Here is a 72089-nt window from a genome sequence, read left to right as displayed (position 1 = left end):
GGCAAGAATACTGGAGTGGGTTGCCATGCCCTCCTCCAGGAGATCTTCCCAACCCAGGGTTTGAACCTGGGTTTCCTGTCCTGCAAGCAGGTTCTTTGCCACTGAGCCCCTGGGGAAGCCCAGAATTCCTCAGTACCGATATCCAAAGGATATAAGACACAATTTTTGTGACAGGGGAAAGTGCAAATGAGAGGTACAACATCAGAATGTAAGAGTGGCCAAGCCTACCTTCAGATGACATGAGCAGAGGCCAGCAACCTCGGAAATGAGGTCTGTAAGTACTGCCAGAACCAGAGGTGTGGAAACACAGCCCACACAGAATGTGGAGCAGTGAGAAGTGAGCCAAGCCCAGAAGCCATCCCCCTCCTTCCAGGCTAAACCCCTGACTCCTTCCTTCATCTTCTCACATTTTCCTATCTATCTCTCTACTCATTTTCCTACCCCCATCCTAGATATGAGCTCCTTGAGACCGGGAATGTGAATTTCTCACTTTTGTATTCTCTACAATGTCTAGCAATGACTTGGCACATTGTAAACCCTCAAAAAATGGTTTTTGCCTACAGGAATAAGTGAGCCTTATTTTTAAGAAAGTTTATTTACTATGCAAGAGTTGAGAATTTCATAAATGAGCTTCAGTTCCTTCTAATCCATCATCAAGTTGGCAAGAAAATATAAAACAATACAGTGTCAAACTCTACTACTAAATACTGTAATGTGACTTTCTGAATACTTTCTGCATATCCAAGAGGAACAGAAAGAGCAGAGAGGAGAAGTCGAAGGCCATTACATGACTGTGTGGGGTTTCAAACTGGGTCAGTGTCTTCCAGGAGGGACTGAAGATCCATTAATAACATTTGGATTTTAGGGGAAATCTTTTTAAAGGAAAATGTTGCGCCTTGCAAATATTCTGTGTCCTCAGGGAAAAGAAAGCCAAGGAAAGAAAAACTGCAACCAGCCCACTCAGGAGGAATTGGGTTGAGGCCAGGAAATCAAAATGAGAATGAATTTAGTATTGGTGTTGCTGGAACTAATTATCAGGAAGATTCTTTATATATATATTTTTAAGGGCAAGAGGGAAGAAGGAGCAGTACTCTTCATTAAGATGACAGCCAATAAAAGGCAGGAGTGGGATATTCCTTTTTTAGCCACTGGATGTAGTATGATCATGCTACTGGGAGAGGCAGACCACTGTCACATTTGACATATAAATCCAATGACTTTTTCAATAACAATGGCAACAACATAAGCAATAAAACATATTATGATCTCAAAGATTACATGATCTAATTTGACTACATGACAACCTTCTAAATACAGCTACTACTGTCCCTGTCCACAGGTGAGAAATTGAAAGTCCCAAAGTTAACCAGTGATAGATTAGAGACTCAATTGGATTTTTTATGACTTCTATCCCTATGTGCTTTTTTCCCTCTATTTGGCTTGGAGAACTTCCCAAAGGCAAATTCCCTCTAGGTCTAGGAAATGGTGGTAGTTTTTAATTCCACATGAGAGCTGCAATGACTGAGGTCCAAGCTTACACAGAAAACTAGAGCCATGGAGGCCCTGGGGTCTCTCCACCCAGTAGGACTTGAATCTCATAATTAGTAGCATGACACATCCACTTTTCCCAGGCATGGATTCATGATGGAGCTGGCCCCGCTTATTAGTCTCAAAAGGTTTAGCTTAAAACAGGGCTGCCTAATGGCCCTATCAGAGGGCTGTTCATAGTTGAAACCCAAGGATCAGAGCAAGGAAGACACTTCTGAAATCATGAAACCTACAAGGGGGCAGCAGCTTCGGTGGCTTGTCCTTAGATTACACTTCCAACCCTGAGACCCCAGCTACCCTAGCCTGCTGCTTAACCAGCACACTCACTGTGAAATAGGAATGATAAGAGTTCACACATGGGCTTGTTGTGAGTACACACTAGAAAAAAAAAAAAAAAGGAGCATTAATGACCTCTTGTTAATACACCCCATCCTAGCTTAGGAAGAGAAGTCTAGAGATGGGCACAATCAGCCTCTTTCTCCTTACCGCTGACCTTGACCCAAGGACCAAATAAGAGAGAAGACAGAGATTCAGGACTCAGTATACTGGTTAGGGCTCTCCAGAGAATCCGAACCAATAGGATTTATAGAGAGAGATCTATCAGAGGAGACTGATTGTGGGGACTGGATAAGGTGGACATAGAGGTGGAGAAGCCCCACCATCTGCCTTTTATAAGATGGAAAATTAGGAAATCCAGTGTCATTATGAATCCAAGACCAAAAGCCTGAGGGCCAGGAGCTCCAGTGTCTGAGGGCTGGAGAAGATACAAGTCCCAGCTCAAAAGAAAAAAAGGTGAGGGAGAGAATTCACCATCCCTTAGCTTTTTTATTCTGTTTGGGTCCCCAACAGATTGGATTGGTGAGTAAGTGAGCGTGGATCTTCTTTACTCCATCCACAGAATCTAATGCTAGTCTCTTCCAGAAACATTCTCACAAACAAACCCAGAAACAATGTTTTACTAGCTACCTGAGCATCCCTTAAGCTAATCAAGTTGACACATATACTCAACCATCCCTTTCAGGATGCTCTACAGCCTCACAACAGAAGTCCAGCCAGGCTCTGTCCCCTGAGTGTGGTTCTGAAATAGAGAAGCATATCTGCTCATTGGTGCCAATGGCACAGTGTTCCAGGGCTAATTGTGCCCACCCTGCCCTATGCAGACAATGAAAGCGTGTCTTAAATGCAAACCCATTTCTTTTCCCTTGACCACACTAAACCTCCTAATTTCTCTTTCCCTCCTCTCCAGTTAATAACTTAAGTCTGCTTGGAGCTAAATGACCCAGTTAATACAGCCTGGCTGGGAACATGGCTAACTGTCAAAGCACCATCCTGCCCTCACTGGGGAGGGACCCTCACAGCACAGGGGCGCATACATGTGCCATCATTTTCTGTTCCATTCCAAGCTTAAGTTTCTAAGTTGAGAACTCAAGAGGCTAGCAGGTTCTGGACCCTCCCAAAGACAGCCAGCATCACCTAAATCTGACCTTGCCTGTCACATAGCTCATCTCCCTCCAGGTCTGGATGGATGAGCACAGGGTTTATTTTGTTTATTAAAGGGGCGATGCTTTCTCTTTTAGAGAAACACACTGAGATATTTATATAGAGGAAATGTGATTTACAAGATTTCCTTCAAAACAGCCTGAGAGGGGGGTAAAGAGGCTCCTGAAATAAGCTTTGGGGACCTCCAAGCCAGAGAAAGTCCTGTGTTCCCACTGAAGGGGTCAGATTACTCTTTCCAAGCTAAGTCACAGCAACCACGGTGAGCACTCCCACAGTTCTGTCGCTATGCACTAAACCAGCTTCATCTGAAGCAGGCAAAACTCCTCATCCCCTCCAGATCATACAAAGCCACTCCAGGCTGCTGCTCTGCGGGCATGGGACATGTACACAGTGCAATGGGTAACTGAGTTCCCAATGGGTAACTACACTTCCTAAAGAAGGTGAGGCCGGCACGACTACAAGAAAGAGCCAACTAGTACATCTGAGACATGACTTGTGATCATCCCCTGCTCCTAAGGCAGCTTGATCTAAATGAGCAGGAGGTTGGACTTTTTCCCCTGACTGTAAAAAAAAAAAATTATTGGAGAAGAGTTGCTGGAGAAATAACAACTTCAGATGATACCACCCTAATGGCAGAATGCAAAGAGGAACTAAAAAGCTGGCTTAAGGGACGTGAGTTTAAGCAAACTCCAGGAAATAGTGAAGGACAGGGAAATCTGGCATGCTGCAGTCCTTGGTGTTGCAAAGAGTTGGACACGACTTAGTGACTGAACAATAGTTGTTGTACAATGTTGTGTTACTTTCTACTGTACGGCAAAATGAATCAGCTATATGTTATACACATATCCCCTGCTTTGGATTTCATTCCCATGCAGGTCACCAGGGAGCAATGAGTAGAGTTCCCTGAGCTATACAGTAGGTTCTCATTAGTTATCTATTTTATCCATGTATCAACAGTGTGTGTATATATCAATCCCAATCTCCCAATTCATCCTACTTTCCCTTCCCCTCCTTGGTGCTCATATGTTTTTTCTCTCCACCTGTGTCTCTACTTCTGTTTTTCAAACAAGATCATCTATACCATTTTTTTCTAGACTCCACATATACACGTTAATGACAAAACCTGTTTTTCTGACCTTAGTTCACTCTGAATGACAGTCTCTAGGTCCATTCATGTCCTTGAATTTTTAGTGATATGGAGGCTGAGATTTAACAAATTAAATCATTTTCAAGATTTTAAAAATAGTAGATATTCAATAAATATTTACTTAACAAGTGAAAATAGTCAGACTGCAGCTTCTTCTTTCTTCTCCTCTAAGAGTCTCAACCTCTAGAGGTAAGGTAAGATCACAAAGAAATTATTTCACTGCACTGATTTCGTTTGATCCTAAGAGAGGTTCTGCTTTTCAAAAGAAAAGACCCTGATGTTGTGAAAGATTGAAGGCAGGAGGAGAAGGGGACGACAGAGGATGAGATGGTTGGATGGCATCACCGACTCGATGGACATGAGTTTGAGCAAGCTCCAGGAGATGGTAATGAACAGGAAAGCCTGGCGTGCTGCAGTCCATGGGTCGCAAAGAGTTGGACATGACTGAGCAACTGAACTGAACTGAGGTTCTACTTGTTTTTGAGAACTGTCATGTGTGTTCAGGTTGAATCATAGATAGGGCTTCCCCATTCTCAGAGGTACTAGCTGGAGACATCCTGTTAAAATTAGGATCCTAAGTTACTGGCGGGGATGAATCCTTTCATGCTCACCTTCTTCTAATGAACCACCAAACCAGCTGCACAGGCAAGTTTTCTGCATGTTTCTCCCACCTAATGGAACTGGGCCTAATAGAGAACAGACAGCAGCCACATCTGTTGTACTCAGAGACAAACTATAGGTGTATCGCTAAACTGGAGATTAAGTGTGGGCCTATAAGTTACTAAAATTATTAAACTGGGCACTGATTCCAACTTAGCCCCAGCCTCACCAAGGTCTTCCCCTGTGGTGCTGAGGAGTGACCCAAGAGATGAGAAATCTGGTCATTTCTGGTGATCAGAATCTCAGTGTCACTCTGTGTGTCTTAGTAAGACAGCTGGAATGTCATCTCAAATGTCACACAATGTCCTTACATTTTTTCAAGGAGCTCTTGTATCATGTTAATAGATCCTCAGGACAACTCCATGAGGAGGGTGGGGTAGGGATTAGTATTCTCACTGTGTGCAGGGCAATAGACATCATTCAGCATCATTCAATAAGTCACCTGCCGTCAGACAGGAGTCACTGACTGAGCTGGGCCCAAACCCTGGGGGTGGCCTCCAACTCTCCCTACTGGCCACAGCTGTCACTCACTGTCACCATTTCTGGTGCTCAGTACACTCCTCTGGGCCCTCTACACGCTGAGTGATCAGAAAATATCTATCTTCCTCAACTTTTCTCTCTTTACCATCCTTCTCCTGAACATGGGGTGGAGCTCACAGGAATGAGACCAGGTCTGCAAACATCAGCTCTTCCTTGAACCTTCTGGGGAGAGTGCCATATAACATATTCCTAGATTAATTTGGGGAGAGTTATTGTGATGAATAATAACATGACAAAGAACATGTCATGTTAAAAGTGCATGTTATGTCCTACTCATAAACACAGCACCTTTTTTCTTTTTTAAAGTCTTAAATGTCCTTTAATATAATATTTTCTACTTGTGTTTTATACATTCTTCATTAAATTGATCTTATATATCCTGCAGGGTTTTCTTGATATTGTGAATGGCATTTTATACTCAGTTATGTCTTCAATTTTGTTACTTCTGATGTAGAAATACACACTATATTTTTACATCATCTTGTTTCATAACTGAACTCTCCCACTGGTTCTAACAGTTTGTTGACTCTGATGGTTTTTATAAGAAGATAGTACCAGTCTTGTATCATCTTTTTTAATCGTGTGTGTGTGTGTTTGTGTGTGTATCTTTTTGTGTATGTGTTACTTCATTGACCAGGACCTCCATAATTCTGTGACTTAGAGTGATTTTTGTAATTTAAGTCATTATTTTTGTCTGGTCAATTTAGCTAAAGGTTTGTCAATTTGGTTGGTATTTTCAAAGAAATGCAGATGCATGTTGATGTATGGCAAAACCAATACAATATTGTAAAGTAAAAAAAAATAAAATACAAAGAAACAACTTTTGCTTTTTATATTCTCTATCATTTTCTATATTTCTATAATTTATGCTCAAATCTTGTTTCCTTCCTTCTGTTGGCTTTTTTATTAAATAGGAAAAAACTTGATCCTGGGTAAGATTGAAGGCAGGAGAAGGGGTTGACAGAGGATGAGATGGTTGGATAGCATCACTGACTCAATGGATATGAGTTTGAGCAAACTCTGGGAGATGGTGAAGGACAGGGAAGCCTGGCATGCTGTGGTCCACAGGGTCTCAAAGAAATGGACATGACTGAGTGACTGAACAACAAGAAGGATAAATCCATTTCAGGTTTTCACCAATTTAGTTACACTGTGACATAGCAATGTTACTCCTATATAAATTTATACCTTCTTCTCCCCTGTTGTGCTGTTATTGATATACGTATTATATGTAGATAAGCTACAAACCTCAAAATATATTCTCATGGTATGCCTTTATATAATTTTATGTCTGTTAAACAAGTTTAGAGAATAGAGGAGAATTAATATTTACTTGTAGAGTTTGTTATATTTACCATCTTATTTGCTATTTCTGGTTCTTTGTTCCTGTAGAAATTCAAGTTACCAACTAGTGTCATTTCTTTGTTCCAATACAGTTTTCTCCCAATATCTCCTGGTACTTGTGTTGTCAAAAAATATCATTTCTCTTTGTTAAAATCCCAAACAATAGAATTGTACACATATGGCTCAATACATTAATTTTTAAATCAGTTGAGAAGAAAAAGGAATATGCTTTTATACTATCTTTTATAATAACATAATTATCTTTCAGTCTTTCTTTTTTTAATATGGTTTCAAATTACTGCTTGGAGTCATTTTTTTTTTTTTTTTTTAATCCTGAGAATTTCCTTTAGTATTTCTTGCAGACCTGCCAGCAACAAAAGCTCTCAGATTTTGTTTATATGGGAATGTTTTTATTTTATCTTCATTTTCAAAAGATTGTTGTGCTGGATATATGAATCTTGGTTTGACAAGTTTGGTTTTTGTTGTTGTTGTTGTTTATCCAGCACTTTGAGTATGTCAACCCACTGCCTTCTGGGCTCTATTGTTTCCAATAAAAATTAGTTCACAATACTATTGAAGTCTCCTTATTTATTATGAGTCACATTCTCTTGCTGCTTGCAGCTCTTTTAAAGTGATATATCTGGGCACAAATCTGTTTATGGTCATCATTTGGAATTTGATGAGCTTCCTGGTTGTGTAAATGAATGGCTTTCATCAAATTTAGAAAGCTTTCAGCCATAATTTCTTCAAATACATTTTTTTGCCCTCTTTTATCTTCTCCTTATGGTATTCTCATTACACATATGTAGCCCATACTTCTCTGAGTCTGCTCATTTTTCTTCATTTTTTCTGTTATTCAGATTGCATAGTTTCTAATTGTACCATTAAGTTCACTGATTCTTTCTTCTCCCAAATTAAACCTACAGGTAAGTCCCTCTAGTAAAATTTTAATTTTGGCTATTGTATTTTTCACCTTCATCATTTCCATCTTGTTCTTTATCATTTCTATTTCTTCATCATTATTCTCTATTTTATGAGACATAATGATTATATTTCCCTTCCTCCATTTACTTTTTAAAGTGCATTTTCCTGTAGTTCTTTGAATAGATTTATAAAACTGGCAGACCTCATTTTATTGCACTATACTTTACTGCACTTCACAAATACTGCAGTTTTTACAAATAGAAAGTTTGTATCAACCCTGCATCAATTAAGTTCAGCAGCACCATTTCTTGACAGGATTTGCTTACTTCATGTCTCTGTGTCACATTTTGGTAATTCTCACAATATTTTCCATAATTCAATTAATAACTTCTAAATTATTGTTATATTTATTATAGTGATCTTATCTGTGATCAGTGATCTTTAATGTTATTACTATAGTTGTTTGGGCATTTTTTAGCAATAAAGTATTTTTAAATAAAAATATGTATGCTTTTTAGACATAATGCTATTTCACACTTAACAGACTATAGTACAGTGTAAACACAGCTTATATACACATTGTGAAATCAAAAACTTAGTGAGTTAGTTTGCTGTGATACATGCTTTATTGAAGTTGTCCGGAACCAAACCTGTAATATCTCTGATGTGTGCAGATCGTTGGGGCTTCCCTGGTGGCTCAGTGGTAAAGAATCTGATTGCCAATTCAGAAGATACAGGTTCAAATATTGGGTCAGGAAGATCCCCCAGAGAGGAAATGGCAATTCACTCCAGTATCCTTGCCTGGGAAATCCCATCGACAGAGGAGCCTGGTGGACTACAGTACATGGGGTCGCAAAGAGTCGGACATGATTTAGCGACTTAACAACAACAATGCCTTTCATTATTTTAAAGTCTCTGTCTGCTAAATCTGACATTTGATCCTTGACTGACAGTTCCTGTGGCCTGTTTTTTTCCCATCTGGGTCACCTTCTATTTCCTTGCATGTCTCATAATTATTGAAAACTGGACATTTTAGATAATGTACCTCTGTATGCTAATCTCCTCCTCTGGGGTTTGTTGTTGTTTGCTATTTGTTTGATGAGCTGGCTGGATTATTTTGTAGCTTATTTCTCCCTAAGAAAGCAGCCTCTGATATCCCTGCTCAGAGGGTTCAGCCTTGGGCATGCATATTGTCACTCTGGGATGGCAGTGATTTTATTAGTGATCTTTCTGTCTCTTTTGCTGATCTCTCTGTTGTCTGCCTCCATTGATACTGTGCCCAGCTATTAGCCTCCACTAATTGCTGACTGATTATTTTATTATTTTGACAATGCCCTGGAGCATAAATTGTTCCACAGTCTGTTGCAATTAAATGCAGGTCCCTTTGCAGGGGTAATCTTTGAGGACAGTCTCGGAGGTTTGTTTTAACCCCAGGAGGGTTCTTGTTAGCGATCTCTTTCTATAGTTCTCGCTGGTAAATTTCTATATGGTCTAATTTCTATATGGTTTAGCTTGTTGGTCCCACAGTACTAACAATTTCCTCTTAATTGCTTGTCACTATAATGTCCATTGGTTTGAAGAATACTCCTGGGTTTGAACTTCCTCATACCATGGTACAAATAAAGTCAGCTCTCTCAGGGATAGCTTTAGAGCTCTAATTCTTATGGCCTGCCTCTCCTCTTGAGCAGCAAACCTGTACCATTGCTCCATAGCTGGGAGCAGGGACAATGACCTACTTCTCTCAGAGTCACACCCCTGATCCTTGACCTTTAACAGTATCATGGGCTAGGACAGCAGCCTTGTCTTTGCAGCTTGCATTTCCTGGAAAGGAGCCTTTGCCTTATAACCAAGCTAGGGTGAGGTGACTGGGTCCCTCTATCTCTGGCCTTCCATGCCTGAAATATATTTTCCACCTTGTAAGTGGGGACTGGGTAGAGGAAGAAAGCCCCAGACCTCTTAGTTATTCTTGCTAGGAATAAAGCCTCTGAAACACAGAGATGGGAGGGCTGGTAGGGTGAGACATGCTGGTAGGGTGAGATGTGCTGATGGCCTGTCCTTCCCTAAGAGACATCACAGCCCTTATCAGGGAACTGAGTGAAAAGGGAGACCTGTGATCCTGGTTGCATTTGCCTGGAGTGGGTGTTAGGGTAGCTGGGAGAGTGAGAAGGGAGGGACATGAATTGTGGCACAAATGTTTCACACTGTTAATGCTCTTATTGAGATTTAGTAAACTATCTTGAGTAAATATTTCATTTGCTGTATACCCTGAAGACGATTTCCAGAGACTCTGAATGGAGAGGGTCCATGGAGCATCTTATACCACCATTCCAGAAATTGTGTCACCACAAGTCATTTTGGGGGTGGTACTGGTGGTAAAGAACCCACCTGTCAATGCAGGAGACTAAGAGACATGAATTCGATCCCTGGGTTGGTAAGATCCCCTGGAGGAGGGCATAGCAACCCATTCCAGTATTTTTGCCTGGAGAATGCCATGGACAGAGGAGACTGGCAGGCTATGGTCCACAAGGTTGCAAAGAGTCAGACATGACTGAAGCAGCTTAGCACACATGCACAGAAGGTAATATGCACTGTAAGATACTGGTGGCAACTTGGATCCTGGACCAGTGAGAATGGAGACAAAAGGTAGAAGAGATAAAAAATATAGAGTGTTGGGGAAGAGAGAGAGAAAAAGGTGGAAGAGATGTCAAATCATAAGTTTGATCATATTGCAAGAACAAATAAAAATAAATCTAACTTCAGCCAGTGGCAACTCTGGACACAACTTGGAGGTGTGCGTACATGGTCTTTGGCAGCTCTGCCTTCCATCTGTGAGCTTCTCCCTATTCTAGTAGCCTCCAGGTGAGGGGATTTGTATTCTGGACTTTTTTCTCCCTCATATGGTCTCTTTCCAGCTCTGTGTTTAAGTTCTAGAGGAAGTTGCCAGCCCCTAATTCACACTAAAGGGGGTGTCACTGTCTGGGAACTGCTTAATGTGAAATCCTGCTATTGGAATTTGCCTTTTAACAGAGAAAAGTCCTACTCATCCCAAATGCATAATCATCTAATTGGGAAATTTAAGAATTCATCACTAGATCAGCTCAGGAGAGATTAGGCCAAAGAGAAAGGGGTTTTTCTGGAACATTAACTGAGGCATTTTCACACATTCCTGAGGCCTCTTGAGCCAGACATTCTGTCTGTGGAATCTCTAGCATGTCCACAAATCTGAGGAAGCACACTTTCTCAGTAAGCACAGCTGCTCTCCATTTGGTTAATGATAGCCCGTCTCAAATCGGGTGTATGCAAACAAAAGAGCTAGCAAGCCCAGCTCTATATAGGTTGCCCAGAAAGGCCTCTGTGCCATAGGCTGCCACACAGTGTCTGGTAGAGACAGAAGTGTCTGTGTTGTGTCCAGTGCGTCAAGGCTGGACTGTGTCAGGTGAGTGCCAGGGATGAACACTGGGATATACTGTGATCCACCAGCATTCAGTAGCAGACAGGGCAGTGAGGGGACTGCAGAAAGATACCAAGGGCTATGCTAGTAGCAATGGCAAGGAGTTTCTAACAGTAGTAGATTCCCAAATCTACGCAAAAAGAAACTGGTTCTCAGAGAAGGTATCAGCCCAAAGTCATACACTTAGGAAATATTTTAAAAGTTAGAATTCAAGTTTTGATATTTTGATTCCAAAGAACATGCTCTGTGTTTTGTGTGTGCTTTTTAACTGATTATTTTACTTTGGATGATTGTTTAGGGCAGCAAACGTGTCCTTTATGAAGTTTCTGAACTCACAATGCATGTGTCTTTAAATAAAGTCATCCCTAAGAATTAAAAGTGGTCCCTTTGTGCCCTACTAAACTTCCCCAGAGCAAGTTTTGCTCCAATCTTTCCCTGAGCTAATCACTCCTGTCCATGGTGCTGACTTTAAAGACTGCCCCCCCCGCCCCCCCCCCCGCCCCCCCGCGTAGTTGGCATAAAGCAAAAACAAAGTAATCTGAATCTGGGTTGTAAGGGATCTTGAATACTACTCTAAACCTGGCCATTGAAAATCAGTAAAGGCTTTTCCAAATCCTCTGCTTTAGCCCACAAGTCTTTCCTTTTTTTTCCAAAATCATCAGGTTGAACTGGAGAGAATACGTGAGGCTTTCAATTAACAAGAATTGTTCAAACCAGTTATCTTTTCAGTTCCATAATTCCAAAGATTCTATTATCTGGGAATAAACTGATGAAAAGAGAACATGAGAAAATCTATGTCATAAACATCAACACAGATCTAACCAGAGCTCAAATAAAAAGAATCAGAGACTAGAAACCATCCAGTAGGACTGAAGCCACAGCACTGAGCTAACACAGGGTGCTGAAGCTGGTACTGAGAACAAAGGCTGGAGACAGAGTATGTCTTTATATCTGGTACAGAATTGATTTTCAAGCCATAAAAATGTTAGTTAAGGAACACTGACATGAACTAGGGCAGGGTGGGGGGAAAAAGTTGGAAAATAGCAAGTGCAATTTCAGGCTTATGAGAAACGGAATTAAAGTTAAGGGAAGGAAGGCAATCTATTGTTGTCCAGAAACTGGCAAACAGCACAGCCACTGCATCATTATAGTGGCAACAACCTGCTGTGTTCATTTGTCTCTGAGCTGTCTGACCTAGGAGCTGAGTGATTTATCTACTTTCCACAGCTTCAGCTGGACCAGGCCAAGAGGATAACTTGGAGAAAGGGGTGGTAGTGGGGGTGCTGACACTCAAGCACCAAGCCAATGAACTCCATATGTCTTGTGTTAGAGAGCATGCTCATAAATCAACCAATATCACACATTTATTTCACACCTACTATAAACAAATCTCTGTGCTAGAAAGATGCTGGTCATACAAAGATTGAAAAGGGCAGAGTCATTGGCCTTGGAGAGCTTAGAATCTAGTGGCAAAGATTAAACACTCAGAAAATAAATCAGTAACGTACATTAGGTCATGGCTAGAGACGACAAGAGCTATTAGAATACAGAGGAGGACTGTTCACTTTCATATCATGGAAGGCTTCTGAGAAGAGATAGCACCTGGACTGAATTTAAAGAGCAGGCAGAATATGCATAGGCAGGAAAAATGGGGATGAGAACTTGAGAATAAAGCAATTATCAAAGCCTCAGAGGCAAAAATGAGTTGATTATGTTTGGAGGGTCACACTGCTCATCCAAAGACAAATTCATCACCTATAATTTAGATACAAGACAGACAGTACCCAAGTTCTCCACATCAAGGGAGAGAGGTGAGGCAGCAATGACTACTCAAGTCTCTGTACACCAATACTGGGCTGAAACACTTTGTCAAAAAGTGAATTACATCCAGTTTGCAAATTAAATGTCTAGGTTTCTGGTCACAAGATATTCTGCTAAAGTATAGAAAAGCATCCAGACCAAGCACTGTTTCACCCCATGATCCTCCCCCAAAGTTATCTGCAACCAGAATAGTGTATCTACCTCAAGCTAGTGTGCTCTTATCCTGGTAAACAAGAAAATTCAGTAATGAGGCTTAATTCTAGCAGGAAGAATAGAGAATCCATAAGAATTGTTAGAAGTTAAACAAATAACATTACGTTCACCTGTCTTGGGTTCAATGACCTCATTGCAGACTTGCAACACCAGTTAAACACATCACATCCTCATTAGATGTTGATGATCTCAAAGAGCAGCCAGCACAGCACAACAATTTAGAGAGTCAGCAAACGGATTAGAGGGAGGAACTAAAGCTAAGGAACCCATAAGGTACAAGGAAGAAACTGTCATTTCTAATTCTAGACGTATTTCTAAAACATACCTAATTTTTAATTCTAGCCCATGGAAGGAAAGGGAAGAAAGTCAAGATGAAAATTAAGATGCCAAATCTCAGAGATAGTGGTTTTAAAATAATAGTCTTGTTTGCATTACAACAAAGGGGACCTGAGTGTGTGAAGGGGGAGGCCAGAGCAAACATGTACTTTGGAGTTGCAAACAAATCTGCTACAGAGGACTCATCCTGAGGAAAGATCAAAGATATATGTCTTCAGGCAAAGAGAATTCAAACAAACAAAAGCAAATAAAAAGGTATCTAGCAATTTGGTGTTATTCAACTAATGGAAATTCTAGAGAAAAAAATACAAACTACATTCAGAGAGAGGAGTTCACCTGGACAACAGCTGAGACCTGACCACACTGTAGCACTGAGAACAGGCTCTAGAACATGCTCGGTGATCTCCTGATTGCCAACTTCTGCACATTCACATGCATCAAGCCATCATGTAAGTCAGCTCCCTTGATGAGTTCAACTCTTGAGGCTCCCTGGTCCGTTGACTTCTGCCACCAGCAACCTCTTAGTTCTCCTTCAAAGTTTCCTAGCAATCCAATTCAGCCTCCTTTTCAGGACGCTCTTTCTCTTCTCTCCTCTGGATTGACGGTGTTCACCCTGAAATTCTCTCTCTACTTCTTTCCCATATTGAACTCAATCCCAGGAAGAGATGGGCAAAGGCTTAGAATTTAATCTTATGGATCTGCAATGATTAGCTTGCCAATGTTGGCCAATGTACTTCACCACTTTCAATTGGTTTCCTTACCAATAAAACACAGATAATAATATCTTCTCAGTTTATGTCAGTTGACTGCTTCAAAAAATCACATGAGATGATAAAAGGGAGAGTGTTTTGAAGACTGTAAAGACTTTGTAAGTTGTTCACCTCTAAGATAAGATGGATGATGAGAATTGTAGTGAATCCACTCTCATCTAGACTGCCTCTTCTACACCTCCTTCACTATTTCTCTTCCCACTAACTTGGTTCCAAACACAACCCGTAAGTTGTGCCCCAAACACGCTGATTGCTCCCCTCCCTTCCTTCTACCTCCATTTTATCACTCTTAAGACAATCATTAAAAAAAAACCAAAAAAAAACCCTTAGTTTAGGACATGGATTAGGAGGAGAATTGGGATCAACTTGGACAAGTCAGCAGCTGGTATAACTGTAATACACATTGTTGTTCTACCAAGAAACAGTATTGTATTTAACCATGAAGACTCTGAAGTTATACTTCCTGGGTTCAAATTCCATCTTCACCAATATGACTTGCTCTTTGACCTTGGGTAAATTGCTTGACCTTTCTGTGCCTCAAATTGCTCAGCTATAAAACAAGGATGTTAGTAGTATAACAATATCTACCTCATGGGGCTCTTGTAATTTTTACATGAAATAAGACACATATACTATCTGAGACATCATAAATATGGAATAAATACTCAGTCTAATTTCATACAGTTAGAGGTGATAACAAGAACTTAACCATTCAACAAATATTCAAGGATTAATTAGAAATCTATTTGCTCCAGGAACTGAAAATACAGGGAGAACAAAGCAGAGTTCTACTCAGATTTATGAGTCTAATGTGAAATATAAACAAGTAAATAAGAAATTGAAGCAGTGATAAGTGCTGTGATAGGGAAAATATACAAGATGCTGTGAAAACACCCAGAAAGGGCTTCTTGGAAGGACAGAGATGGGGAAACAGCAACGAGGTGCTGTGGGCTAAATTTTGTCATCCCGAAAGTCATATGCTGAATTTCTAACTCCCAGTACTTCCCAATGTGACGTACTGAGAAATAAGGTCTTTAAAGAGAAAATTAAGGTTAAATGAAGTCATTAGATCAGGTCCTAATGCAATGATGTCTTTATAGGAGGGAAAACCTTGGATGCACACATAAAAGGCAGACCATGAAGACACAGGAGAAGATGGCCATCTATTAGCCAGAACAGTGAGGCCTTCACAGGAAATCAACCCTGACAACATCTTCATCTTGGACTTTCAGGCTCCAGAACTGTGAGGACATAAACTTCTGCCATTGAAGCTACACAGTCTGTGTACTTTGTTATGGCAGCCCTAGTGTACACGGTGTATTCTTGCTGCCTCTGTTACATTCATGCCATTTCTGTCCTTTATTGTGCCCATCTTTGCATGAAATGTTCCCTTGGTATCTCTAATTTTCTTGAAGAGATCACTAGTCTTTCCCATTCTGTTCTTTTCTCCTATTTCTTTGCCTTGTTCCTTTAGGAAGTCTTTGTCTCCCCTTGCTAAACTTTGGAATGCTGCATTCAGATGGGTATACCTTTCCTTCTCTCCTTCGTCTTTACTTCTCTTCTTTTCTCAACTATTTGTAAGGCCTTCTCAGACAACCATCTTGCCTTTTTGCTTTTCTTTTTCACGGGGATGGTTTTGATCACCACTTCCCTGTACAAAGTTATGAACCTCCATCCATAGTTCTTCAGGCAGTTTGTCTATCAGATCTAATCCCTTTAATCTGTTTGTCACTTCCACTGTATAATCGTAAGGAATTTGATTTAGGTCATACCCAAATAGTCTAGTGGTTTTCCCTACTTTCCTCAACTTAAGTCTGAATTTTGCAATAATGAGTTGATAACCTGAGACACAGTCAGCTCCTGGTCTTGTTTTTGCTGACTGTATGGAGTTTCTCCTTCTTCAGCTGCAAAGAATATAATCAATCTGATCTTGGTACTGACCATTTGCTGATGTCCATGTGTAGAGTCATCTGTTGTGTTGTTGGAAGAGGGTATTTGCTATGACCAGGGTGTTCTCTTGGCAAAACTCTGTTAGCCTTTGCCCGGCTTCATTTTGTACTCCAAGGCCAAACTTGCCTGCTACTTCAGGTATCTCTTGACTTCCTACTTTTGCATTCCAGTTCCCTATGATGAAAAGGACAGCTTTTTTTTTATTTTTTATTTTTTGGTGCTAGTTCTAGAAAGTATGGTAGGTCTTCACAGAACCGTTCAACTTTAGCTTCCTTGGCATTAGTGATTGGGGCATAGACTTGGATTGCCGGGGACCAGCCCCGGCTGATCCAGGGTATTCGAAGGAGAGACGGCGTAGGCGAGGATCAGGAAACAATTGCTTAATTAAACGTTAATTAAGGATATAAAGAGTAATAGAATGAGGATAGCTCAGTGAGGAAATTCAGTGGAGAAAAGAGGCTGAAATAAGGATAGCTCAGTGAGGAAATTCAGTGGAGAAAAGAGGCTGAATAATTCAGCCAGAAGGTAAGAGAAAGAACGACATGGTGAGACCAAGTTTCGGTGAACAAGGCCCGCACTTTATTTTCCAAAGTAGTTTTTATACCTTAAGTTATGCATAGAGGATAATGGGGGAAGGTGTAGAGTCTTGCAGCAAGCCAGGCTTTCTTCCTGCAAACTTATCATATGCAAAAGCTTAGGTGATTTGCATCATCTTCTGGCCCAGAGGCCTGTTAACATTTTAAGACCTTTTCTTCAGAAAACTTATTTTTCTCTAAAGGTGATTGGTCAGGAGCCACCCTCCAAAAGCATTAGATAAAGTTGCATTCCTACAGCGCAAAGATGTGGTGGGCTATAACAAGAAAAAGAATTAACTCAAGGGTCCCAGGTTACAAACATTAAAGCTACTACTTACACCAATTATATTAATCAATACACTGCCAGGGTCACAGCAGGTAAGGGATATGGAAACTTAGCAGCAAACATTGGCCCAACAAGTGAAAATCCCTTCACCAATACAATTTCTAATCAATCTTTTAACTACTCAAAAGAATCTGTGTTTAGACAGTTTAGAACATCTCCTGCCTCTCACAGTTGGGAGGTTCTGAACAATCACCTGTGGCTGGAAAAACCTATTCAGGCAGGCTAGAGGATTTCCAAAGGAGTTTGTAGGTTAAACACTGTCACACCCAGGAATTATTAACTGGAGCTGTAAGCTAACTCCTTTTTTCAGAGAGAGGTAGTGGGGGACAGCACCCCGTAAAGTCAGAGGTGTAGGTGAAAGCACAAAGCAGAAAGTAGGCAGACTCTGGTTTTGGGGGTAGATGGGGGACTCCTGAGGCTCGATCCCACCTTTGCGTATGCCGAGCCTCCTTCCTCATGACCTTTGTCATGGGCGGGGTTCCTCACGCTGGCTACCGGCAGTGATAGAATTCCAGTTGAGCTATTCCAGATCCTGAAAGATGATGCTGTGGAAAGTGCTGCACTCAATATGCAATATGCACTCAATATGCAATATGCCCGCTTCCGGCATTGGATTACTGTGATATTGAGTGGTTTGCCTTGGAAATGAACTGAGACAAAGGTCCATATAGTTAAAGCTATGGTTTTTCTAGTAGTCATGTATGGATATGAGAGTTGAACCATAAAGAAGACTGAGCACCAAAGAATTGATGCTTTTGAAATGTGGTGTTGGAGAAGACTCGAGAGTCTTCAAGTCTGCAAGGAATTCAAAGCAGTTAGTCCTAAAAGAAATCAATCCTGAATATTCATTGGAAGGACTAATGCTGAAGCTGAAGCTCCAATACTTTGGCTACCTGATGTGAAGAGCTGACTCATCAGAAAAGACCCTGATGCTGGGAAAGAATGAAGGCAGGAGGAGAAGGGGATGGTAGAAGATGAGATGGTTGGATGGCATCACTGACTCAATGGACATGAGTTTGAGCAAGCTCTGAGAGACGGTGCAGGACAGGGAAGCCTGGCATACTGCAGTCCATAGGACCACAGAGTCAGACATGACTGAGTCACTGAACAACAACAAGTGTACATAGGGTGTTTCAATGGGATCTTCAGAGAGACATGACAACACATCTGAGACTGAGTGTGAGTAGGAGAGGGCCAGGGCAGAAGACACAAGAGAAAGGTCAGTGCCACAACTGCTCATACAACCTTTCATCTGTATATATGCCAATGAATATATATATATAGATTCATATATATTCCAAGTACTTTGGAGCATATTATTAACTTCTTTTGTCCTCACAACAGCCTTGAGATGGTTGGACACATATGATTCATACCTATCACTGATTTCCAGAGATCAAAACTAAGGTTCAGACGGACACATGATAAAGGCTGGCATGGGGCTGAACTTGACTCCCCCAAACTAGAGAAGTGCAAAACTGCAGGTTTCGGTAAAGAAATAGCAAAGCTATCTCTTCCTTGTATTTGGTACTGAATTTATTTATCTTTATTGATGTCATGGAGCAGGAAAAAATTTAATTCCAAGTATAATCTTATTCAGAAACAGCTAAATAATGTAAGATAATCAGTTTGGAGGCAGATAACAAGAAAACAATTTGAAAAAGAAAGAATGGTTGAAGATGGGCTTACAGATGAATTAGGCCAACAGATAAAAGGGAAACTGAACACAACAAATGTTTTATGGGGGTTGTGGGCACTGGGTAAATTTGGTGAAATCTGTGTGTTATTCACTGAAGAAGAGAGGTGAATACTGAATCAAAACTTCTCCCCTAGTCCTCAAACATCTTCAATGGTGATATAAACAGTCTGCTCCCCACACCTAGCACATCTTCCTTGAGGTTAACAAACCTGAGTTTAATGCTTTCAGATGAATCCACATTGCATGAGGACTTCTAAAAAGTAACAAAGTGGGGCTTCCCTGGGGGCATAGTGGATGAGAACCCTCCTGCTAATGCAACGGATATGGGTTTACCGCACATCGCACATAGCAACTAAAGCCCATGCGCCACAACTCCTGAGTCTGCGCTCTGCATTCCATGAACCACAACTACTGAGCCCAAGTGCTGCAGCTACTGAAGCTCAAGAACCCCAGAGCCTTTGTTTTGCAAAAAAAGAGAAGTCACTGCAGTGAGAAGCCCACCCACCGCAATGAAGAGTAGCCCCTGCTCACTGCAACTGGAAAGCCCACACACAGCAACGAAGACCCAGCACAACCAAAAAATATTAATTAATTTAAAAAAGTAGCAAAGGAAGGTGAACTTGGTGTTTCCACGGTTCTGACACAGTCCAGTGATGGGACATTGACTGAGTTAACTAAGAAAGCATTCTTAAAGCATCCCCTCAGTTTCCTCACCTGTAAGGGGTGTGCTAAGTCGTGTCAGACTCTTTGCAACCCCATGGACTGTAGCCTGCCAGGCTCCTCTGTCCATGGGATTTTCCAGGAAAGAATACTGGAATTGCCATGCCCTCCTCCAGGGGATCTTCCCAATCCAGGGATCAAACCTGCATCTCCGGCATTTCCAGCACTGGCAGGCAGATATTTTACCACTAGCGCCACCTGGGATTGGGCCTCATTTAATGTGAGAGCTAAATGAAAGAATTAGAGGAGAGATCTAATGCTTGGTCTAAAGCACTGTGCCTGGCACAGAGTAACAGTGCCAGGATAAACAGTAGGTCCTTACATAAAATTCTAGGAGAGAAAAGGAGCTGCTCCTAACTTGAGACTGCAGAATGTTTTAGATACCACTAAGCTCCTTTCCTGGAGAAGGCAATGGCATCCCACTCCAGTACTCTTGCCTGGAAAATCCCATGGATGGAGGAGCCTGGTAGGCTGCAGTCCATGGGGTCGCGAAGAGTCAGACACGACTGAGCGACTTCACTTTCACTTTCATGCATTGGAGAAGGAAATGGCAACCCACTCCAGTGTTCTTGCCTGGAGAATCCCAGGGATGGGGGAGCCTGGTGGGCTGCCGTTTATGGGGTCGCACAGAGTTGGACATGACTGAAGCGACTTAGCACCAGCACCAAGCTCCTTTCCATTCTGAACTTGACACTATTAAAATGCATTGGTTGGAAATGTAAAATAATGCAGGACCTATAGAAGAGAAAATTGGAGGTTTTTCAAAAATTAAAAATAAGACAGACTTCTTGGTGATCCAGTGGTTAGGAATCCATCTGTCAGTGCAAGGGACACAGATTCAATCCCTGGTCCCAGAACTAAGATCCTGCACACTGAGAGGCAGTTAAGCCCTGTGCCACAACTACTGAAACCCAGGCACCTTAGACTCTTTTCTGGGCAATAAGAGAAGCCATTGCAATGAGAAGACCATGCTCCACAACTAGAGAGTAGCCCCTGCTTGCTGCAACTAGAAAATCTGTGTGCAGCAAATTTTGCTGAAGTTAATAATAACTTAAAATGAATAAATAGGACAATTATATGATCCAGAAATTCCACTTCTGGGGATACATCCAAAGAATTGTTATCAGTATCTCAAAGAGACATCTTCACTCTGATGTTCACTCCGGCCAAGATATGAACCAAGAGTCCATCAATAGGTGAGTGGAGGGAAAACATGTGGCGTCAACATACACTGGAATATGATTCAGACTCACAAAAAGAATTCAGCCTTGTGAGACAACATGGATGCACCTGGAGTTCATTATGCTATGTGAAATGAGCCAGTCCAGAAACACAGATACTATGGGATTTTACTCATATGACAAATCTAAAATGGAACCATGGAAGGAGAGAGTACATGAGTGGCTGCCAGGGGCTGAGGGGTGGGAGAAATGCAGTTTCTGTTCAATGGAAGTAAAGTTTCAGTTATGCCAGAAAAATCATTTCTACCAATCTGATGCACTACAGAGTGCCTTGGTTAATACATCATTGTGCACGTAAAATTGACTGAGACAGTAGATCTCTTGGTTAGTGTTCTTAACATGCATACACACACACACTCACACACCAAAACAAAGGAGTACTAAAAAAATTGGGGAGGTTCTAAACACACCTATCTATTTTGATTATGGTAATGGTATCATGGGTTACAAATTGGGAAGCAGTACGTCAAGGCTGTATATTGTCACCTTGCTTATGTAACTTATATGCAGAGTACATCATCCAAAATGTTGGGCTGGACCCACCAATAGTGTAGAGGTAATTATCAGACAGATTTAACCTAGAAATCACATTCAAGAAAAACTACTGAAACAGCATACAGTTGGACAAGACTCTTGAGGGTCCCTTGGATTGCAAGGAAATCCAACCAGTCCACTCTAAAGAAGATCAGTCCTGGGTGTTCTTTGGAAGGAATGATGTTAAAGCTGAAACTCCAATACTTTGGCCACCTCATGCGAAGAGTTGACTCATTGGAAAAGACTGTGATCCTGGGAAGGGTTGGGGACAGGAGGAGAAGGGGACGACAGAGGATGAGATGGCTGGATGGCATCACTGACTCAATGGACCAGTTTCAGTGAACTCTGGGAGTTGGTGATGGACAGGGAGGCCTGGCATGCTGCGATTCATGGGGTCGCAAAGAGTCAGACACGACTGAGTGACTGAACTGAACTGAAATTTATATAAAATCTACCATACAAAGAATATAAACAATAGTAATGAAATGAATTGGACCAAAATAATACACCCACCCAAGATAAGTACCTCTAAACTAAAAATATCCTTTCACAGAAAATTGTCAGTTGCTTAAATATCACTTTATTGTTCAAAAGAAAATCACTAAGATTATATCCCAATATGTAAGAGGTTCAAAAATAAGATATTTACCTTTCTCAGTCTCAAAAAAAAAATAAATAAATAAAATAAAATAAAATGCATTGGTTAAGGATTAACACTTCTATGGCCATGAGATCCCCAGAGCAGACACATAACAGCTGACAGCACCCAGCATCGCCTTCCTACTTTCTGAGATGAGCAAGCTAGAGTCAAAAGAACCTAGTGATGTCAAGTAAATATATGGGAGCCTGTCATTGGAAAGTTCCTAATAAGGTTTCCAGGTGATTCATTGGGTGACGGGAGGCATCTGACTCACCCAGGCTGCCCTTCCTCACATCTGCAGATGTGATGGACACCTGGGCTCAGATAGTGCTTTTTCAGAGCAATCCAAGGCGTTCTTCAGAGGACATTGAAAACACAATTATTCCCCTGAGAAATGATGAGAACCAAAAATATCAACTACATTATCTTCACCAAGGTATGAGCACTGGAAAGATGAGAACCAATATTTTCCAGGGAGAGTTGTTGTTCAGTGGCTAAGTTCTGTCTGACCCTTTGTGACCCCCATGAACTGCAGCACACCAGGCCTGCCTATCCTTCACTATCTCCCTGAGTTTGCTCAGACTCAGGTCCATTGAGTCAGTGATGCTATCCAACCATCTCATCTTCTGTAGCTCCTTTCTCCTCTTGCCCTCAGCCTTTCCCAGCATCAGGGTCTTTTCCAATGAGTCAGCTCTTCAAGAGATCAACACGAGAACCACCTGATTCCCCCTGGGGCTCATGGTAGTGGGCTGCACATTCTGTATAGTCACAAAGTGCTGTATTATAGAAATGTCACTAAGCCAAAGGACTTCTAAACAGGGCATCCCATAAATTCTAAGCAGTGAATGAGGCCTCATCTGGCTGGACTATAAAAGCAGAGCGTTTGGGAATATGACCTTGCTACACACAGCCTCCAGATAGTGAATGGAGGACAGCCTGCCAATCACCACTGAAAGATGCCTCTAGACAGCCCTCTGCAAGCGTAAAATCTTCCGACCACATCCTCTTTGCTTCTCTCTATACTCCCACACAAGCTCCTGCACCCTTCAAGGAATTCCTGATATTGACATGTTATTTGATTTCTGCTAAAATAATGCTTTTAACGTTGTTCAAATGTTCCGCCTCCCCTCCTTAATCTTAACTTCTTCAAGGGCAACAGGAAGCCAGTCTCCAATTTTTCATGTTCCCTGTTCTTTCTCCAAACCCTGCCCCAGACCTCACTTCAGCCCTAACCTCAGCACAGGCCCCACACTAATGCTTGTGCTATGACTTAAAGAACAGAACCCTGTTTGCTTCAACCTCAAAACACATAGAAATCCCAGGATGCAGAATTCATATATGACATTGGTCAAGACAACTGCTATGTACCAGCATCATCACAGTGTTCATTCTTGCATAGCAAACTCCTCCTTCTTAGATTAATTTTTAAGTTCCTTAAAATGGCTTGTAGTTTGCTTTCTAAACTATGTTATGTCTGTGATGGTTTGCAGGACATTATGAACAGGAAAACTAGGAAGATAGAATTGGTTTTCATCAGGGCCAGGTATTGAAGATGGTCATGATGGATTCGTGCTCTCTGTACATTTCCCTTTTCACTTCACATTGACTTTGCTGAATGCAGAAGATTATGAGACTCTGAATGGGGAGGTAGAGGGATGTTTATAAAGATGCACAGCTTCCCTACCCACAATCAGACCCTGGAAAATTCTATAGGCTCAGGCCTCTAAAAGGTTTAGAAATCAGGTTTTAAAGACCTGCTGCACCTTAAGGCTCTGACCACTGCTTCTAATGTGTTTCCAGAATAGTGCTGTCCACAGGAAACATCTTATGACCCAGGACACCCCTGTGCCCCTCCTAAGACATCCAGGAGGACCTGGAGACACATAAGAAGAAAGATATCTTTTCTTCTCTCTTGCTTTCCATCTTTTCTAGCTAATTTCTCCTTGTCAAGCTCCACATACATATTCACATTCAATGCCCAGTTGGAAAGAATGGGAAAAATCTCACCAACTGTGACCTCATTTTTGAATTATTTGCCCAAACAGAATAGAAGGCAGTAGACATCAGAAATTTTACATGTTAACTATAAAATTAGTAGCTATGAATTAACTATGATTTAGTTAACAACAAAATTAGGTAAGTACTCTGTTAAAAAAAAATAGAACAATTCAAACTGGAAAGTAAAAGTTTCCACATATGTATGGTTTACAAAGATTACACAAATGAAAAAGTCAACATTCTTGTTAGCATTTTGAGCTACAAGCTCTGATTTCACTTCTGAAAGATAGTATATGATTAGAATGTTTGTGGAAAATCATACCAGAAAATGATAACTATAATTACTTCTTGGAATGGAGAAAAACTTACTTTTCATAACCTTTTATACTGTTTGAATTTTTCACTCTAAGCATGCATTGCCTTCTAACAGCAAAGATAAACAAATCAGACAATTAATCAATAGGCTAATTTTTAAAAGTTGTTCTTATTAAGAAGTCATCAAACCCAGTCCCTCAAATTAAAGTTCTTTTCTGGTTTGAGGATCTGAAAATAGAAGCTTTAGTCCCAGCCCTCTCATTAATATTTCTCATGACTGTGTTTCCAGTCCACGAACACAGAATTATTCCATTTATTGATTTTCATCTATTTCTTTCGTAAGTTTTGTAGTTTTCCACATATATATCTTGTACATATTTGTTAAATTTATACCTAAGCATTTCAGCTTCTGGTGCCATTGTAATTGTTTTAATTTCAATTGCTTATTACTGGTATATAAGAAAACATTTGACTTTTGAATATTAGGCTTGTGTCCTATGACCTTGCTATGTTCACTGATTAGTTCCTTGAGAGTTGTTTGTTTCTCAGTTCTTTGGAGTTTTAGACAATCATGTCATCTGTAAACAAAAAAAAATAGTTTTTTAATTATTTTTTGTTTTATATGGGTGTTTTCAAAAACAGAAGTATAGTTAATTTGCAATGTCTTATTAGTTTCAAGTTTACAGCAAAGTATTCATTATATACACACACATATATATACTGTTATATATATATTATATACAGATATAATATATATACACTGTTTCAGATTTTTTTTCCATTATATCCATTTTTCCATAATGGATTTTCCAATATCCGTTATCATAAGATATTGACTATAGTTCCCTATGCTATGTAGTAGGTTCTTGTCATTTACCTATTTTATATATAGTAGTGTGTATATGTTAATTCCAAACTCCTGATTTATCCCCCCATGACCACCAGCTATACCTCTTGGTAACTGTAAGTTTATTTTTTATGACTGTGAGTCCATTTCTGCTTTGTAAATATGTTCACTCATATCCTTTTTGCAGATTCCACATATAAGTAACATTAATATTATATATTTGTCTTTCTCAGACTTACTTGACTTAATATGATAATCTCTGTGTCCATCCATGTTGCTGTAAATGGTATTATTCATTCTTTTTATTGCTAGGTAATAGTCCATTGTATATACATATACATACATACATGTGTGTGTGTGTGTGTGTGTGTGTATACCATATCTTCTTTATCCATTCATCTGTCTATGGACATTTAGATTGCTTCCAAGTCTTGGCTATTGTAAATAGTGCTGCAATAAGCAGTGGGATGCATGTATCATATTGAATTAGAGTTTTCTCTGGATACATTGCCAGGAATGGGATTGCAGGATCATATGCTTACTCCTTGGAAGGAAAGTTATGACCAACATAGATAGCATATTCAAAAGCAGAAACATTACTTTGCCAACAAAGGTCTGTCTAGTCAAGGCTATGGTTTTTCCAGTGGTCATGTATGGATGTGAGAGTTGGACTGTGAAGAAAGCTGAGAGCCGAAGAATTGATGCTTTTGAACTGTGATGTTGGAGAAGACTCTTGAGAGTCCCTTGGACTGCAAAGAGATCCAAACCAGTCCATTCTGAAGGAGATCAGCCCTCGGTGCTCTTTGGAAGGAATGATGCTAAAGCTGAAACTCCAGTACTTTGGCCACCTGATGAGAAGAGTTGACTCATTGGAAAAGACTCTGATGCTGGGAGGGATTGGGGGCAGGAGGAAAAGGGGATGACAGAGGATGAGATGGCTGGATGACATCACCGACTCGACGGACATGAGTTTTGAGTGAGCTCCGGGAGATGGTGATGGACAGGGAGGACTGGCCTGCTGTGATTCATGGGGTCGCAAAGAGTTGGACACAACTGAGCAACTGAACTGAACTGAAGTGATGGTAACTATATTTTTAGTTTTTTAGGAACCTCCATACTGTCCTCCAGAGAAAGCAATGGCACCCCACTCCAGTACTCTTGCCTGGAAAATCCCATGGACGCAGGAGCCTGGTAGGCTGCAGTCCATGGGGTCGCTGAGGGTCAGACACGACTGAAGTGACTTAGCAGCAGCAGCATACTGTCCTCCATAGTGGCTATACCAATTTCCATTCCCATCAACAGTGTAAGAGGGTTTCTTTTTCTCCACACCCTCTCCAGCATTTCTATACACTCACATTGAAACATCAGAAAGAGAAATTAAGGAAACAACCCCATTTGCCATGTATCAAAAGAATAAAATGCCTAAGAATAAATCTACCTAAGGAGGCAAAAGACCCATACTCCAAAAACTATAAGATACTGCTGAGAGAAATTGAAGATGACATAGATGGAAAAATATACCATGTTTTTGTATTAGAAGAATTAATATTGTTAAAGTGACTACACTACTCGAGTCACTGAACTTGAGTACATTCACTGAACTTGAGTATATTCATTGAAATCCATATCAAACTACCAGTAGTATTTTTCACAGAAATAGAGCAAAAAAATTTTAAATTTGTATGGAAACGCAGAAGACCCCTAATACTCAAGTAGCCAAAACACTCATGAGAAAGAAGAATGGAGCTGGAGGAATCATGCTCCCTGACTTCAGACTATAGTACAAAGCTATAGTAACAAAATCAGTATGGTAGTGGCACAAAAACAGACATATATTACATGAATGGAGTGAGATAGAAAGCCCAGAAATAAATATATACACTTATGGCCAATTAATCTATGGCAAAGGAAGCAAGAATACACAATGAAAAAAAGACAGCCTCTTCAATAAGTTGTGCTGGAAAAACTGGACAGCTACATGTAAAAGAATGACATTAGAACACTTCCTAACATCATGCTATGCTATGCTAAGTCACTTCAGTCGTGTCCGACTCTGTGTGACCCCATAGACGGCAGCCCACCAGGCTCCCCCGTCCCTGAGATTCTCCAGGCAAGAACACTGGAGTGGGTTGCCATTTCCTTCTCCAATGCATGAAAGTGAAAAGTGAAAGTGAAGTTGCTCAGTTGTGTCCGACTCTTAGCGACCCCATCCTAACATCATACACAAAAATAAACTTAAAAATGGTTAAAGACCCAAATGTAAGACCAGATACTATAAACTTACTAGAGAAAAACATAGGCAGAACACTCTGACATAAATCACAGCAATATTTTTGGGGCCACCTCCTAGAGTAATAGAAAGAAAAACAAAGATAAATAAATGGAACCTAACTAAACTTAAAAGCTTTTGCACAGCAAAGGAAACCATGAACAAAATAAAAAGACAATCTACAGTCTAGGGAGAAAATATTTGCGAATGATGCTATCAACAAGGGATTAATTTTCAAAATGTACAAATAGCTCATTCAGCTTAATATCAAAAAGCAAAAAAAATAATAAAATAAAAAAACAATCAAAAAATGAGCAGAAGACCTAAATAGACATTTATTTCTTGAAAGAAAACATACAGATGGCCAACATGAAAAGATGCTCAATATTGCTAATTACTAGAGAAATGCAAATCAAAACTGCAATTAGGTATCGTCTCACACCAGTCAGAATGGCCATTATTAAAAAATATACAAATTACAAAGACAGTTTTATTTCTTCCTGCCCAATTTGTATAAATTTTTATTATCTTTTTGCATTAGCTGGGACTCCAGCGTGATGGTGAATAGGAGTGGCAGGAGAGGGCATCTGAGACTTGTTCCCAATCTTAAGGAGTAAGTTCCTCACCACTAAAAGTAAAGTCAACTGGAGATTTTCTGTAGGTGTTCTTTATAAAACTAAGGAACTTCCCCTCTAATCCTAGTTTCCTTAGAGTTTTTATCATGAACTGGTGCTGGATTTTGTCATATGCCTTCTCTGTACCAATTTCTATTATCATATGACTTTTCTTTTTAACATGTTAATGTGGTGGATTATACTGATTGATTTTCTGATGTTGATCTAGCCTTGCATACCTGGGATAAATTCTATCTGATTGTGCTGTATAATACTTTTGATATCATGTCTGACTCCATTAATTAATATTTTGTTGAAAACTTTTGCTTCTATGTTGATGTAGTTTTCTCTTCTTATAATATCTTTATCTGATGTTTTTATCAGGTTAATGCTGGCTTCATAAAATGAATCAGGAAGTATTCTGTCTGCTTCTCTTTTTCTGGAGGAGATTGTTGAAAAGTAGTATCATTTCTTCTGTAAATACACAGCATAATCAACCAGTGAACTATCTAGGATTGATGCTTTCTTCTTTTGAAAGATTATTAATTATTGATTTTACCTCTTTAATATATATTAAAGAGATTCATCTAGGCTATTCATATAACCTATTTATCCTTGGAAGAGTTTGGCAGGTCATGTGTTTCAAGGATGTGATCCATAAATCTAAGTTATCAATTTATTGAACATAGAGTTATACATGGCATTCCTTTATTATCTTTTTAATTTCCACTGACTCAGTGGGGACATTCTTTCTTTATCTGGGAAGTTTTGTGTCTTTTTTTCCCTTGGTTAGCCCGACTAAATGTTTATCAATTTTATTTTTATTTTTGAAGAATGAGATTTTGGTCTTATTGACTTTCCCTATTACTTTATTTTCAGCTTCGTTGACATTTGCTCTGATTTGTATTATTTTTTGACTTGCTTTGGGCTTAAATTGTACTTCTTTCTCTAGTTTCCTAAGGTGGAAGCTAGGTTATTGATTTAATATATTTCTTTTTTTTCTATCATACTCATTAAACACATTAATTTCCTTCTAAGCACTGCACTTTCACTGCATTCCACAAATTTTGATGTTTTATTTTCATTTAGTTCAAAATAATGTTTAATTTCTCTTGAGATTTTTTTTCTTTTATTCACGTATTATTTACAAGTGTTGTGTTTAATTTCAAAATATTTGAGTATCTTCCAGTTATCTTTTTGTTACTGATTTCCAGTTAATTTATGGTCTGAGAATACACTTAATATGATTTCCATTATTTTTAATTTGTTAAGATGTGTTTTATGGCCCAGAATGTCACTATTCCATGTGAACTTGAGAAAAATGTATATTCTGTTGTCATGGGATGGCATATTGTACAAATGTAAATGAGATCAAGTTGATCGATAATGCTATTTAGATCAAGTATATCATTTCTGATTCTGAAACTACTTATCAATGACTGGAAGAGGTATTAAAGTCTGCAACCATAGCATGGATTTTTCCATTTCTCCTGTAGCCCTGTCAGTTTTGTCTTGTATTTTGGCACTCTTTTGTTAGTTTGTTGTTTGGTGGCTAACTCATGTTCAACTCTTCTGCAACCCCATGGGCTGTAGCCCTCCAGGCTCCTCTGTCTATGGGATTTCCCAGGGAAGAATACAGGAGTCAGTTGCCATGTTCTTCCCCAGGGACCTTCCCAACCCAGGAATCAAACTCACGTTTCCTGGATTGGCAGGCAGATTCTTTACCACTGAGCCACCAAGGAAGCCCTCATACACCCCCAAATTTTAGGGGCCCCTGCCAGACTGCAGGGACTTCTAAAATTTGGAGGTGTATAAGACCCAACCCAGAACTAGGTGTTCCCATCCCAAGAGTCTTTGCCTGTGGCCTGGACAGGGTTCTGAGTCTGGGAGGGGAATCTTGCTGTGATTCAAAGCTTACTAAATGTCCCTGGTGGAATCCAGACAGGTATAACCAAAGCTACCACTAAGCAGACTTGGACTGGCTGTGATGTGTTAGTTGCACATACATTAAGGATTATTATGTCTTCTTGGATAATTGACTCCTATGTTAATATATAATTATGACCCCAATATTATTATATAATTTCTTTATTCCTAATAATTTTCCTTGTCCTGAAGTCTGCTTTGTCTGAAATTAATACAGTAACTCCAGCTTTCTTTTGATTAATGTTAGCATTATATGTCTTTTACCATCCCTTTACTTTGAAAATATCTAAAACATTACATTTAAAGTGGTTTTCTTATAGACAAAATATAGTTGGTTCTTATATTTTTATTCACTCTTACAATTTCTCTCTTTTAATTGGTGTATTTAGACCATTTGCATTAAAGGGATTACTGATATAGTTGGATTAATACCTATTATATTTGTAGCTATTTCTATTCATTATACTTGTTTCTTTTCCCCATCTTTTTCATGCTATCTCTGGTTTTAATTACATGAATCCATTTTCTCTCCTCTCTTAGTGTATCAATTATTCTTTAAAAAAAAAAAAATTAGTGGTTGCCCTAGAGTTTGAAATATACATTTTAAATTAATCTAGGCCTACCTTCAAGTAAAGGCATACTGTTTCACATTTAGTAAAAGTACCTTATAATAGTTTTCCCAATTCCTCCTCCCGGTCCCTTATACTTCTGTTAGTCATTTCATTTATCCATAAACCAAATAGTACAATTACATTATACAAGTAAATTATTACTATGATTACCTCAACAGTTATCTTTTAGATGAATTAAGAGTAAGAAATGTTAAAAAAAAAAAAAAAAAAACTATTTTACTTTTGTTCTCCAGGTAAGCATATTTCAGTGTGACTTTTCTGTATTCACCTGTCTCTCTAGATTTCAAAGTGCTGGTTTGCTCCCCAATATAATTCTCTGCTGGTCCAAGAAAAAGTTGGTTTTCAATTTGCTCAGCTTTTTTCTTTTTGTAAGAATTGCAGTGATGACTTCCAAGCTCTTCAAATGTAGGATTTAAAACTGAAAGTCCCTTTTGGCTTGTGTTTTAATATTCTCACCTACACAATGGAAATAATTCTGCCCTGAAGGCTTCAGGGTATTGAAACATACAAGGAGGGAGACTTTCAGGATAATCACAAGCCAGGACATTCCAGTAGGAGTTTATTTTTATCTTTTTATTTTGGGGCCTACTGTGTGGCATAAGCCAGGATCTTCTATTTGATCTATCAGCCTATCTTTCATTTTATCAATGTTGATTACTTTTTCATTCTACTCATTCAGAATCTCACAGACTTCATGTATTTTTGCCCATGGGGATTTCTGAATTGTCATAAAATACTAGATTATGTATTCCTCTTAGCCTCTATATCCCTAACATTTTGCCCTACTCTGCATTTTCACAGTATCAGTTCAGTTCAGTTCAGTCACTCAGTCATGTCCGACTCTTTGAGACCCCATGAATCGCAGCATGCCAGGCCTCCCTGTCCATCACCATCTCCCGGAGTTCACTCAAACTCATGTCCGTCGAGTCAGTGATGTCATCCAGCCATCTCATCCTCTGTCGTCCCCTTCTCCTCCTGCCCCCAATCCCTCCCAGCATCAGAGTCTTTTCCAATGAGTCAACTCTTCGAATGAGGTGGCCAAAGCACTGGAGTTTCAGCTTTAGCATCATTCCTTCCAAAGAACACCCAGGACTGATCTCCTTTAGAATGGACTGGTTGGATCTCCTAACTCAGCAGTGGCCACAGGACTGGAAAAGGGCAGTTTTCATTCCAATCCCAAAGAAAGGCAATGCCAAAGAATGCTCCAACTACCGCACAATTTCACTCATCTCACATGCTTGTAAAGTAATGCTCAAAATTCTCCAAGCCAGGCTTCAGCAATATGTGAACCATGAACTTCCAGATGTTCAAGCTGGTTTTAGAAAAGGCAGAGGAACCAGAGATCAAATTGCCAACATCTGCTGGATCATCAAAAAATCAAGAGAGTTCCAGAAAAACATCTATTTCTACTTTATTGACTATGCCAAAGCCTTTGACTGTGTGGATCACAGTAAACTGTGGAAAATTTCACAGTATAGGCTCTACCAAAAATAGAATCAGACTCAAGTTAGGAATAACAATGGAGGAACTCAGGTGAGTTATAGATTGTGGACTTAGAGATTGTTGTACTGAGTGAAATAAGTCAGACAGAGAAAGACAAATATCATATACCATTTATATGTGGAATCTATAAAAAGGGGTACAAATGAACTTATCTAATATAAAATAGAAACAGAGGTACAGATGTAGAAAATAAACTTATGGTTTGTTTTGCTATACACCTGAAACTAACACAACATTGTAAATCAACTATACTCCATTAAAAATTTTTTTAAATTATAATAGCCACCTTTTCTAGAATTCTAAAATACTCACTATACAAGGAACATGAGAATTCATGCAGTTCAGTCATCCATCCAAAGCAAGAATTCTCCAAGCCCACTTACATTACTAAGATAGTAGTTCTTGCCCTCAGCCAAAATTCATCTTACAATTTTCTCAATTTATTGTTCAAGACTTCACTTTCTGAAGGAATTATCAGAATCCCCCAGTTGAGAACCACCTGAAGGCTTCATTAACATTAAGGATTTACTCCCCACCTTACTATGAGCAGAATAAACTTCTGTCTGTCTCCTCCTCTGCTTTGGTCTTCTGGCCACTCTTAATTCATGTGACAAGGGCCCACAGAGCCAAGGTAACCCAGCTTTGAAATAAATGATGTGAACCCTGGTGCCAAATGTGTAAGTAAAGTTCAAAGATTTATGCTATCTTTTAAAATTCGGCCAATTCCAGCACACGAGGAAAAAAATCAATTGTTGGGCCTGCTTTGTTCTTGAAAAAAATCAATCATGGTTCTTGCCAAGGATCCCATTACCCTCTGGATGCTGGGGTCCCTCCTTCACATCCCGCATTGCGTGTTGACATCAGCTCTATTGAACTGCATTTCCATAAGGTTTCTGTCTCGGTTTAAGATTGAAACCACCTTTTATACTCCCTTCTCCTCCAAGTATCCTTAGATCCCTATTACTTTTCCCCAGAATAGCTGTAAGTGTGTGAACTAATTAGCTTAGAGAGTGCAAGCTCCCTTAATGCCTTAGGAACCCTGCCATCCCACACTGATTTCTCTACATTTTGAGCTACAAAATAGCCCCTCACTTGGTTTTGGCTTAATTATTCTTCAAGGTCATCCCTGTGTCACTCCCGTCCATGTTCCTTTTCTTCTCTGCTTCTGTTTTTAAGAGGATTTTTAAATAGGTTCGGCAGCTCAGCCGTTTTTGAGTCATTACTAGCTTCAATCCCCTTTCCCACTTATGACTTGTCCTATTTTTTCTCTCGCCTCACCTCCTTCTCTGCTATATTTGCAAGAGTGTTTCTGATTCTCTCTGACCCCTTTGCAGGCTGGAATTGTTCTGTGTTTTGGTGGCCTGTACTTTCCCCCCGCACTTTGAACTAATCTCACATGGCCTTGATTTGGGAACTGGCCCTTCCCCTTCCCTGTTTATAGCACAGACAGATCTTTCCCTTCATCTTTCAGTTGCTCCTTCAAGAAGAGGGACTGAATGTTCCCTCAGTCGTCAGGATGCCCACAGGACAGGCAAAAGCTCTAAGAAGACAATTTGCCTGTCCACGGTGGTTCAATGGCACCCCAGCCTTCTGGTACAATCCACCTACCGATTTATATGTTCACCGTTGACAGAAACCAGAATCCTGAGGTGAGAATAATAAAAACAAATGCAACAATTATAATAATAATGCCACCTCCCACTGGAGAGCATGGAAGGCTTTTCAAACACTTTCCTACAAATTATCCCATCCAGAAGAAACACTACATAAGAGACTTTTTTATTTCTTGCTTTCTTCTCATTATGATTCTGATTATTTTCTATTTTCCTCTAACCTCCTATTGTACTTTCTCTTTCCCACTCACTTTGCATTATCAAGCATCACCTTAAAGAACTGTGGAAGGCACTTCAGAGCTGAGTCTACTCCAAGGAATTTTGAACTTTGTGAAGTAGCAGAACCCAAAGTTGATACTGAAGCCAGAGCTCACGTCCTACAAGGAATGTGGAGGGATGATCAGAAAACCAATGATTAAAACCTCACAGCCAAGCACACCCAGCAGAAATGGGACAGAAGACCCAAGCATCACTCAGTAACCCCAACGGAGGTTCTGGGCAGTGCCTCATTCCGGGTGTCACAGATCATATTGATAGAAATGGGCTCTTAAATGAGGCTGAATCTGGTTGTCAGGTAGAACTAAGTCTGCAAGGTATGGGCCTCTGTGGATAGAAAGTCTGGGCAAGTAAGCAGAGTAGTGTGCTAGGTAGAGACGTAAGAAAAAGAGATACCCAGCAACGAAACAAGGCAGCAAACACAAAGGCCAGGAAAGCAGATCTTCAGAAGTCCACTGTGATGGCCCAAACTGGAGATAGGGCCTTTAAAGAGTGGTTAAGCTAAAACGAGGAGGCCATTAGTGTGGGCCCTAATCCAATACGACTGATTGGATTTATGACTGTTTCATCTCCTCACGAAAAGAGGAGATCTGGACACACAAAGAGAAAATAGGGGTGTATATTTTGTATATTAAGGGAGGACCAGGTGAGAACACAGCAAGAAGGAGGCATTCTGCAGGCCAAGGAGAGAGGCTTCAGAAGACACCAAACCTACCCACACCTTGATGTTGGAATTCTAGCCTAAAAAAATAAATTTCTGTTGCCTAATGAGCCATGCAACTTGTATTCTGTTATGACAACCCAAGCAAACTAACATGGTCACCCATAGGATAAATTAAGCAGAAGACTCTCAAGTCAGATTCCTGGGTTCAGATCTCACCTGACCCCTTATTAGCTATATGACCTTGGCAAACCAGTCTGTGCCTCAGTTCTTTCATCTGTTTAACAAGGATGATAATGGTACCTAACTCACAAAGGTGTCATAAGAGTTAAATAAATTAATCCTTGTCATGTGCTTGGAAAACTATCTGGCACATGCTATATAAGCATTTGTTGCTACTGGTATTATTATTACTATTGTTATCATCATCATCTAATGTGCTAGATTTTTCATGGATCTCCAAAAGGTAGAAGAAAATTGATGAGGGACTTCCTTAGTGGGCCAGTGGCTAAGATTCCTTGCTCCCAATGCAGGGGTCCCAAGTTAGATCCCTAGTCAGGGAACTAGATCCCACAAGCCACAACTAAGAACCCACATGCTGCAACTAAAGATCCTGTATGCCACATCTGAAAAAAGATCCCGCATGCCATGAGTAAAGATCCCGTGTGCCACAACGAAGACTAGCGCAGTCAAATACATAAATAAACATTAAAGAAAAAAAAAAAAAGAAAATTGATGAGAGTAGAGAAAACATGTAAACAAATGGATTTTTGAGGCAGAAAGTTTGCGACCTCAAGCTTCTACCCGGCAAATATCAATAGCTAATTCTGGGAAGTGAAGACATGTCCAGAAGATGGAGTATGTCTCCCCTTTAATTCACACTCATTGTTGGAAGCCTGGGCTTCCCAGAGTTCAGAAGCATTTCAGCAATAAACATTAGCACCAACATTTTCATTAATATGAAGAAAAACAACAATAAAGACAAATATCATCAGTGCTTATGTGCTGGGGGGCAGACTTTATGCCACCACAGTTCAAAATCAGAGGAAGAAATCTCCTGGAGTCACATCAGTTTCTGATGTTAAACTTCTGCATGCCTGAGTTTGTGCTAAGTCACTTCAGCTGTGTCCAACTCTATGCGACCCTGTGGATTGTAGCCCACCAAGCTCTTCTGTCAATGGGATTCTCCAGGCAAGAATACTGGACTGGGTTGCCATGCCCTCCTCCAGGGAATCTTCCAGACCCAGGAATCGAACTTGCATCTCATGTTTCCTGCATTGGTAGGTGGGTTCTTTACCACTAGCGCCACCTGGGAAGCCCAAATTTCTGCATACTCTTCTTTTATCTCATTGCATATGAGCAAACATAAATACCTGCTTTCCTTGATACAAAGATCCCCCTGTGACAAAAATGAAGTGGACAAGAGATAGAGTTCAAACAGTTTGATAGTGTTAGAGTCTTTTTTATGAATAAGCAATAATATCCATGTTTTCAGATGAAAAAAATTGTCTGAAAAAGTAAGCACAGGCTCTATGATGTGGTCATAACATGGAAAACGAAATATTTGGCCCTTTCAGTTTCTTGGTCATCATTTCAGCCTGCCTAGGAAAAAGGAGATTGAAGCCACATTCCCAGAAATGTCATGTTTATCGACAGTGATAAATTTCTCAGAATCTGAGGGACTCATCTGCACTTAGCAGCAAAGACTCAGAAAATGGGCAATCGCTTCTCCAGCATGAAAAAAGTATCCAAGAGTTGAGCAATTGATTGGAAAAAATGAGCCTAGACTCAAAGATGAGAACTCTGGGAGATCATCCACGATCAGAGGAAGGATCCCAAGCGTGGCTAAGAAAGGCAAGCTGACTAGTACAATGGAAGGGACTGGGTAGCGGCTGCTATTACAAACACAGGGAGTATGATTCATGGTGAAAGTGTTATTTTTTTCCATCACTTAGAAGACTGAGACCAAACTGCTTATCTCTGAGTTCTACTGGTCTACAAATCCATCTCAGAATCCCCGGTTTTAGTTTTGTTTTTCTAAGGCTCAAGAAAGACCACTGTTGGTTTCAAAAGAGATTATTTCAAACTATTTTATTCTGATCCCCTGAGAAATCAGATTTTTAAAAATATTTCAATTAGATTTGTACCCTCGTGACCCTTCATCCCACAACAACATCTCTAACAATGAAGTCCAGGAGCTATAATTTCTGTGTCTGCCAAACAAGAAAGAGTGTTAATAAGACCAAAGAAAGACTGAGCTCTTGGTAAGGCAGGTAGGGAAGAGAATGCATAGGCTGTTCATTGGTTTAGAGAGTTTTTGAGGATATTTGCCCTCATAGCTGTGAATGACCCCATGAGCATCTCTATTCTACTTACTGTATGATAGATTGGCGACTTCTAATCTATACAAACCTGGCTATCTTATGTAGCTAACACAACCTCTGTAGATGCTGAGGGCTGTTGGCATTACTTTTTTCCCCTTGTTTATTATTACGTGTTGACGTCCAAACAGATTCTCAGGCAGGTCCTGTAGACTTCAGATTTTTACAATATTACAATTTCAGCAAGCTGAATGTTAAAAAATGGAAATTGGACAGACTGTTATCAACTTTAATCGACCATTAGAGCATCGGAGCCTGAAGGCACAGTATTTAACGGTTGGAATGGGGTGGTCAAGTAAAATGCTGTCTCTTTCATTTGGAATCTGGGAATAAAGCCAACCCAGATAAAAAGGGGGGGAAAAGCCATTACTCTGACAGCTGTGGCAGAGCACAAGGATCAGTGTTGCAAAGGAGGCCAAGATGCAAATATCGCAGTACACTTGGGTAAGGTTTGTCTACGAATTCTGGTGTGCAGCTTTCATACATAATGCAGATAAATAAGCCAAGGAATGAGATGCTGACCTACCAGAATGAAGGCTATTATCTAATATCAAAAATGGATCCTGTGACATCATATTATATTGCCAGGCTTGGCCTCAATATGTCATCACCTTTCTGAGCGGAAATGGCTGTCTTCTCAGAAAGGCAAATAACTTGCTTCCTTAGTTAGGCTTCTCTGCCTCAGCCTCTGGGCATAGTACACTGTGAATGCTTCAGAGAATCAATCCAGAATTAAGGTTTTTAATTACCCCTGACATTAGTGAGCTCTCACCTGTTGGCAGCCATTTTCTTAAAACCACCCATGGGACAAAATTATTTTACTAGACGTTAAGGTTCTTTTCTACTTTATGCCTCTGTTGGCCATGCCAGATTCCTTCCCGACACCATTTACTCTGCTAATGTGGTTTTGCCCATTATGAACTTTCAGAATGTTAAAGTGAGCACAGTTTTCTTTTAAACAAAATATATTGTTTATGTAAAGAGTCTAATGGCCCATAGCAATCCAATTTACATGTAAAGTACAAGATTTCATATTGAATCAGTTTTATTACTTCACATATGAAAGATATTGAGCAGTGGTAGGTATATTGTATTTGTATCAGAAAAATACAAGGGCAGATTTACTGGGCTTGTGCTTAATAATATTAGAATTGATTAACTCAATGAGAAGTGAGACATCTGTTCATTATGGGAAGAAGTATCATTTCCACCTTACCTCTGCTGTCCAATGAACCCTTTCCCCTCTTCATTCAATGAAATAACCATACTTAAAGGGTTAATAAAGCTTCCCAAAGTGATAATACTGTTTCTCAGTAGCAAGGGAATATTGTTGATATCATTTAAAATTTATTAAGCATATTTGGTTTGCTGGGCATTGTACCAAACTGATAAAACATAAGATATTTGATCACTGGTTGCTTTTGTTATGATAATGATGTTGATTCCCTTGACCTCTCAAAAACTGGATTTAATTTTTTCCATATTTTCTACATTATGGAAACCCCACAACCTAGTTTTCTTTGTATTTTAACTTTTCTTCCTGTGAACTCTGGTCATTAGACAATCTCTTTGCAGAGTAAACTGTACTCTCATAAACTATAAGCTGTTTGAAATATTTTGGGAGAGAGCTAATCTTTTTTTTATTAATCTGGAAGGTTGTTCTGTAAGTACTGCTGTTGAGACAGAAAAGTAAACCCTTTCGAATGTTCCTAATAAATAGATTGTCTAAATGACTCCTCTCCTTTTACCACAATAAATTTCCATTGGATGTAATTGAAAGCCTCAATTAATATTACTTAAATCAGAAGGAGTGAGAGCATATTCTTGAGCTAACAAAAACTTAAACTAGCAGGCAACTAGGGACACACAATAATTTGAAACGGAACCAATGGAACAGGAAATTTGCTCAGAATGCTCTTCTGGAAGTTTTGTTATATTTTTGGATACAAGATTTTGTTGTATAAATTTTCACTTGCAAACATTTTTTTTTTTCCTTTCCATCATTTCAGGGTAGAAAGAACTTTCTTTTCCACCCCTACTTGCTTCCAGGAGTAAAAGATGGTCCTGACGGTCCGTGTCTGAATTGATGTGATGTGCTTTGGGATTTAGTTAGAATGCATGCCTTTCCCCCTGTCCCTCTAGCCTCCAGGCATGCAGCAAAGTTCAAACACAACACTTTAAGTAAACAAAACTAAATTGAACAGCTAAAGCCTTCCTTCCAGGAAAGACGTACAGATTAGTGAAGGCCAGACCACAGGGTGACTCTTGCTTATACCCCAGCAATCACTCAACCACACTTTGGAGAGAAAAAAAAGTGCATCTGCTGTGCGAGTGTATGTGTGAATCCACACACAGTTTGCACTTCCTGTGCTCTGCACAACATGGCCTGTGGTACAGATTCTATCTAAGACCATTACACTGTGGACATCTGTGCACTAGCCCTGCCTTCCTTCAGCAGAAAAAGAACTCTTCGCCAAAATACTGAGTTTACATTTTAAAAATGTTTTCTCCACAAGAAATCTTCCTCCCTGCAGGTTCCCAAGTCTAGACTTAGCTGCAAAATCCAACCTTTGCCGGCAGGAGTGCTCATAAAGCCGTGAGAGTTGAAGCAGGCGAACCTCTGCTCAGACAAGAAGCAGGCACCCAGGTGGGTCATGACTGCATGATGTCTGGACTCCAAGGGTCACCAATAATATGCACCTATCGAATAAAGGAGCCCTCAGGTGCTCCTGTCTCCTCAGATCTCAGAGACTAGGATTCCAATGGGAGAAAACACATATTTATTAATAACCAGCTAATAAACTTACTTTTAAGAGGCTGTCCTAATGTCTTGACAGAGAACTTCTACTTTTTTTGTGTTGCAATTTCTACTCTTAATCCCTTAGCTCCACCCTCTTTCACTGATACATATATGCACGCTAAGTCACTTCAGTTGTGTCCAACTCTTTGTGACCCTACAGACCGTAGGCCACCAGGCTCATCTGTCCACGGAGATTCTCCAGGCAAGAATATTGGAGGGGGTTGCCATGCTCTTCTCCAGGGGATCTTCCAGACCCAGGAAGTGATCCCACGTCTCTTACATCTCCTGTATTGGCAGGCATGTTCTTTACCACAAGTGCCACTTGGGAAGCCCCTTTCACTGGTATGCATTCCTTATCTCAGGTGGCACTGGTGGTAAAGAACCCACCTACCAATGCAAGAGACATAAGAGATGAGGGTTCAATTCCTGGATTGGGAAGATCCCCTGGAGAAGGAAATGGCAACCCACTCCAGTATTCTTGCCTGGAGAATCCCATGGACAGAGAAGCCTGGTGGGCTACAGTCCATGGGGTTGCAAAGAGTCAGACACAACTGAAGCAACTTAGTACATTAAGCAAGCATCCATAGTACCTCACTCAACAGGAAACGGAAATGGCTGTCTTAGTCTGTTTGAACTGCTATAAGGAAATATCACAGACAGGGAAGCTTATAAACAGAAATTTGCTTCTCACAGTTCTGGAGGCTAGAAGTCCAGGATCATGCTGCCAGTATGATCAGATGAGGGCCATCTTCTGGGCTGCAGGCTTTTTGTGGCCTCACAATGTGAAAGGGACCAGGGAGCTCTCTAGTATCTCTTTTATAAGGGCACTGATTCCATTCATGAGGACTCCACCCTCATGGCTTAACCATCCCCCTAAAGGCCCCACCTTCTAATACCTTTGGGGCTAGCATTTCAACATGAATTCTGGCGGAATACAGACTTTTGGACCATAGCAACTCCCCAAAGGACTGGAGTATCTTGATCAGTCCAGTTCTATTCACAGCTCTTCACAGGCTAATGTCCAAGCCAAGTGGCCAGGTTTTGTAGGAAAGATGAAGATTTAGGAAATATGTTCATTCCTTTAGAAATTCATAGACTCTGGAGAGTGTCTTAGTCCATTCAGGGGACTATAAGAAAAATAGCATGAACTGAATGGCTTGATAAACAACCAGCATTTATTACTTATAGTTCCAGGGTCTGGGAAGTCCAAGATCATTTCACCAGTAGATTTGCTGTCTACTGAGACCACGTTTTGGTGCATAAATTATACTATTTTGCTGTGTGCTGTGTGCTCAAGTAATTCCAATCGTGAGGACTCCCCCTTGTGATCTAATCACCTCCCAAAGTACTCACCTCTTAATGCAATTATCTTGGGGGTTAAGATTTCAATTTATAAATTAGAGGGAAGGGGGTAGAAACATTCAGAACATAACAAGGAGATAAAATTCTTATGTGATATAATTATCTTATATAACACAAAGAAATATGTGATTAAAACATCGAAATGTGAGGTTGTTGAGGTTCACAGAAACAAATATTCTGTTATTTCCACTACGCTCTATTACCAAGGCAAGAAAGTAGATTAACATATTCTTGAAATATTTCCAATGGTAATTGAAATAATGAGTTCTCCTTTCGTTGCCTATAAGCAGACAAGTCAAGTAATCATATCACGTTGCTACTCTGTCGTTCCATTTACTTGGTGAAGCAAAGGAAAAGCATCAATAATGCCACTATTTTTATATAAATTGAAACGTCTTTGGTTCTACCTTACTTCCTTTCTTAATACAGAATGCATTTTCCCAGAGAGACAATGAAATGCATATGGCAATTAGTATTGCTTCTAGTCCAGACCTTTAAATGTACTTGCCAAACCCATGTCAGCTGTTAGGAGAAGCCATAAAAAAGTACTCTTTCCAGAACATCTCCAGGTCCCCTCCAGCCAACCAGTTCCGATTGTTCCCATACCATAGTTCTCAACCCTCTTCTACTGTCTTTGATATGGATTTGGGCTCTCAAACTCTATCAAGTTCATTGACTTGGCTTTATCACCCCTTTGGAACATGACATATCTGCCTCTGTGCTCCACATGTAAAAAGACCCTTTATCCCCTCACTCTACTCACGCCTCACCAGAACACAGCCCTTCAAGACTTCAAGAGTGATGGTTGGTGCCGAAGGATCACCGTTAAGAGCCAAAAGTGTGAGTGTAAAAGACTATGTGCTGAAAAGAAGCAAAGTTCTCTCTGCCTAGAGAGCAGTATTATAAAATATCTGTTTGTTTGTTTGTATATATCCCCCACTGATGGATGAGTTCTTCAAAGTGTGAGACAAGGCCTTCCTTATCTCTTCATTCTAACACCCTGAATAGAAAAATAACACACACATGGTTTTTCAATTAATTAATTAATCCATGCCCCAAGGTTAATTAAGTCCCCCAAACAAAACTTCTATTTATTCAGTAGTCTCAACTAGAGTTTGGGAGGCAAGTGATCTAATTGAATTAATTCACTCTAAGGCACAAATTATTAAAAATACATCATTTTGATATGGAACTTGATGGCAAAGGTATTTTTTAATCTCCCCAGAAGATTTTCATGAGCAGCCTGTCTTGAGAGCTACTGACATAAAATGTCCTCAGTGCTCTGGCCCCAGCTTCTCCAGTCATGCATTGCCTGCAAGTGCCTCTCTAGCTGTACTGAGACAGATGTCCTTCTTCATGAACACCTTGTATACCCAGACCCCCAGATCTCTTTCACCATACTTGGAAAAATCTCGAACTACAGATGATGTTAGTGTTTCTTCTTCCAAGATCTCCCTATCACTATTATTTGCCTCCTATGGTATGAATGCTTATGTCCCTCTCCCACTCCAAATTCATACACTGAAATCCTAACCCCAAAAGATGATCATATTAAGAGATAGAGTCTTTGGGAGGTTCTTAAGTCATGAGGGTGGTGCACTCATGAATGGGATTAGCACCTTATAAAAGGCTCCAGAGAGATCCCTTGCTCTTTCCTCCATGTGAGGACACAGTAGAAGGTGTCCACTATGAATCAGGAAGAGATCCCTAACCAAATGCAACCACCTTGGTGCCTCCATCCTGGACTTCACAACCTCCATAATTGTGAGACACAAATTTCTGCTGTTATAAGATTATCAATCTGTGGTATTTTGTTATGAAAGTTTCTCAGTTGTATCCAACTCTTTGCAACCCCATGGAATTCATACAGTCCGTGAAATTCTCCAGGGCAGAGTACTGGAGTGGGTAGCTGTTCCCTTCTCCAGGGGATCTTCCTAACCCAGGGATCGAACCCACGTCTCCCGCATTGCAGGTGGATTCTTTACCAGCTGAGCCACAAGGGAAGCCCGACAAAAACGTATTTTGTTATAGGAGCCCAAACAGACTAAGACATTGCCTCGCAAATCAGATTGTTGTCGTTGTTGTTTTTTTCCTGGAAATGGATGTCAGAACTAATGTTTCATTTTGAACAAGAGTTAAATCACCAGAGTAAGGAAACCAAATCAAAAGCTACTGTTGGGTTTGTGGGAAATTTGATGAATCTAAATGAGGGGAAAATACAGAGTGAAGATCTTTAAGATTCATCTGCACCAGCTCATCTCCATGGTGGATAGATTGTGTTAGCATTGGTTTTCTTCATCTTAAAAGTAAAAGCCATTGTCTAACTACAGAAGAAGATTTATTGCAGTTGCCAGAGCTATGAAAGGGAATCATAATTCCTGACACCTCTTCCTATTCTTTCCTCATCCTCAGCATAAAATATCCAGACAATTTGTTTATGACTTAGTAGGTACTGATGGTAGAACTTAGGGTTTCATTTTGATGTATTCAAACCCAACCCATCCTGCAGGTCTTCAGTAATAACAGAGAAGATCTCAGAGACCAGAGTGAGTTCAGGGAAGTTCTCAAGTACGTAAAAGTGGATGTTTCTCTTGAAGTCAACCTAGTCATATTAGGATGATGGATCTGCTACACTCGTGACTCCATCTGAAATATTTAGGGCTCGTTCTTTTAAGATGATCCTGAAACACCTCCTCCAGCTTGTCTTCCACAAACACATCTTTTCTGAGCAATTTAGGTGTAGCAGGAGGAACAAAAAAAGGTAGGGGGATTTATCAGGATTAATTAATACACAAGAGGAAAGAGATGTATGTGATTAAACTAACCTCTCAGGTTCATTATAAATATTTTATGCACTTATGTGATTCTGAATTCTGTCTTTGTCATTTAGAAAATAGCCCTAAATATGAGACTTGAAGGCTCCTATGAGTAAAAATAAGGTGCTAGGATACTTATACCAGTCCTGCAGTTGGAAAGACTGAAAGAGAGAGCAGTAAGACTTCTGTCAGAAGGGGTAACACTGCCCAGGAAATAGGAAGGGACACACCATCACTGCCTGCCCTGTCTAACTCTGATTCTCTGGAGACAATATATGTAGGAAATACAGGACAAAGCTTTGGTGGATGAAGGACAGCTCCCAAAGAAGTAGATGGCTGGGGCAACATCCACAAACTCTCCTTTGCACAGGCCTCTCTACTGACCTCTGGAGATGCCCTGAGCTTTCCCTCCTCAGCACCTTACTATAGTTTTCTCCACAGCACCCCCTAGGCCTCCTCCATGCAATGGCCTCCCTTTACTCTTCTGTCTGCCTGGCTTTTCGTACTCAACCCTGGAAATGAGGCCCCAGTTCATTTCCATCATGAAGGCTACCATGACATTACATGTTCAGCTTGATCTCCAATCCCCTAAACCAGAGGTTCTATTTCAGAGTGGGGTTGATTTCAAGAAGTTAAATTTGAACCACCCAAAGTAATTAAAAAAGAATTTCATTCTCTACTCATATTTCTCAAAAGAGGTGAGAGAGTCTCCAAAAGCATAGTTTATAGTTATATTTATTAAACTCTTTCATCATTGTCCTTGCTATCCCCAAGCTACTCCCACAGTGGTCTTCATGATGGGGGAGGAGGATTGAAGTAGAGGCCACGTGATTCTCTTTGGTGTTCTTGGGGAAGGGCAATGACTTTGAACGTGCAGACCTCATGAATTTGTATCCTATCATATACTTATCATATATCCTTATATTTTAGGCATTTTATCCTGTGTACTGATTCTCTTCCCACATAAGCTGTGGCTCCTTTAAGAACTATATTTTAATCACCTTTGTATTTTAATACAATGTAGGTTATCAATAATAGTTTTAGGATGAGTGAAAGAATTAAAATATATGAAAGTAGAAGATTAAATTTCATATTTCACTAATACCTTCTGCAAATATCACACTCTACATACTCAATTACTATTTGCTGATTATAATAAAATAGGAAGCAGTCCACTCAGGGGGCAGGGAGGGGGCTAAGGGCCAGCCCAACCCTGGAGTCTTTCATCCATAATGAGCTCAGTCAACAAACCTCCAGGGTTTCCTCACCTGGTACCTGTTATTCAGCCTCTTCTACCACAGACTTGCCCAATTCATTATATCAATGTTTTTTTAATAAAAAGAATTTGTTTTGATTTCATCTCTGCTAAAATTCATCTTATTAGATATGAATGTCTTTTCAGCTCTTTGCAACCTGTTTGGGTTTGCTACACACCATGATCTCTACTCTCTCAGGACTAACCCACATGGCTCTAGAGTCACCTTTTTATTTTTAGTTATTAGTCACATCATGAGAGAAACTTATCTCCACCACAAGGAACTGGAGGTTGTAATTTGAGCACCAGGTACACACATTCAGATGCATATTTATACACAACACACAGGGGAAGGTGCCCACCCCTCCCACTCCCAGCGGAGGCAAGAATGGTGTCCTTTTTCTGACAAACACCTCAATACAACATCAAAATGGGTCCAGAGCACATGGTCAGCAGGAAGTAGTCTGTACTAGGTGCTGCCTGGTTGGAGCTGAGAACACTTGCTGGGGCCATAAAGAGTGGGGTACAGGCCACAGTGAGGCGGGAGGAGGTATAGCTTCCCAAGGCGTGGCTTGAGCATCCTTGCCCTCAGGGAGACTCATGCACAAAAAGTTCTCAGAAGGAAAAGTAGGGCCAGTCTGCTGAGCTCCGATTAATATCACAGGCCAGTGCCTTCAGGTGCATTTGCTTTTACTGTTACCAAATCAGTGACACAAATCTTCCACGAAAAATGTGAAATCATTAATCTGCAAAACATTATGTACAAAAAGGAACAGGAAATGACTTGCCAAATATTTAAACTACTGACAGGATGCTTCCTCACTATTTGCATTTAAATTTACTGGCATTTCTGGAGAGTGAAATACGTCAAAAGAAAGAATACAAAATGAACAATAGAAACACAAAAAATAAAATGTTAATGATCTGAAGATATTTTATCTGATTATCTAGAAAATGTAACATATTCTATGAACTCTTAGTTAATAAATGAGTTGAGCAAGGTTCTCAGATGCAAAATTATTAAACATAAAATTAAGACTCAACTCATTTAGGCAATGTGTCTGTGTTATAAGGTCAGTAAGTGCCAAAACCAGAAGGTGATCTGATCCAGGCAGCAATCGCTTCTGCTCTGACCCAAGATTCGTGCAAGTGTGCTCAGTCTTTGCAACCCTGTGGACTATAGCCTGCCAGGCTCCTCTGTCCATGGAATTTTCCAGGCAAGAAATACTGGAGTGGGTTGCCATTTCCTCCTCCAGGGATCTTCCCGATCCAGGGATCAAAATCATGTCTCTTGCACCTCCTGTAACAGCAGGTAGAGTCTTTACCACTTGCACTACCTGGGAATAAGATACCTGTTGGTAAACCCACAACTTGCATCAACCCAGACCTCAGCAGTGCCTCCCTGCCACATGCTGCTGCATCCATCGAGAGGAAAGCCCAGAGCTTGTAGAAGCGTCCATGCAAGTCCTTCCTCCTCACCTAGACCATAGGGCAAAGCCACTTCCTGCCCACAGTCAGCTCCCACTTCCTCTCCCCCAGTGACAATGCCAGGTCTCCATCCTCCTCCTTAGGAAGCCCTACCTCACCCTGCCTCCTTTCCTACCAGAGGAAGAACCAAACTTCTTATTTACTTGGTTCACTTTTTACCAGCAACTTATCAATGGTGTTGTGGTTACAGAGCCCAACTGAGTCCAAAGTCAGATCCCCCTCCTTTCCAGTTGTATGATTTCAAGCACATTAGTTAGCCTCTCTGAGTCTCAGTTTCCTTATCTGTCAAGGAGGATAAGAAGAGTGTCTACTTACTGGGCAATCCCTGGGCAGTTTGAGCAAACTGATGAATACAAAGCAGTGAGAACAATGCACACTGTGAGTACGAGATGCATTCTGGGTGACATATCTGTCAGCTCTGGCAGCCATGGAGACAAGATGGGCACAGCCCCTGCTATAACCCCAACACTGGAGTCAGTGCTAAGCACATTTTGGACAAATAATTCATTAGGACCGAGATGTGAGCTCTGAAGGAAAAGAACAAAGGGCAATAAGAGCATTTACAGAGGGTCAGGCTGAGTAGGAATCAGGTAGCTCAGGGGTCTGCAAACTATGGCTAGACAGTTTTAGTAAATAGAGTTTAATGGCACACAGCCTCGTCCCTCCATGGATGGTTTGTCTGCAGCTACTTTTGCATCACAGTTCTAGAGTCTGGGCAGAGACCGCATGGCCCACAGTGCTGAAAATAATGACTATCTGACCCTTTAAGGAAAAAGTTTGCTGAATCCTGAGAATTGATGCTTTTGAAATGTGGTATTGGAGAAGACTCTTGAGAGTCCCTTGGACTGCAAGGAGATCCAACAAGTCCACTCTAAAGGAGATCAGTCCTGGGTGATCATTGGAAGGACTGATGCTAAAGCTGAAACTCCAATACTTTGGCCACCTCATGCGAAGAGTTGACTCATTGGAAAAGACGCTGATGCTGGGAGGGATTGGGGGCAGGAGGAGAAGGGGATGACAGAGGATGAGATGGCTGGATGCCATCACCGACTCGATGGACATGAGTTTGAGTAAACTCCGGGAGTTGCTGTTGGACAGGGAGACCTGGCATGCTGTGATTCATGGGGTCACGAAGAGTCGAACAGGATTGAGTACCTGAACTGAACTGTACTGAGCTACCTGATGAGGGAAAGAGAGAGATGATCCATACAAAGGATGTAGGCAGGCTGCCTTGGGGCTCAAGGAATTAGACAATGTGAACCCCTCAAGAATGTACTCTCCCAACTTCCTAAATCACATCACCCATACCTACAAGCACCTCCTGCCGTGCCTTCTTGCCTGGGGGAGAACTCTGACCTTCCCCCTACCCCCATCATTCAGGACTGCAGCTGCTAATGCTCAAGATTTCTTCTCCTCTATGAACCTGCCCTCCCAGGTTCATTCTTTCTTTCTCTCTCTCCTGCCACTTCCGCTTTCCCCTCCCTTGCCCCTCTCCCTCCAAATCCCCTTCTCTCTAACTCTAGTCATCCTCCTTCCAGCCCTAATCTTTCCCACCACCCTCCCCACTCAGCCTTCAGGGTTATCAATCTAAAATGCAAATCAGACTCTGTCACTCCCCTGCCTAAAACCCACTAGGGGCTCCCAACTGTCTATGGATAGGAGTCCAGACTTTAAAACAAGACATACAAAGATCTATCTGCTCTTACCACATCTATAATTTTATCCCTGGCACACAAGGACCACCTATCTTATTGCAACCATCATCTATCTTTCTTCTATACCACCTAACACCTTGGGATGCCCTCCCAACGTTTCACAAATCCCTCACCTTATTGGTTTTTTGAGAAAAGAATACAAACCAAATGCTCAGTTACCAGCTTCCCTTGCAGCTACTGTCCATGTTGCCTGAGGTCACCTCAACTTCCCTAGTCAGATGAATGCAAGCCAGATTCTGCATGTGAGGCCAGCAGCATGAAGGAGGATGCACAGCACTGAATTCATCCTGCTAAGGGTGGGGACAGCAACATCCAAGCTCTAGCGACAGCAGCACCCGAGTGCCCAGCTCTGTGGCATCAGTAATGAAAGCCACTATGGCTGTGTCCAGCAAAGGGGTAAAGACACCTCCTGTACTAAATACCAGACACTGCTCTAGTTCTGAGAATAGAGCAGAGGACAAGACAGAAAAGTTCTCCACCTTTATTGGGAGTATATTTTTGAAGTAGCATCTGACTTGTATTTATCTTCAAGTGCCCCTCAGAGTGCTGGACACAGACAATGTACTCAGTTCATGTTTGTCTTTTATGTTTCAAGCCACTCCCCTGGTTTCAGTTCAGCCCTCTGGCTAAGACGTCCTGGTGCCCATGAACTTTATCCTGAAGGTTGTTGCCTCACCACCAGCACCATGGCTGTGGAAGTGGGGCAGACTCTACAATGGGCTCTGATCTTGTTGGCTTTTCACGAAATCCCTGGCATAATTATCATATTCCGTTTAAGTGGCATGAAGCCAAAAGATGGCTCATTGCATGTTCCTATTGTTTGACCTATAGGTCACTAAAGCTTTTTTTTTCCTCTTCCTCATGTCCCCATTAGCCTAAGTCATGTCCCCATTTAAGCCTAAGTTCCAGGACTAGGAACACAGTAGGTGTGTTCAATGAATTTAAGTTGAACCTGACTGAGTTGTTAAATGTGTGTGTATATGTTCTCCCAAACAGAGCCTGTACAGAAACTCAGTCTAATTTTTGCAGGAAAAATTCAGAACAGCTTCTGATTTGTGAGTTTGTTCCATTTCCCAAGAAATCATTTTAACCTTTAAACACAGAAGGTCAGTCTCTCATCTCTCTGTTCATGCATAATTCCCCCTGCCCTCTGCTCTTGGTGCCTCGGCAACCCACCTGAGAGAGAGGCTGAGTCGGCGGGAGGGAGAATAAGGGCGCTCGGAGGCTTGGGTGGCCTCTCTGGGACCAGCTAAGCCATCAGAATACGTGGCCTTACTTGTTACATTATTAATAAAATTGCAAGAAGTTTGGGAGAAAACTTTTTTCCCCCACCTAGAAAAATTAGCATTGATGCCACACGAGATGCAAACTCAGGAAGATGAACATCAATAAAACAGAAAATGTTCCCTTTGAATCTTCTTCTGGAGCTAGTGCCAATAGAGCACTTTGAAAGGATGAAGGAACTGGGAGAGCTCAGGGTGAATAAATCAGGGTTGCTGGTTATCTGGGCACCGTGGGTGGCCCCACATTCAGGCCAGAGTGGGCAGGGGAATCCAGTTCATCCCAAGTGTCTATAGCATTAATCACAGATCCCGGATGGCAGCATTGGAAATGGTCGGTGGTAGGATGTCCTGCCATGGGTGATGGCTCACAAGAGCCCAGGAGATCCAGATTAACCAAAAAGAATCCAAGGTCAGGCAGGCTGGCTTGGTGATTTTCTGAAAACCCTGGACTAACCTTCAGGGCTGATGCTGCGGCTGGAGGAAGTCACGGGATCGTACGTAGGCGGAGGTATCCAGGCAGGTCACACTAATTAGTGGGAATAATTAGTCATAGAACCAGGATTTCAGTAGCTTTTTAGCAACCATGTCAAACAGCTAACAGGCCAAGTGTTACCTCCTTGTAGAAGTCTTCCTTGCCCCTCATTTGAAATAGCACCCCATCATTCTATTTCCCATTGTTCAGCTTCTCCTTTCCTCTCACCATCCTTTGCCAGCCTGTATCATATAACCTACTTATTTGTACCGCATATTGGGTATTGTGCATTACATTTTAATACCAGAATGTAAGCCGTATGAGGATGATGTCATCTTGTTCGCTGCTGTGTCCCCAGCTCCTGGATCAGTGCCTGGTATCCAATTAATATTTATTGAACTCATAAATATATCCTGAACTAAAACTCTGAAGTATTTTTACTTGAACTGCTCATTGACCAGGTTTCTCTCATCTGTATTTGTACAAGTGTTAGTTTTTAATTTCAAAACTGTGGCACTTTATCTTTTGGGTTTTGGTCCATTTATTCAGCTTTTCAAGTTTAGTAAGTCTTGATTCCAACACAGTGATGGGTCCCCTCAAGCTCATTTCAATGCCTCCAAAAGCCGAGCAGCATGCCATTGTCATTCCATCCAAGTTGATGTGCCAGTAGACACATCCCCTCAGCCTGGATTAATTGTTTTTCACCATTTGCACCAGGAATCATTGAGATAGAGGCTCTCTACTCTGGAAAGGGCCTTTGGGATCAAGTGATCAGAAGCTTTGATTTTACAGACTGGGATTCCAGGACCACATGGGGAAGTGTGACAAATGGACAACCTCTCTATGACATCAGAAAAAGTGCACTGATAGGTTCATAAAGCCTAAGCCACCTGCATTGAGAAGGCACTTCCATAGCAACAAGCCCCCAGGGTGGCCTTGGACCGGCACCTGAACTCCATCATCCATGGTAGACTGGTGGGATCCTTCCACCAAGACTGTCTTTTCTTTATCTATTCCCATCCTGAGGGTGGTCCATGAGTGACAGCTGGAAGGACTCAGAAGCCAACCCAGGGCCCCGGCTTCTCCCCTCCTCACCCTGTCCTCCTTTTTCCCTCCCCCTGAGGTGGCAATGCTCTTCTTTTCTCTTCCTTTTCCACCCCATTGTGACGTTTAAACTTATGTAGATGGGGTACAGATGCTGAGAATACACTGATGAGCTACAGCCAACAGAAACTCAAAGACAAAAGAGAGGTTTTTTGGCACATCTGAGAGCACAAAATTCCTTGGCTCTCAGTGACTAGTGCAGCATTTAAAACAAAATATGTCCTGAGACAGTCAACAGGTTAAGAGTAGAGGGAAGAGCTGCAGTATATATTTGTTGAATGAATGAGTAAATGAATGAATGAATGAATGACTTCAGTATATGAAGTAAAGTAAGTGGACATAGTAACAGAACCACTGGTGACAACCCAATCCAATATTCTTGCCTGGACCATCCCATGGACAGAGAAGCCTGGCAGGCTACAGTCCAAGGGGTTGCAAAGACTCCGACGCAATTGAGCGACTTAGCACTACACGGTATGGCAACTTCTCAGACTTTTCTTGGTTTAAGTGGGAAAATTACAAGGAATCAGAGCCAGTGCCCCCTGCCACTGCCTGGAAAAAGGGCAGGCGAGACAAGTCCAACACTGGGGTTCAGTGAACCCTATAGACGTCATTGTATGCACACCTGAGGCCACATCCTTCTTCGGCCTCTATCCCTGCTCCATCCTTCTCTTAGTCTCTGCCCCTGAGAGCCTCTCATCCATAAATCACTTTCTCAAGAGTCCCCATTACAGGCTCTGCTTTGAGGAATGTAACCTAAGACATTGTATTTCTACAACACACGATGGAGTATTTTGAATTGAATCTGGCCCCTAACATGACTTTAAATTCCTCCCACCTGACTCCCCGCCCCACATCGCTGGTCCCCAGAACTTCGTATCACCAGACTCTCACTTCAGCAGCCAGTTTGGGCTTATGGCTGTGACATTAATGGCGCCCATCACAACACAAAGACGCTCAGCAGTAAACTGTCTGGAGCCACAGTTTTAGACACAAGGTGAGCCGTTCAGCTTGCAAAGTTTCCAAGCTGCCAAAAGGTGTCTTCAGTTATGGGAACAGAACCCGCTGTCACAGTCATTAATTATTTATGGAACAGACTTGGGGAGGAGGCAGGGGCAGGTGGTGAGGCAGGCAATACAGAAATGGAGACAGAAAGATTTGCATGCGCTTATCTTAAAAACTCCCGGGTAGGCTCCTCCTAACCTTTCACCCAGGAAAGCCGTAACCCAGGCTGCCCTCTGCCACGGCCACCTCTCCTCCATCCCTCCCTCCTGGGAGGCTGAGAAGGAGGTAGGTGCCCTGGAGGAGACAGCTCCGATCTGCCCAGCCTGCTCGGTTTTGGATTTGGAAGAACTTCGAATTACAGGCCCAAGCTGGCCACGTGGTGTGGTCTGGAGCTGTCCCCTTGGTGCTGTGGCCTGTGCACAGAGACTCCCCAAGGCCACCGGAGAGGCTCCTGGCCAGCTCGCCCCTTCCCTCTCTTCGGGGTTCCTTCAAGCATTCCCCACTCACCCACCTGCTTCCCACCTTCTTCCTCCTTCTCACACGAGCTTGCCTCCGACTTCACAGGAAATGCAGAGGCAGCAAAGTGTGAAATGCAGAACCTCTGGTTTCCACACACACATGACATAGACAACACAAAACACATAATGTGCATATAGCAGACACACAACACACAAACAACACACAATGCACACACACACACCTGCTTCTCTACCCGCCCTTTCTTCCTGAAAGGTTAGAAGAGGCATCCTGCTCCTCACATACCCCCAATCCACTGCTTCCTCTTCTCCCCCAGACCTTCAACCCCTCTCGTTCTGCAGCCCTTTCCTATGAGCATTTACTGAGCTGCAGTTGCACTTCTTAAAAAAAAAAAAAACAAATGGGAAGAGTCATAAGCAACAGATTACCTCCCTCCTACCTGCAGTGAAAATAGAAGCATCAGATGCACGCCTCCCTTTCCCCCCACGTCTGCACACCTAGTGGGGGCCCCTGGGTGGCAGCCAGGCCCTCCCACCACAACATCACCTGCGCTCCAGGCCCACCCCTTCCCGCCTTACCAGCCAAGACACAGTTCCCTGAGTTAAACCTTCTCCTGAATATGCAACTTCTTCCATCGCCAGCTCCTCTCCTACTTGAAGCCCTGCTCTTCCCTGGGTTCCTTCACTTCCCAGCTTCCAGTGTCTGGGTGACAAATGATAACTCCACACCCACATCTCCAGTCCAGCTCTCCTGCCTGGTTGGCCACAGGTGTGACAAGTTCCTAGCTGACAAGAGCCTGGAACAAAGCATGTCTAAACTTCTCAGAGTTCACCTCCCCACCCCACCGTCCCTTCTCTTGCTCCTTATCACTAATGTCTTAATTCAATAAAGCCAGTCAGTTGAACAAACCATTGTCCAAACCAGAGACCCATATGTGGTTCTAGACCTTGGCCTTTAACCTTCTTCTCCCTTAACCAGTAATCTTTCATGACCTATCTCCATGTCCCCTAAGTCCTTCTCCTTTCCTTATTTCCTAATTGACCCCCTCCTATCACACCCTCTGACAATGGAAGAGCCTCTGTCCTTCACATGGCCCACCTGCCCCACTTATTGCAGCCATCGCCCTAAGAGGCAGACTGGAGCTTGCCACTCTCCCTTTAAGCCTTTTCCTGAATATCTGCCCTCCTTTACAGATCTCCCAGAAGAAACAGACTCAGAGAAGAGGAATTGAGCAGAATATAGCAAATCCAGGGGCAGTGAAATTATTGATTTGTGCATTTGTTCATTCATTAAATTATACCTTCAGAACCTGGACTTAGTCCTTCTGGGAGTCTCCGGGCTGAAGCATTTAGTTTTCTTGTTTATTTCCTTCATAGCACTTACCTCCATTTTGTTTTTAATTCACTATTTTTATACTTAAAAAAAAAACTATCTCCCCTTTAAGAATAAGTTCCCTACATAAAAGTTACTCTCAGTCTGTTTGATACAGTATCCACAGGCCCTAGTCCCAGGCAAGGCACACGGTAGTCACTTAATAAATATGTATGGGATAAATGATGGGATAAATGAATGACCACAATGACACATGGTAGTTTCTGTCTAGAGTCAGTTCCATCAATACTAGTTTGAGAACCAAATTCCCATCACCTGTCACCAAGCCTTCACCAAGTACCTGCCATGTACAGGCAGAATGGGGTAAGCACCAGCAGCACAGAGACAGAAAGTATGATTTTCACACTCATGTGCCTCTAAGAGAAGGATGAACTGGGTACAACAGGCTAATTGTCAACAATGCAGGACCAGGACTCTCCATGCCCAGGTACTGGCCTCGCCTGGGGTGACAAACACAGACACCAGTCTTACAGCGAGGACCATTCCAGGCTGACAAGGTGGGCCCTGGGGACTCTTCCCACTCCTCTGCCTTCTGTTTATCCAGATTCCAGATACGCATTCCATGTGCTTGGTCCCCAGCAGGAGGATGAATGGGCCTTCCATCTGGTCCCGTGGGGCCAGAGCTAGAGAAGGGTGTGCAAATTTATCAAGAGAGAAGGAAGAAGAACAGGAACGGGTTTAAAAAAAAAAAAAAAAAAAACAGAAATTGAGAAGGAAGGAAGGAATGGAAGGGAAAAGGAAAGAGAAAAAGCCCAATTGACACCTCTTGTATCTCCTCTGCACTCCTGGCCCCAGGTCCCAGCGTGCTCGCCGGGACAATGCAGAGTGCTGCTTACAGCCTCCCTGAACGAACACGCCCACCCCGGCTTCCAGGGAAATCCAAGCTCCAGCCAGGATCTGGAGTGAGCTTTTATAAACATTAAATCAGACTGTGCAGATGTCTCACTCGCTGCTTAAAACCCTCCTTGGCTTCCCTCATGTTGAAAATAAAATCCAAATTCCATGTTCAGCCATGGAAAGCTCTGCATGATTTGGTATCTCTCCCTGTAGACTGCATCCAGCCACAAGAATCTGCTTTTTGCTGCATCTGAAAACACCAGGCTTATTGAAGCCACAGGGCCTTTACCTAGCTGTTCCCTCCTCCTGAACTGCTTAGGCCCCTGATCTCCAGCAAACTGGGTCCTCAGTGACATTCACCTTAAACACCAGCTCAGCGAACAGATGCTCCCTTGACTCCCCCTCCTGAAGTAACGACAGGGTCCCCTCTCCATTACACATCTAGGGGTTATTCTTCTGCACAACCTTTGCTGTTGTTTAGTCGCTAAGTTGTGTCCGACTCTTTGAGATGCCATGGAGTGCAGCATGCCAAGCTCCTCTATCCTCCACTGTCTGCTGGAGTTTGCTCAAATTCATGTTCATTGAGTTGGCGATGCCATCCAAACATCTCATCCTCTGCCACTCCTTTCTCCTTGTGCCTTCAACCTTTCCCAGTGTTCCAATGAGTCAGCCCTTTGCATCAGGTGGCCAAAGTATTGGAGCCTCAGCTTCAGCATCAGTCCTTCCAATAAATACTCAGGATTGATTTCCTTTAGGAGTGACTGGTTTGATCTCACTGTAGTCCAAGGGACTCTCAAGAGTCTTTTCCAACACCACAGTTTGAAAGCATCAATTCTTTGGTGATCAGCCTTCCTTATGGTCCAACTCTCACATCTATACATGACTACTGGAAAAACCATAGCTTTGACTATACAGAGCAAAGATGAGTATACTGATGCGAAGAACTCATTTGAAAAGACCCTGATGCTGGGAAAGATTGAAGGTGGGAGGAGAAGGGGACAACAGAGGATGAGATGGTTGGATGGCATCACCCACCAACTCGATGGACATGAGTTTGAGTAAGCTCAGGGAGTTGGTGATGGCCAGGGAAGCCTGGCATGCTGCAGTCCATGGGGTCACAAAGAGTCGGACTCAACTAAGTGATTGAACTGAACTGACTATACGGGACCTTTGTCAGCAAAGTGATGTCTCTGCTTTTTAATATGCTCTCTAGGCTTGTCATAGGACAACATTTACCACTATTTGAATATTTTCCTAGACACATTTTTCTGCATTCCCCCATCTATTCATCTTGTACTGCTGTTTCTACTGATGCATATTTGTCTTCTACAAATTACCATAGTCTTTTTTTTAAATTTATTTATTTTAATTGGAGGCTAATTACTTTACAATATTGTATTGGTTTTGCCATACATCAACATGAATCTGCCACAGGTGTACACGTGTTCCCCATCCTGAACCCCCCTCCCACCTCCCTCCTCGTACCATCCCTCTGGGTCATCCCAGTGCACCAGCCCCAAGCATCCTGTATCCTGCATTGAACCTGGACTGGTGATTCGTTTCTTATATGATATTATACATGTTTCAATGCCATTCTCCCAAATCATCCCACCCTCTCCCTCTCCCATAGAGTCCAAAAGACGGTTCTATACATTTGTGTCTCTTTTGCTGTCTCGCATACAGGGTTATCATTACCATCTTTCTAAATTCCATATATATGCGTTAGTATACTGTATTGGTGTTTTTATCTCTGGCTTACTTCACTCTGTATAATAGGCTCCAGTTTCATCCACCTCATTAGAACTGATTCAAATGTATTCTTTTTAATGGCTGAGTAATACTCCATTGTGTATATGTACCAGAGTTTTCTTATCCATTCATCTGCTGATGGACATCTAGGTTGCTTCCATGTCCTGGCTATTATAAACAGTGCTGCGATGAACATTGGGGTACACATGTCTCTTTCAATTCTGGTTTCCTCAGTGTGTATGCCCAGCAGTGGGATTGCTGGGTCATAAGGCAGTTCTATTTCCAGTTTTTTAAGGAATCTCCACACTGTTCTCCATAGTGGCTGTACTAGTTTGCATTCCCACCAACAGTGTAAGAGGGTTCCCTTTTGTCCATATCCTCTCCAGCATTTATTGCTTGTAGACGTTTGGATCACAGCCATTATCTCAACAGATGCAGAGAAAGCCTTTGACAAAATTCAACATCCATTTATGATAAAAAGTCTCCAGAAAGCAGGAATAAAAGGAACACCTCAACATAATAAAAGCTATATATGACAAACCTATAAATTACCATAGCCTTAAAAGCTTAAATCATTCCCCCCAACCATGTATTAGCTCACAGTCCTGTGGGTCTAAAGTCTAGGCACAGACAGACTGAGTTCCCTGCCCAGGGTCTCCCAAGGCTAAAATAGAGGTGTCTGCCAGGCTGTGTTCTCATCGAGAGCTTGGGGTCCTTTTCCTGGCTTGTGTGGTTATGTCAGGATTCAGGTCCTTCAGTTATAGGCTTACAGGTTCCATTTCCTTGCTGGCCACAAACCAAGCCCTGAGCTCCTGAAGGCTGCCCACATTCCTTTCCCTGGGCCCCTCCAACTTCAAAGTCAGAAACAGTCTTCCTCACATTGAAACCCCCTCATGCTACAAATCTCTCCCATCAGGAAAAGCCCAGTCCCCATGAATGGCTCACTGACTGAGTCAGGTGACCATCAACTCCACCTGTAACATAACCTAGTCCAGGGGATGACAGCCCCATCACATTCATGGTCCACATCCACGCTCCAGGGGAGGGTATTCCACAGGGCAGGAACACCAGGGCGCAGGAATTTGGGAACTAACTTAGAATCCTGCCTACCCTGCCTCACTTGAGCAGGACCTTGCCGGCTTTATCTCTGCACCCTATGGCCTAGGACCCTGTGGTTCTTCCAACCACACAGAGAACAATGAAGACAGTGAAAATACTGCACAGCTCAATGTGGGAAAGCAACAGCGTTGCTCAGAACTTAGAGGTGCCCAGGGCCCAGGAGCCCTGACCAATCCTGGTCCTGCCCTCCAGCCCAGGGACAAGTAAATCAGAATCCCACACCCTTGAACCAAGTCACGGCCACCATGCCACGGTATATAATAGATGCTCATTAATTTGTTTTTCATTTACTAATGGACTGAAAGGAAGAGGATTCTCTCTCCTGGAAACTAGTGTTACTCACTCAGTCATGTCCGACTCTTTGTGACCCCATGGACTGTAGCCCATCAGGCCCCTCTGTCCATGGGATTCTCCAGGTCAGAATACTGGAGTGAGTAGCTGTTCCCTTCTCAGGGGGATCTTCCCAACCCAGGGATTGAACCCAGGTCTCTTGTACTGCAGGCAGATTCTTAACCATTTGTGCCACCAGAGAAGCCCTCTTGGAAACTAGAGATGCAAAGAATTGAAAGAACTGGGGTGGCGGGGAGCAAAGCAGAAGCCAGGAGCCAATCGAGTGCTTCTTATTTGCCTCTACTCTTGGCCTGTTCCTCACCCAGCTCACCTCCAACCCCCTCTCCCCCAGGAAGCCTTCTCTGCCCCCGCCTGACGTCCTGTGCACTGAGTACCTTCCTACTTCATTGGACCCTTTTTTGAGGGTTGTCTTTGACCCCTTCTCTCCTATTGTTGATACACAGGAGGCCAAGTCCTACGTGCTGTTTTCAATTCACCACACCTGTGTCTCAGGTCCTTGTGTCCCCTTCACTCTCCTTGAGGAAGGTGGCCACGTCACCCACCTTTGTTTCTACCCAGTGCAGACGGAGCGTGTTTAGGCTGTGCAGACCCCTGGGACCACTTTCAGTTCAGTCGCTCTGTCATGTCCGATTCTGTGACCCCATGGACTGCAGCAGGCCAGGCTTCCCTGTTCATCACCAACTCCTGGAGCTTGCTCAAACTCATGTTCATTGAGTTGGTGATGCCATCCAACCATCTCATCCTCTGTTGTCCCCTCCTCCTCCCACCTTCAATCTTTCCCAGCATCAGGGTCTTTTCAAATGAGTCAGTTCTTCACATCAGGTGGCCAAAGGATTCGAGTTTCAACTTCAGCATCAGTCTTTCCAGTGAATATTCAGGATTGATCTCCTTCAGAATGGACTGGTTGGATCTCCTTGCAGTCCAAGGGACTCTCAAGGGTCTTCCCCAACACCATAATTCAAAAGCATCAATTCTTCAGTGCTCAGCTTTCTTTATAATTCAACTCTCACATCCATACATGAGTACTGGAAAAACCATAGCTTTGAGACCTGCTTCAAACAGGAAATAGGAGATCGCCTGGGGAGGGGCAGTTGGGTGAAGCATGCTGTGTGCGGGGGTGGGGGAGATCAGGCCCCAGGAACACAGTGGGAAGCCCTGGCCCCTATGAAAAGGTAACACAGAAAAGGAGAGGAAGGAAAGCAATCAGACCGAGAGAGTTGGTCATCATCAGACTGGTGTGAGGACCCGCATCCAACCAAAGGATGTCTCTGCAGATACAGGCTACTTGTCTCTGTCCGATCCACCAGAAGAGCCATAGGCACTGAAAATCGTCTGCATTCTCCTTTCTCCTTGCTTCCAATAGTAGTCAGTTTTGGTGCAAGTAAAATGATGCAGTGATGCCCGTGTTGAACATATGCATGTGTGAATGCTGTCACTTCAGTCATGTCCGACTCTTTGTGACCCTGTGGACAGGAGCCCACAAGACTCTCCTTTCCATGGGGATCCTCTGGGCAAGAATGCTGGCTGGAGTGGGTTGCCATGCCCTCCTCCAGGGGAATCTTCCCAACTCAGAGATCGAACCCATGTACTCTGCAGGCAGATTCTGCTGAGCTACTGGGGATGCCCAGGTGTGATATATTTGGCCCTTATCCAAGGGAGTAGAGAAAATTGATCTGATACACAAGTACGCTGAAAGGGGACCATAAGCCCTTGAGTGAGACCATCACCAGCATGCAAGCCCCACTGGGGTACGTGAACAGGAAGGTAACATTCATGCCACAGGTTCAAGAAAGACTCTCATTGGAAGTAAGATGAGTCAGAACTTACTGGACTCCAAGTCCTGGTTCTGGGCTCTTCTCCAGGGAGCCTGGCACTTAGCAAGGGATCAGAGGGCAGCCTCAGAGGTGATAAGCAGACTGGGCAGCAGGGCCTGGGAGGAAAAGAAGCTGGGATTATTCATTGGGGGAAGACAGGCAGGCAGGATTTAATACAATCTTCAGGTATCAGAAGAGTTCTTAGGCAGTGCAGGGTGAGTCTTGGCAGTGGCTACTGAGGATAGAATAAGGAGAGAAACTTAATCCCCAGCATAAGGGATTTAGGATAGCTAAGGGGGAGAATTTCCTGATGGTGAAGGTTGTTAAAAGTTGCAATGAATGGTCTGGGGAGAGACTGGGGCCTGCTCTGGAAGCTTTTACAAGTAGAAGAGATTATCCTCTGGCAGGGCAGCTTATCTCTAATCCTGCCTGAAGGCAGGGGAATGGACGCAGTGACCTCAGGGTCTCCTTCAGACTTGGAAAGCAGGCCTTCCCATCAACGGGCCAGCCAACACTGCTGAGCAGGAGATGTGCTTTGAGGCAGGCCCAGAGTGTTCCCTGAAATAAGAAGAAGCCATGTGAAATCGCCTTCCCTTTGTCTATTTTTTAGCCACAGCTGCCTCATGGCAATGGCCAGGTACCTCTATAATCTTGGGTCTAATCAAGGGCACCTTAGACAAGAAAGCCAAGCGCAGCCACAGACCACACTGAGACAGATGACTCTCCACTCGACAGAGCACCCCATACGGCAGAGCCTTGCTGTGGTCTTCTCCACGGAGGGCTCTGCATTTAAAAAGCCATCTGAAGGGACTTTTCTGGCAGTCCAGTGATGAAGACTTTGCCTTCTAATGCAGGGATGTGTGGGTTTGATCCCTAATCGGGGAGCTAAGATCCCACCTGCCTTATGGCCAAAAAACCAAAACATAAAACAGAAGCAATATTGTAACAAATTCAGGAAAGACTTTAAAAATGGTCCACATCAAAAAAAAAAAAAAAAAGTCAGGTGAAAAGCTTGCTGGCTCCCAGGCAGTCACAACAGGGCATTCTCAGCTTGCTGCTACCAGACGAATGACCGAAAAAGGCTGCACTAGCTCTGGCTTTTCCTAAACCACACTTTCACTTCCTGCCTGTAAATTGACAAGGCTTCTGAGAACAATGGGCTATGCCCAGCTGTTCACCTTGGGGGCCAGGTAAGAAGAGCACAAGACCTTGGGTGCACGGAGCCTCCATACAGGTTGAGAACAATAACAGGAACACAGAGCATAAGCCAGAATGGCCTCAGAAGCCTTCTATGCTTGGGGAAATCTTGAAGGAAGGGCAAGACTTGGGCAGAGAGGAGAACCCCGACAATCTTCTGAAGTGGTTTTCCAAAATGCTGCACGGATACCTGAACAATACCCAGGGCTGTAGTTGATTCAATGTTTGCTGAAACCTAGAAAGCCAAAGACAAGATGACCTTTGGCTTTCTAGAACCTGGGAGGAGGGGGGGAGTGTCTAACTCTGCCCAGTAGTTAGATAAATTTGGAAGTGGATATATATTTTATTTTCAGTTCTATTTCCCCAGTGAAGAAAGAATTATTTAGCCCTTAACCCTATACCTTCTCAGAACTGGATTCTTCATTCTTGCTATTTCCTTCTCACAAGTTAGCTGATGTCATTCCAGGGCTTTTTCTTTGTCCTCCATATCTCTGATCCAACTCTTTTACAGGATTTACACCAGGCCCCTCTCTGCTTTCCACCTCTCAACACTTGATAAGTCCACCTATCCATCCCCTCCCACACACACAGAGCCCTGGGGCCAGTGTCTGCCCTTCAAGGACACCTTTCCTTCTGGAGGAGTAAACACCAGCCTTCCAGGCACTTCTACCCAGACTGTATCACCTTCGGTTAACACAGGTACAGGACTGGAACAAATGGTCCAGTGTACTTAGGAGAAATAAGCATGTAAATGTATTATTCTGCCCATTGCACATGCCAGACACAGGCAGAAGCTGGTTGCAAAAAGCATATTAAGCATGCAATCAGCTGCATCCTCATGCCCAAATAAAGCTATTTTCATTTCATAAAGCAAGAGAGCAAGTCAAGTCATTAGGGAAATAGAAATGGGGAGCTTAAACGCCTAATTGGAAGCTCTATTGCACTTGCAAAGTACCTTTGGTTTTTCTAAAAATTTAAGGGAAACACATTGAGCTTAGAATTGCAGATAGATTGATGCCACATCCATTCCTGCACTAGCACAGAAGGAACACCCCTTCCTGTGGGCTCATCCCAACCCCAGTCACACTGTGTAAATAGCAATGAGGACCCAGAAGGAAGCAAGGGGCTCCTAAAAGCAGGAAAAATTGAAGGGACAGCAAAAGTCCTCTTCCTGTCCATGGAGGGCAGAATCTCATGACCACAGTGCCTCTCTGGCTGCTTTAATTTAACTCTTCCCTCTCTCAGCTAGAATTTTAATGAATCTGATGTATTTCTTGGACATTTCCTATGTGCCTGGTACAAACTGCAACTTCTCTGGAACTTCAGGGACCTCTTCTGTCAACATGCTTGGTGATTTAGCCCTGGAATTCCACAGAAGTGGCTGGAAGCCATGGAGGAGCGGGCTCCACATGGGAGATGTACAGACAAGGAGAATTCTACTCCCTCACATCCATGCCCACTTGTATCTGCTTAATATTTGGGGATTCCATATAGGATATTCAGTTCAGTTCAGTTCAGGTCAGTCACTCAGTCATGTCCGACTCTTTGCAACCCCATGAATTGCAGCACGCCAGGCCTCCCTGTCCGTCACCAACTCCCAGAGTTCACTCAAACTCACGTCCATCAGGTCGGTGATGCCATCCAGCCATCTCATCCTCTGTCGTCCCCTTCTCTTCCTGCCCCCAATCCCTCCCAGTATAGTATTTTGGGATTCCATATAAGATATTATGTTGGCCAAAAAGTTCATTCAGGATCGTTCATAAGCTAAACTGAATGAACTTTTTGGCTAGCCCAATAACATTTGGTGAGGGTGGGGGAGCAGGGTTTCTGTTGCTTAAATACATACACACACACAATCCACAATTGAGAGACTGTAGTCTCTAATCTCACCACACAGATGAGGGAAGGCCTCATTGACCAGATGGGTAGCTCAGTAATAGAATTTAGAGGCTTGTGGATTCTCTGGAGCATGTATTCCGGGAACTCAGAGCCCAGGAAAACAAGGATCGTGTTTCCTGCGAAGGTCAGGCTTGATCTGTTGGGTGATCTTGCCCGTGTGCCTTCTACATTACACACTTTTTCATAGAGAATTCATCTAAACCCATCTGGAGAAACCAGGACATTAAGATTAACCCAGATGCTCATTTGGTCCTGGAGTCTTCTTATAGATAAGGTCTTTTTATCCAGGAAGTCTCTGGCTCAGGAGGATTGAGGGTATTTATCAACACAGATCTCTTCAATCAAGATCTCTTCAATCAAGAGGAGCATGCAGGATCCACAGAAACACGGGAGGAATAGTCTTCTCAAGCCAACACCATCATGTTTCTGAAAATTTCCATAGAGCCCTGAACCACAAGGGAATAAACTCTAATGGTTGAACATTGGGTACTCTGAGTGCACATCAGTTCAGTTCAGTTCTGTAGCTCAGTCTTGTCCAATTCTTTGCAACCCCATGGACTGCAGCACGCCAGGCTTCCCTGGCCATCACCAGCTCCCGGAGCCTACTCAAACTCATGTCCATTGCATCTGTGACGCCATCCAATCATCTCATCCTCTGTCATCCCCTTCTCCTCCCACCTTCAATCTTTCCCAGCATCAGGGTCTTTTCCAATGAGTCAGTTCTTTGCATCAGGTGGCCCAAGGATTATAGCTTCAGTTTCAGCATCAGTCCTTCCAATGAATATTCAGGACTGATTTCCTTTAGGATTGACTGGTTGGATCTCCTTGCAGTCCAAGGGACTCTCAAGAGTCTTCTCCCCTCTGGGACAACTAACTGCCATGTCCCTTCAAGAGGCCAGCCCTGCAAATACATAAGGACTCAGTCCTTGATGTTTTCTTCTGATCCCTAAAATAGGTTCATACTGCAGTCTGATGGGCACTTCTCCACTCTATGGAATGTCTGCTTGACACACACACAACATGACAAATGTTATTAGATTAGGTCATTACCTGCACTGGAAATGAAACCACAAGCATGTAACAGAGGACCTGCATCCAGGTATACCCAATCTTTCTGTGACATCACTAAGCGGGGCACCCACTTCTGTCCTTCAGTGTAGAGTTCACTGGGAGCCTCAAAGAGCATGAAACTCAACAGCTTTCCAAGCTGAAGAAACAGTTGGATTTTCATGGGCAGCAGGGACCATAACTACCAAACCTCTAGGTTCTCCCTAGATTCTAACTCCAAAGAGAAACAAGGTGTCCCTGGAGAAATGGAGGGATGTGGAAAGAGAAAGAGAAGTGGAAACCGCAGAGAGAGTGATGAATGGCCAGTCTGCATTGCTGAACTAGTTATTACTGAGTTGTTTGCCATTTGGCCCCATGTATTTTTAAAGCATATAGTTAAGGAGCATTTATTAAAATGTTTTCAAGTTGTCCTTCTAAAGAAGAGACCCTGACAAGCCACTCAGTATATTGCAAAGGTGGGTTAAATGCTATTATCCTTGCTGCAGAGATAGGAAGACAAGAGTATAATGGATTACCTTAATTTCCCAGAGACACGCGGTGCATTCATTACTGGCAGGGGAAAAAAAAAGAAAAAGACAATCAGATTAAAGAATCCTGAAACCGGGGCCACCTTGCCAAGAAAGCCAACTGGTTTGAGGAAAGGAGAGGCGAGCCCCACACCTCCAAGGGAGCTGCTCCAAAAAACGCAGTCCTTAGAAACACAGACACCTTCACCTTCCGGAGCTCTGAATTAAAATGTGCAACAGAAACAAATTCGCCACGCACAGAACCGCGAGGGCTCACCAATCTGCCGTGTGAGGCAGATTGGGAGAGGAGGAAAAAATAATCCAGATCCTAATTTAGTTCGGGAGCTTGTTTTCTTACACCAACAAATCCTTCTAAAAATGATTTCCTGATTAGAGGCAAACGTTGGAGGCCCAAGCTCTCGGAGACTGTTGTGTCGTCAGCACGTTAGTGTGTTTCTTAGCAACTCTCTCCCTCCACTTTTAGGAAGAAACAACACCTCTGCCAGTAACTCAAAGCGGGAGAAGACTCAGCACCTCTGATGATTCACAGCCGCGGAGGGAGGCCCAGATACCTGAGGTCTGTGTGAGGGTGGGACTCTAGTCAGTAGCCAGACTCAGACAGCAAATGCCAACGCAAGTGCCAGGCTGTGCGGGGAAACTGCAAAAGGCGAGAAGAGGGGACCACTGCATCTCTGTGTGTCTATGTACTTGCAGCCATCAACTGCCATCTCATAACTTGAAATGTGAATCCCAGTGCTTCTGCAGAGCTGATATCTTTCTCTCACCAGGCTTAAAGATGCAGAAAGCCCCTAAGGAGAAGTCAAGTCAGTGAAGGTTAAGGAATAGGGTTTTCTGAACTGATTTTATCTTAAACTTTGGAATTTTCAGGATCAGCTCGGAAAGAACTGAAGATCAAAACTTTATTTATCCATTGATTAAGCATTTATTACCCATTGACAGTATGCCAGCTCTTGTTCTCTGTGATTTCAAATCAGTTCTTTTGGCAAGGAGCGCTATCAATGAACCCTGAAGCTAGAAGGGACCATCAACTCCAACTATCTCATTTTCCAGATGAGAAAACTGAGACCTCGTGAGGTTCTCCTCCCTGAGATATGAGTAATTTATTGACAAAGCTAGAGCATAAATACAAGTATTCCCACCATGACTACTAATTCTCAGACCAGATGCTTCAAAACTGGACTTGGATACTCTCTGCCTGAGAAGGGGAGACGTGATATTCAATTTGCCAATATTCACAACCTTGGAGGAAGTGATATTCATCCTAAGCCAAAACATATTGGTAAATTCTCTAATTTAGTCAGATGATGTCTCACTTTACATGATAAATGTTTCTAAAAAGTTGCATGCAAATCAAATTTTTGTAAATTGAATTACTTCTTTAAAAGCACAAGACAGATTGCTTTGTAAAGGAACCCTGGGCTGAAAATGAGAAATATTTCTGCAATTTAAATAATAACTACCTCCATAATTTATCTCTTCTGTAATTCATAATTTAATATTTCTTGGTTTTGTTTAGCATCACTTGCTTAAAACAAGAAAGATCTATATTTATGCAGCTACTGTCACCAAGAAGTTTGAAGTACATTAATAACAACTAGTATTCAATACTTTCCTTCTACATACTCTTAAGAACTAATAAGGATTTGGTATTCCCATTTGGCAGATGGGAAAGAAGTTAAGGCATGCAGTAAGGACAGATCTAAGATCGCGGAGAAAGTCAATCAGGTGGACAGGATGTCTGCATGTTCTTGGTTATAAATCCTGGATTTTTGTCTACTGGGTTAGGACACTGTAGGAAACTATTGTATTCAAGCTCTTCAGAGAAATAGACCCAATAGGATACATATGGATCTATAAGAGGAGTTTTATGGAAATTGGTTCATGTGATTGTGGAAACTGAGATATGCCATGATGTGCACTGGAGAACCAAGAAACCCAGTGAAATAATTCAAGTTCAATGGCCTAAAAAAGGGGGAGGGGGCAAAGGAAATGGAAGAGGGGCCATTGGTGTAACTCCCAGAATCTGAAGGCCAGAGAACCAGGAGCTCTGATATCCGAAAGTAAGAGAAGACAGATGTCCCAGCTGAAGATGTAACAGCAAAATGCCCATGTTCCACTTTTTTTTCCCATTCACACCCCCAGTGCATTGAATGGATGCAATGGTAAGGGAGGGTCTTCTTCACTCAGTCAACTGATTCAAACGCTAATCTCTTCTGCAAACATCCTCACAGATAGACTCAGAAATAACATTTCACTAGTTATCTGGGAAATCCCTTAGCCCAGTAAATTGAAAGATTAACCATCACAACTACTGTCTCCCAGGGAGACATTCTCCACATCTCAGATATGTGGACTCCCAAGAAATTCATGAAGCATCTCAAAGATATATACTCTAGGAATCCAGGAGAGCCTCCTACCTTTCTCTCTACCCAATCACTCAACTCATCTGGGGCAACATGGAGACCAAAAAAGAGTCTCAATCAATTCATAACAATGTGTCTTACTGATTCCCCATCACAATGCATCCCTCTGACTGTTCAAAAGAAAACTGGAGAATGTACAGGTTCTGCCCCCAAGAACACTCAGTCCACTGAAAGAGGCAAAACTCACACATGAAACTACATTCTAGTCTAAATGCACATGGGTCTCCTCCACTAAATGATAGAGCCTTAAGGAGAGGGACCATCTTCATCTTTGCTTTGTTAGCACCTTGCCTTGGAAAATGTCAGTAACCAGTTGAATTTTTCATCATATTCAATTATGAAAACGCAGATGGATTGGGAAGGGAGTTATCTGCAAATATCGGGAGAGACAATATAGAAGATATAAAATCAACATATTGTTTGTATCCCCAGAATGACTTCACCTCTTCTGTGGGAAGAATAATAATAAAGCCAGCCTCAGAGAGTGGTGGTGGCACTTGAGTGGCAAAATAGATCTAAAGCATTTAGCATGTCTCAGGCATGCATTGAGCACTTAATAAGCACTGCCTATCATTTATATTGTAAGGATCACAGATGGTGGTGACAAAGGAATGGATGACAGATCGATGCAGGGAAAAATTTTCCCACAATGTCAAGGGCTGTTCACTCGTGGAAGCTGCTACATGGGTGAAGCTCCCTCTCCAAGAGCCTGGACAGTCATCTCTGAATGATGTCAAGAAACTAGGTAAAGTTGGCTGAAGGCACTGGTTCATTAACCTGGCTGGGAATTAGAACAATGTAGGCAGATTGCCAGGAGAAATATCAATAACCTCAGATATGCAGATGACACCATGCTTATGGCACAAAGTGAAGAAACTGAAGAGCCTCTTGATGAAAATGAAAGAGGAGAGTGAAAAAGTTGGCTTAAAACTCAACATTCAGAAAACTAAGATCATGACATCTGGTCCCGTCATTTCATGGCAAATAGATGGGGAAACAATGGAAACAGTGACAGACTTTATTTTTGAGGGCTCCAAAATCACTGCAGATGGTGACTGCAGCCATGAAATTAAAAGACGCTTGCTCCTTGGAAGAAAAGTTACGAACAACCTAGACAACGTATTAAAAAACAGAGACATTACTTTGCCAAAAAAGGTCCGTCTAGTCAAGGCTATGGTTTTTCCAGTAGTCATGTATGGATATGAGAGTTGGACTTTAAAGAGAGCTGAGTGCTGAAGAATTGATACTTTTGAACTGTGGCATTGGAAACGACTCTTGAGAGTCCCTTGGACTGCAAAGAGATCCAATCAGTCAATCCTGAAGGAAATCAGTCCTGAATATTCATTGGAAGGACAGATGCTGAAGCTGAAAATAAAATCCTTTGGCCACCTGATGAGAAGAACTGACTCATTGGAAAAGACCCTGATGCTGAGAAAGATTGAAGGCAGGAGGCGAAGGGGACAACAGAGGATGAGATGGTTGGATGGCATCACCGACTCGATGGACATGAGTTTGAGCGAGCTCCAGGAGTAGGTGATGGACAGGGAAGCCTGGCGTGCTGCAGTCCACGGGGTCGCAAACAGTCTGACATTATTGAGCAACTGAACTGAACTGACTGAGACAGTGCTTTAAATGCACACAGCTTTAGGCCCATCCAGACATCTTTAACAACTGTGGGAAGACCCAGGAATTTATATTTAAATAAGCATCCAAAGTGACTTTTAGGTAGTTCATCAAGCATGGATCTAATTATCTAAGTTTTGAGAACCACCTGTAGAGAGAAAGTTTATGATCCCATCTGGATTCTGAGGCTCTAGGAGTTCCTTCATCCATCCTTGATCTCCTTCAGGATAATATCATTGAAAATCACACAGGTTGACAAAGTCAGAAAGGTTGGCTTCCAATCCCTGTTCTGCCATTTCCTAGCTGTATGACTTAACACATATTCATTATTCTCCCAAAGCCTCAATTTCTTGTCCATAAAATAGAGATAAAGATGAATACCTTGCATGGATGTCCTAGGAGGGGTTTCTGACACATAGTAAGTGCTTGACAAATGTTTTATAAGAAAAGCACCTCTCATTGTACAAAAAAATAAAAAGGACATAATAAACACGAATTCCTCTTCTCACTACCATCCCAAACTTACACATTATGTGGAGGAAATTGAGTTCACATAAACCAAGGAGACAACAAAAGATGAAAAAGTGAGACTAGAACCATGCATAGATGGAGATGCCAGAAGAACAGGAAAATAGCTTCAGTTCAGTTCAGTCGCTCAGTCATGTCCGACTCTTTGCGACCCCATGAACCACAGCACGCCAGGCCTCCCTGTCCATCACAGTCTCCCGGAGTTTACCCAGACTCATGTCCATTGAGTCGGTGATGCCATCCAGCCATCTCATCCTCTGTCGTCCCCTTCTCCTCCTGCCCCCAATCCCTCCCATCATCAGAGTCTTTTCCAATGAGTCAACTCTTCGCGTGAGGTGGCCAAAATATTGGAGTTTCAGCTTCAGCATCAGTCCTTCCAATGAACACCCAGGACTGATCTCCTTCAGAATGGATTGGTTGGATCTCCTTGCAGTCCAAGGGACTCTCAAGAGTCTTCTCCAACACCATAGTTCAAAAGCATTAATTCTTTGGCGCTCAGCTTTCTTTACAGTCCAACTCTCACATCCATACATGACCACTGGAAAAACCATAGCTTAGGGGATTCCAAAAGCCAAGTGGATTCTCAAAATCTGAAGTAAAGCAGAGATAGAAAAAACACAATGCATTACATTTCTGTGGGAAAGTAAAGGAGAGTGAAAGTATCATAGATCTTTCTGGATTTTGTTGGGTGTTCTCAATCATTAAATCTGCATTTAGAAATATTTATATTTGCTGAAAACCAAGAGCCTTGGTGCACAGGGAGAATGAAAAGAGCAAGGGACAGGTCTAATTAATCATCAGGGGGCTGTCACATTGACAACTAGAAGAATTGGAAAGTTACAAAGTACCAGCACCAAACAGCATCAATCACCCAACGATGGTAAATAAATTAATCAAAAATCATTGGGTACCAAAAGGTCTGGGGGAAAAATAAAAGGCAGAAGAGAAAAAATGATTAGGAGCAGCTAGCAAGCAAAACAGCAGAGCCTGACCCTGTTAAAGCTAAAGCCATGTACCCTGGCAGATTGCCAGCTACTCTGCCTTCAATGCCCTGCCCACCCCCAAGCATTGTGCCAAGCACAACTGGGTGCAAAAGCAGCTATGGATGCTGTTGTCTTTGCACCTATTACCCCTTTCGTATTTAATGGGAGATTCGCTTAGGCTGCCTACTCTCTACCCACTAATAAAAGGGGAAATACTGTCCTTGACAGAGCTTCCCAGGTGGCAATAGTGGTAAAGAATCCACCTGCTAATACAGGAGACATAAGGTAAGCGGGTTCCATCTCTGGGTGGGGAAGATCTCCTGGACTAGGAAATGGCAACCTGCTCCAGGATTCTTGCCTAGACAATTCCATGGACAGAAGAGCCTGGCGGGCTACAGTCCATGCAGTCATGAAGAGTCGGACATGACTGAGCAACTGTGCACAGTCATATCCAACTCTTTGCAACCCCATGGACTCTTGCCCACCAGGCTCCTTTACAAGTGTGTGTGCTCAGTGGCTTCAGTCACGTCCAAATCTTTGTGACCCCACAGACCTTAGCCTGCCAGGCTCCTCTGTTCATGGGATTTTCCAGGTAAGAACACTAGAGTGGGTTGCTATGCCCTCCTCCAGGGGATCTTCCACACCCCATGTCTCTTGCATTGTAGGTGGATTCTTTACCACTGAACCATCAGGGAAGCCCTCCTTGATAAGTAGGTCACCCTAAATACTGCTTTGCTCAAAGCCATTCCCTGACTCATTACTGAGCTACCATATTTGTGTGTTTGAGTTATCACAGCCCCAGGACTTGGGAGAATTCATGACTCTCTCCTCTGGAATAATATTGTATGTATGTATGCTTAGTTTCCCAGAAGTGTCTGACTCTTTGTGACCCCATGGACTATAGCCCGCCAGGCTCCTCTGTCCACAGGGATCCTCCAGGCAAGAATACTGGTTGTCATGCCCTTCTCCAGGGGATCTTCCCAACCCAGGGATCAAACCCAGGTCTACCACATTGCAGGCAGATTCTTTACCATCTGAGCCACCAAGGAATAATATTAGGGGCCCTCTTTGACCTAGGATTATATAACACTGGGCCCACCTTCCTCAACCTGGCCTCTAATCAGTTCATGTACTCCAATCAGTTCATTTTTTTCTTTACCTGGCAAAAGAGTGGTTATGCAGGATATTAACCAGATCACCAACTTCCTCATTCTTTTCTAATCAGGATGCACACATCTACCCCTCAAGGTTCACACAGTCTCAGTGGTGAATTAAGAGAATCGAACACCTGGATTTTCTGTGGATCCACACTGGTCACGAAATATTTCAGTAGAATTTAACATCTGCTAGGGCCTAAGCTCAACCTTTCTTTAAAATACATTTTTGACATGCTAGATCACACATTCTTTATTTACAATTCCCTCACAAGTGATCATCTGCAATTTAATTCCACTTAACACATATTTCATGAGCACCCATATGGTTCTAGCAAAGACATAGAAATGAGGGGAGCCATGTCTCTCTGTATTCTGAGAACTCATAGATTAGTAAGAGAGACAAAACCATCACTAATGACATGCTCTAGGAACTATGACCACAGAGACATAAACCACGCACAGTAGGACTAAGGACAGAATTAACTCTCATACAAGACGATGGGAAAGACTTGCTAGGAGTGGGGAGTGGGGAGTGCAGAAAGACAGGATCTGATATGACTTGGAAGAAGGTCAAGTCCTGGAAGATGGAGAAGAGAGGATACTAAGGGCAGTGACAAACTTGAGAAAGGCCTGAGAAATACGTAAATGCAA

The 72089-nt window shown here is 42.2% G+C and overlaps 1 long non-coding RNA gene across 1 annotated transcript; it reads right to left on the bottom strand.

Annotated features, from left to right (window-relative positions):
- Window positions 1-19961: 19961 nt before the first annotated feature.
- Window positions 19962-70507, bottom strand: LOC107132944 (uncharacterized). Its single transcript, XR_001501375.3, has 4 exons — window positions 64858-70507; window positions 64713-64746; window positions 60047-60149; window positions 19962-24850 (listed from the first exon to the last, which is right to left on the bottom strand). It is a non-coding gene; the product is annotated as an uncharacterized lncRNA (long non-coding RNA).
- Window positions 70508-72089: the final 1582 nt, after the last annotated feature.

This window comes from Bos taurus, chromosome 11 (assembly GCF_002263795.3).
Source record: "Bos taurus isolate L1 Dominette 01449 registration number 42190680 breed Hereford chromosome 11, ARS-UCD2.0, whole genome shotgun sequence".
Lineage (NCBI taxonomy): Eukaryota > Metazoa > Chordata > Mammalia > Artiodactyla > Bovidae > Bos > Bos taurus.
The sequence above is the reverse complement of the archived record's forward strand: the minus strand, read 5'-3'. Positions and strand labels throughout refer to the sequence as shown.